Raw genomic sequence first — 72,089 nt, 5'->3', positions numbered from 1 at the left:
TGAAGGACACATACCTAGCTCAGTGCTCCAAGCTCGCTGCATCCAGGAACTACAGCACCTGTGGGAGAGGGAAGAACTCGGACTGCTAGGGCTCCGTTTATGGCCCAGAGGGCTGAAGGGACAGCGTATAACATGGCTGAAACCAACACTCACGGCAGAGACTTCGGAGCAAAGACTGAGCAAAGAAGTCTGTAAACGGTTGTTTAAGCCCTCACTGCCGAGCAGAGAACGGAAGCCTTAGGCACTGAGACTAGCCGCCCCCTCCCCACCCTCCCAGAGCTCGCCCCGCCCCCACCTGCCCGCTAGAAGCGGAACAGTAGCAGTGTCAGATCAAAAGAACAGAATATTTGCAGTTCTGAGAACTGTGGTCCACAGACATGGACTTGTAGCCCAACTAGTTCCAGCAAAGGGGAGGGAGCTGTGGAAGCAGCACTGGCTGTGGTGGTGGTCGCAGCCATTGCTCTGGGCTACCTCTCACAACTCATCCTGCGCCTTGTCCCCACCTATCTGGGTGGATCCCTGCAGGAGTAAACAGAACTGCTGAAACACATGGGCTCTGAATCTGGTGCAGGAAGAGCTTTGGAACTTCAAAGGCTCTCCTCATCCCCACAGGAACGCAGCTCCCTGTGACCCAGGCGAACTGTTAACAGAGGAGAAGCCCGCCTTCCAGGGAATGCCCCCATTGTGTAAGAAGCTGGAATAGTGCAGAGAAAACAACACTACAGTGTGAGAGAGAAAAAAGGACCCCGCAGTCGGAGAGGAAATAAAACATTCTACAAACACGTACTGGAAAACAAAAGAAAGACCTCTTCCTATCAACCTGTTGCAGAACCCACTCCTGTAGATGTCGAGGAAGAGAAATAATAAATCATTAATTGCCATGAATAACCAAAGCAACAAGACAGCTCAGAAAGAAAGTGAAAAGTCTCCAGAAAATGAACTTAAAGATATGGAAATATCTTTATCAAGAGCATTTCATGAATTTGACTCCAAAGGCAAGGGAAGTAAAAGCTAAAATAAATGCATGGGACTATATCAAACTTAAAAGCTTCTGCACAGCAAAAGAAACCATTAACAAAATAAAGTGGCAACCAACTGAGTGGGAGATTTTTGCAAACAGTGCCTCGGATAAGGGGCTAATATCCAAAATATACAAGGAACTCATACAACTCAACTACAAAAAAACAAACAATTCAACTCAACTACGAAAAACCCAATTGAAAAATGGGCAGAGGACCTGAAGAGATATTTCTCCAAAGAGGACAAATGGCAAATAGACATATGAAAAAATGCTCAACATCACTAATCATCAGAGAAATGCAAATAGAAACCACAATGAGATATCACCTCACCCCAGTCAGAATGGCTATCATCAACAAGACAAATAGTAACAAGTGTTGGAGAGGCTGTGGAGAAAAAGGAACCCTCATACACTGTTGGTGGGAATGCAGACTGGTGCAGCTGCTATGGAAGGCACTGTGTATGTTCCTCAAAAAATTATGAATAGAATTACCATATGACCCAGCAATCCCTCTCCTGGGTATCTACCCCCAAAAATCTGAAAACATTTATACATAAAGACACGTGTCCTCCAATGTTCATTGCAGCTTTATTTGTGATGGCCAAGACATGGAAACAACCAAAATGTCCTTCGATAGACGAATGGATACAGAAGTTGTGGTATATATACACAGTGGAATACTATTTGGCAGTAAGAAAAAATGAAATAGGACCATTTGTGACAACATGGATGGATCTTGAGATTATAATGCTAAGTGAAATAAGTCAGACAGTAAAAGCAGAGAACCATATGATTTCACTGATATGTGGTATATAAACCAAAAACGACAAAAGAACAAGACAAACAAATGAGAAACAAAAACTCATAGACACAGACAATAGTTTAGTGGTTACCAGAGGGTAAGGGGGTGGGGGGTGGGAGATGAGGGGAAAGGAGATCAAATATATGGTGATGGAAGGTGAACTGACTCTGGGTGGTGAACACACAATGGGATTTATAGATGATGTAATACAGAATTGTACACCTGAAATCTATGTAATTTTACTAACAATTGTCACCCCAATAAACTTTAATTTTAAAAAAATTTTTTTAATGAAAATAATAAAAATTAAAAATAAAAATAAAGTTGTACACGTGAAATTTATGTAATGTTATTAACCTGTTACTCCATAAACTTAATAAATTAATAAAATAAAAGACTCAAAACCTTATATCTACCAACATCCTTAAGAGAGTGGTTCGTCTATCTTGTCACTACTCTTTAATGCCCATTCACTACTCAACCCACTGAAATTAGACTTTTGATCCTATATCCTGACCACAATACTAATAACTCCTCACAGTCAAACCAGTGGCTCCTTTCGGTCCTTTTCTGGGCCTTCTCTGTAGCCTTTGATGCTGACTGACCTACTCTTTCTGGAATACTGTACCCACTGCCATGGCTTTTACCACCATCTCCACATTGGTCTTTATCACTGGCCCTGACCTCTCTCATGAGCTCTAATAAGATCTACTTGCTGACCAGCTGTTTCTCCCTGGATGTACCGTAGACATTTGAGACTCAAGCTCTAGATCCATGAATTTTTGCTAAATTTGCTAATCCTCTTTATTCCATTAATCATTTGGTGACATCACCATTCTTTATTTAGTCACTGAAGCAGTAGTTACCTGAGAATCATCCTCATTTCCTTTCTTCACCTCTCTAACTCAGTTTTACACCTAAATAGGTGTTTCTTTCAGGGTCTAACTCCATTTGCAATTTCCTCAATAACTCACAGAAGAAATATAGTACTAGCCTCTTAAATGGACTCCATGCCCCCAGTCTCACCTGCTCAAATCCCTTCCTCCCACCTGAGCTTCTGTCCTTGGCTCTATTTTCTTTCTGGGATCTTTCCTGGATGATTTTACACACTCTCAGAGTTGCTATTCTCACCTTATGTGTCAAATATCAGCATAAAATTACTTCAGTATATAACAAACCTAACAGCAAAAACCTTAACATATTTATTGCTCCAAAAATCTTCTCCTCCATCTGCATTCAATATTTGGGTTAATCCCAACACTCAACAGTGTCTAAACTGAACTCAAATTTCTCCCCAAACCTGCTCCTCCTCTTATCTTGGAGAATGCATTGGACTCCAGAAAAACTAGGAAACATCTTCATCTCCCCCTTCTTGATCATCAGCCAAACCCACAGGTCAAGAAACCCTGTTGATTATAAGCTTTAAATGTTTCTTTCAAATACATTCTTGCTTTCCTGTTTTGGTTTTCTATTTATTCATTCTTTCTATTATGAAAGTAATTTAGCTACATTATTTAAAACTCATAATTAGAGAAAGAAAAAAAATCCCACCGATTCGACACAACCATTTGTTAGCATTTGGTGTATTTTGGGGTTTTTTTTTAAAGAATGCTTTTTAAATACAGCCATAATTATAGTGTATATGCAACTTATATTCTGCACATGCCAATTAGTATTTTCATCATTTTTTTCATGATGTTACATAGACCTCATGTTATCGTTTTAAATGACTGCATAGTCATAGTGCACATTTATCTCACAGCTTCTCTAAAATGAATTATTTGGGGACATCTTTATTCTGATATCCTTTTTGAATCTCCACAGGCAGTTGGAAATTTAACAGGTATTCATAAGGAAATGTCTAGCAAACAGATGAAACTTTTAAAAAATGTTTTCTTCAGCTTATCTAAATTATATCAGGCAATATTTCTTATCAGATCTTTCAAATTTATCATTGGTCATCAAGAAGACATAGGTACTGTTACTAGATCCTGAAATTAAACCGATCAAGAATGTTAGTATCAAATGTTAGTATCACCTAATCTGATCTCACAGTAGAATCTCCTACACTGGGAGTCATTTAGTATCCCTTTCCCCCAGAACCACAGTAAAGGGTTTAAAATAAAAGCTCTGGAATCAGAGACCTAATTTCAAAACCTAGCCCATTCATTTACTTAACTGTGACTTCAATCTGATTTATTTAGCTTCCCTTGGCCTCAGTTTCCATCTCATAACATGGTGATAATAATAGTAATTACTATACAGTTTTGTCAGGAGGGTCAAGAGATGGTATATAATTTATGCACTTCTTAGACAAGTGTCTAATGTATCACAATCCCTAAAAAGTATTGACCATTATAATCATTTCTCAACCTTGCAGATTGAGAATAGACTCTGTCATTTATGTTCTTGTTGTTGTGGAGTTAATAAGCCTGAGCCTACCTCTCATTTTTCATTCTATTTACTAACACACTCTTGGGTTTTCCTGCCTGTCATATTCCTCCATTCTTCATGATTGAAAGACAGGGTACAGTCTGAGTGAACAGGAATTCCAATTCAGTCCACAACTTACCATATCTTGTGCTACCCATCAGAGAGAGCTGCAGGCATTGTAACCACTTGATTCACTTTTATGATGATGCATATCCTACCAAACTGACATAGAAATTGGCTTCTCACAACACGACTCAAAAACCAGAACATTCATTCAGATCATTTATTTTGTTTAAGAAGTTATAAGAAGTTACTTTGAATTTTACCAAACTGAAAAACAAATGTTTAAATTGCTACGATTGAATGTTTAGTTTATGTAAACATCACTTTGGTCACCGCTAATTTTTGTCCTATTTTTGAAAGTTGTGAAATACTGCTGTTAAATTTTTCTAATGAATGAGTTCCTTGGCAAGAATATCTCTGATATTCCATATGTATTTATTGATCTATTCATTTTCTCATTATTTACTTAGACTGACATAAGAAAACAAGTAAATAAAACAAATTATAATTAGAAGTGATCAACCTATCTCTCCCCCAAACCCATGCTCCAAAATTGCAAAGGCTAGCTATATCTTTAGGAAAATCTAACTTTTCCTCTTATGTAAAATACACCAAAACCATGAGCAAATAATGTACTACAAACATATTAGTTTGGTGATTAGTAACTTACTATTAAAATATTACAAAATGACAATTAACAGATCACCTACTTCATCAGTTTAAGAAAATTACTAGAGAGACTTTTTCAGGTTTTCATAAAGAAGCAAAGTTTCCATTTTCTTTGTCTTTATTTTCTTTAAAAATATTTCTAAAGTTAATCTCTTTATAGTAGCTGCACATAGCCCCAAGCATTAAACAATCTAATTCAAAAGTCAAGTAAGATTGAAATAGTATCTCTATAAAATATAATTAATAATTTAAAAGTAATATTTCAAATTTCACCTTGACGGTTGTATGTTATTCTCCCAAGGCAATGCATGTTTTTTAAAATCCTGAAGTAATCCCCATTCATGTAGTTAAGACATAATTTTATCGCGCTTACTATTAAATGGGAAAGAAATAGTTTTGCGCCATTAAAGGTTGAATGTACCCAATAAAAATAAAGCAGGAAATTCAACTACTATTATCAGCGCAATTTGAGCTGTATATAGGCAGTTGATTGAAATTTTTCACTCCAAACAGTGACAGACTTCCTTCCTTTGCAAGGATTCTCACTTTCCTTCCTTCTACCCACTCTATTTTTTATTGTAACTAAGTTTCCCACAGGAAAAAGAAGCTCAGAACTCAGAATTTAAGTGCATGTGAGCCCAGTTTTTACCCATTTATCCCTTGCAGATGGCTAGGAGTGAGGTATGTATGTTCAATTTTTTTCTGTAAGCATACACCCCAAATCACAGAAGAGTGAGATATGTTCTGCAACATCATAACTAGCCTTACTCAGTGAATTTGCCCTTTTCGAAGTCACAGGGAGAAAAGTAAATGTATCCAAGTATGGGCTAAAATAAATCCAGTTGTATTATCCAATGTTTCTTTAAAGTGGAGGAGAAAAGAGCAATACCAGCAAAGCCAAGCCAGGTGGCCGATAGTGCCACTTGTAAAAAACATCATGATAAACAGATCAAGATATGTTAGGGGAAAAAACTTACCAGTTATTTCTTAAAAGGCACAATTTTCCTTATTATATTTCATATCATTATTTTTTATTATCTGTCATTTACCAAGTTTTATTGCGTACTATGTAGATAAAAACACAACATTAAGTCCCAACACTATGTGAAATAGATTATCATTGTACCCATTTCACAGGTTGGAAATTGAGCCTTAGCAACATTAAAAACATTGCCAAAGATCACTCAGGAACACATGGTAAGTTGATCACATTTCTTCTTACTTTTCCACTCTGTATGATGCCAGATGTTTGGTCATTTTTCATTAAATAATATTAATATGAGCTATTCTTTCATTATTTTATGTCAAAATGAATGCTGTTCAACTTTCATGGGGAATTTTTACAACAAATTTTTATTTTGTTTGTTTTGTATTTGTTCCAGGAAACATGTCAGGCTTAGGCATCCTTCTCATTACCTCTTCCAAAGTTCTTTACATCTGTACCTCAAAACGTCTCTTGGATTCACTCCTTTTTCTCCAATTACATGTGCACTGCTCCTTATGCCAAGAGCACTTTAACAATCTCCTATCTGGTCAGCCTGATCCTTTTTTTTTTCCTCTCTGGTTAATCCTGAATACCTCTACCAGAGTAATCTTCCTAAAACATTACTTAACTGCCTCACACACTATAGTCAAATTGATATTTTCTTACAAAAATATCACATACACAAAGCTATATTACATATTAGCATTTAAAGAATAAAACAAACCCACACCACACCAAGTACCTACCAACTGGATTAAGAAAGAGAACAGCCCCAGCACCTTAGAAACTCTTGTGGGACTGTCCCAAATCACATTCTGTCCCTCTTCCAAGAGGTGAACATTTCTCTTGCATTTGTATTAATCATTCTATTGCTTCTCAATTTAGTTTTGTCACCTTGTTTGTGATTCTAAAAAAAAAATTTTTAGTGTTGTCTATTTTAATCTTTATTCAAATGGGATCATACTGTATGTGTTCCTCGGTGGTCTGCTCCTTTTTCTCAACACTGTTTTTGAGATGTATCCATGTTACAGCCTCTAGCATTGGCTCATCCTTGCTCTCTGCTGTATAGCATTTCTTGGTGTGAATATTTCAAATAAATTTACCCATGTTATTGGTGATAGACATTTGGAATGGTTCTAGTATTTTGCTACTATGAACATCCTGCTATAAGCATCGTTGCAAAGGCGTCTGGTGCTACAGTACATAGGGAGGCGGTGGATTGTGCATGGGCTCTTCTTCAGTTTCAAAAGGTCTCTACCAATTTATATTCCCATGTGATTTGTCTTTCCTCTATATCAAGGGTCAGCTAACTACTGCCTATTGGCCAAACCAAGCCTATTGCCTGTTTTTGAAAAAAAAAAAGTTTTTTTTTGAACACAGCCATCAATTGGTTGCATATGGTCTGAGGTGGCTTTTGTGATACAATGGTAGAGGTGAGTCCTTACAAGAGAACTTGTGACCTGCAAAGCCTAAAATATTTACTATCTGGCCCTTTACAGAAAAAGTTTGCCAACCCCTATTCTATATCCTTGTAAACACTGGTATTTTCTGACTTTTAAAATCTTTGCCAATTTGGTGCATATAAAAATCTCATTGTGGTATAACACGTAAATATATTAAATTAAATTTGATTTAATTACTAATGATGATTATCATCTTTTCATATGTTTATGAGCTTTTTCTGTTTCCCCTTCTGTGAAATGTTTATTCATGCCTCCTGTCCATTTTTCTGTTAGCTTTTGTTGGGTTTTCCTCCCACTCTTTTGAGCCATAGGAGTTCTTCATACTACTGTGTAGCAATTATTTTTCAGTGATATATGTTGGAAATACTTTGTCCCAGTCCTTGGTTTATCTTTTCTTGTTTTCCTTTATGGTATGTTTTGTTAAACAGAAGTACTTAATTTAAATGCATATTAAATATCTTAAGAGATGGTTCCATACCCCAACACCAGGATATAAAGATATTCTGTTATATTGTTTTCTCAAAATATCAGTTTTAATTACAGCATTTCATAAGTCTTTAATCCAACTGCAATTAATTTTTATGTATAAGATGAGCTATGGCTCCAGTTTCATGTTTTCCACAAGGATTATCACTTTTCCAAGCATAATTTATTACACTGTTCTTTCTTTTTCACTGATTTAGAATTTTTTTTTTTTTTTTTTACTATTTTTTCCAAAAGTCAAATTCCAAGTAGAAAAGGATCTGTGTCTAGATACTTTATTTGGTCCTATTGGTCTAATTGTCTTTCTCTATGAAAACACATTGTCACAACATCTGGTAGGGCAAGTAACACCACATTGCTCATCTCTGCTCTTCCGTATATATTTTAGAACTAGTTTATTCCAACTCCATAGGAAACTAAGTTAGAATGACTTTGAAATTTTAGATAAAATATGAGAGAATTCACTTCTTCATAATATGGGGCTTGAGAACTTAGTATGTATGTCTCTATTTATATAGGTTTTATTTAATATCTCACAATAAAATGTTAATAATTTTCTCCATAAAAGGCATGCATATTTTGACAAGTTTTTTGTTGTTGTTGTTGGTTGTGTTAGTTATTGTTGCTGATTTGGGGATATTAGATCAAATATACTTTTCCTATTTATTTTAATTACATTTCCTTATTGTTACAAGTACATGGATTTAGAATGGAGTTTAGTTTTTTTGATTATATCAAATAAACTTGCAAAGCCTTCTTACTGACTTAACATTGGTTAGAAGAAATGGCAGTGGGCATCATTGGTTTGTCCTGGATTATAAAAAAAATGTTTATTACTTTTCACACTGAGTATGACATTTACTGTACACTTCTATGTACAATCTTTTTCAGGTTAAGGGAGTTTCACTTTATTCCTAGCTTGCTAAGATCTCTATCAAGAATGAATGTTGAAATTTTTCAATCTTTTTCTTACTGTATTTATTAATATAATTAAATACATTTCTCCTTTAATCTGTTATACTAATTGATTTTCTACTATTAAACCAAGCTTGTATTACCAAGATAAACAATCTAACTCATTAATTTTGACCCTACTTCTGAAGAAAGTATTTAAGGATATAAAATCCATTCCAAAATTTGCTTTACATTCTACCCACAATGTTTGTTATATAATATTTTTGTTACCATTTAGTTCTGAATACTTATAAATTCAGTTATGATTTTTTTTAAATCGATGAGTTCTTTAAAAATCTGTTTTTAAGTGTTTTAATGTAGTTCTCCCTAGACTCATACTTGTTATCAATTTCTAACTTCATTGGATTGTGTTTAAGAAATATGAGCTGTCTGATACAGTCTTTTGACATTTGTTGAGGGTATCTTTATGCTCTAGACTGTAGTCAGTTTTCATAATGTTCCCTGTGTACTTAAAAAGAATATTTATTTTCCAATTGTGGAGTATACTGTTTTCTGAATGTTAAACAAATTATACTTGTTAATTATACTGTTCAAATCTTCTATAGCCTTGCTAATGTTTTTTGTCTGCTTCATCTATCAATTACTGAAAGATGTTTTATAGGATATCCTACTATAATTTGAGACTATGCTATAGATGCATATAAGAATAGAACTACTATATCTTAGGAGTGACTTGAAGTCTTCATCTCTAGGAATGCCTCTTGACTTTAACTTTTTCTGATAATAATATAACTACACCAACTTTGTTTTGTTTACAACTGAATGGTAAAGAAACTTTTCTGTCCTCTGACTTTAAATCTCTAACTGAACATTTTAAGTATACATCCTATGATCTGAATGTAGGTGGATTTTTGTATTTGTTTTAAAATCCAACCTGACATTTGATTTTTAACTGGAGAATTTAGTTTTTTTACATTTTAATTAGTAATATACTTGAATCACTTCTACACTCTTACACGCTTTTACTCTTTCTTCTTTTCCTTTTTCTTTTTTTTTAAATCAAGGAAATGTGCATTATTGAAACTTTTTAAAAAAAGGAAATTTTTAAAAATTTACACAGGCAAGATGTACTCATTGTGAAGAATAGGAAAACACATATAAGGAATAAGAATTTTTTAAATGTAATCAAACCTTCTGTATTCATTACCTTTATATATATCTGTCCTTATTTTTATCATTTTTCATATGTTCAATTAGATTGGATATAATGAGTATATAGTGTTGAGGTTTTTTGAGGAGGAAAATTATATTATGAAATAATGTTTAAGGAGTTGGAGGAAAGAAAGTAATGCCATAAAATACAGAATAAAGAGGCTGCTGTAGTTTTCTGAGTATAAGATAAAAGCATGGTTAGAGGTGCATTTGAGCCTTCAGCATAAGCTTTTCCTTAATAAATGTGTCACTAAAATAAAAGCCAGAAAAAGTCACACTAAGTTTGAAAGCAAATCTTCATATCCCCACTATTATTAATGTAAGACATTTAAATCATAATTCAAGTATAAATAAAATCATTGAACCGTAGCTCTTTAATGATATCATTAATCTCGGTTGTGTGAAATAGAAATCAACCTACTTGCAACATCTTGACAAGTGACTGGAAGGTCAATTAGTTAATCAAAGGGGTGTTCATCTATATGTCATCAAATTAAATTGGGGTGATAGTTTCACTGAATTAACCAGTTGTTTAAATGTTGTATAAATATAGCCTTAGTTTTAAAATTAAGAACTGGCAGCATTTCTTTTGAAGGTTGCCAAGTCTGGAGCTATTAAAGGTTGTCCCATCCCAAGAACTTTCCACTTGTAGCTGTCAAAGATCTTTTTTCTTAATTAAGCCAAAATAGCTTGATGTCTGAGCTACTTCCTGATTGTAAATTAAGTGTCTTTGGAAACTATTCTAGATCTTCCAGGCCCAGACACCAATCCATGGTGCTCTTAAGATTTATGGACACTCTAGAGAGGAAGACAGGAGAGGATAGCACTGGAAGGAAAGAGTGCACTGGGTAGTGAGGCAGGTGTCACTGAGCAGGACTTACCATGGGAGGAAGCATGTCTCTTAGGGAGTTTGTTGCTGTCATTACCAGTTTCTATAAACTGTCAGGCTAGCCTGCCTTGTTTCCACACTGTGAGGCGCTTTTAGAAAAGCATCAAATATCCTTACCTTGCAGAGTTCACCATCTTAATCCTGAACACCCACACTGATCTGGTCTGTGTTCAAAAGCCTAGTTCTTCCAGTTCAGGGATCTGTAGAGCTCTCTGAAAATGCCAATATACCACTATTTAGACCTGATTCTCAGCATTATGTTCATTTTTCCATTTTAAGTTTCTTCCTTCTCCTTTTATTCATTTACACACACACACACACACACACACACACACACACACACACTCACACACACACCCCTTTTTTGCATATGTAAAATGTGCTAGGTTCAGGGGATGTCATGATAAATAGCTTAGAATTTGTGCATTCTCAGAACTCATATATACATGCGCTCAGAACACAGATGGCAAAGGCATTCTCTAGAGTCATTCTTGAGCCTTCAGCCATCCTCAATAACCATTCTTCCCCAAACGACCCCAACCCAGGAGGCTTTATTTTTACAAGAACTCAAATCGTCCTTCTGCAAAATATGGCCAAGCAGGACCCAGATAGATTTCTTGGGAAAAGGCTGCAATCTGCTCAGAGTCACGTCACATCAAATCTTGGGCATACAGGTGAAGGACTTGGAATAGAAGAAATGACTTCACTTTCTCTATGCTAAATACAGCTGCTTATTTTTAGTTGCTGGGTGTTGTTTTCCTTTTCCCATTTCGGGGAAACTCTCTCTCTCTTCAATGAAAGTTCAATGGTGAATCATCGAGACCCCACAAGGAGAGAACTGTGCTCCACGAGGACACCTGGGGAGAAGGCCACCATGGCAGCTCCCCGCAGAGTGGGTCTGCTGGGCACACAGCCATCCCCCCCAGGACGGCTCTGACCCAGGTTACAGTAATGCTAACGATCTGCTTTCATCCAACCAAAATAAGAGTAGGCAATCGTAAAGCTTTTAAAGAAAAAAAAAATCTAGTTCTACCTTTGACCCAGGCTATTTTTCTTCAAATATTTAAAGTTCAAAGGCACCATGTTTTTACTTTTATTTCAAACAAGAAAATTACCCTATTGTATTTGATCACCCTCTTCTTTTAATTTGCAGACTTGCTTAATAATAAAGCATGTGCTGGACCTTAGCCTAATATATCATGTATATAATAAGTTCAGAACGTTTTTTTTTAGTTTTTAACTTATTAACTAGGAAATACATAAAATACTGACCTTGTGGGTAAATGACTTTTGCATCAATTCTTAATCATTATTATGTTGGTAAAGAGTTGCAAGAGTGAGGTTTTAACATGGCTCCTGGGAGAATTATACCAGTCTTTATGGAACACATTGCTCACAGCTGCAGTGAAATAGCCATCACTAAAAGAAAAAAGAAAAAAAATCACAGTACTTTTTATTCCATGTTAATGACATCATTGGTGCAATTTAACTATAATTCACATGTGGGAAACAGTTGTCTACCAATGTGAAATTATCCTTAAGCTGATTCTAAGTATGGGGTTGGGGGGAGAATGTAATATAGAAACAATTTTACGATTTTATTTGCGTTCATCTTTAATATCATTTTCCAAATGTTTTGGATAATATTATCAGAAGCCATACTTCTGTTACAGCAGATAATTTTCAGATACTTCTTAACGTTTTCATAGGAAGACACCTTTCCAAAAGATCGCTGTACTTCCCCAGATTCCTCAGCTTTCAATCAGACATGCTCTAAAGCAGGGGTGTCCAAACTTTTTTCAACAGTTTTTACCAAGGGCCATATGCGATAAAAAAAAACAAACAGCCGGGCCACTCACTAAAGGTGAAGTACGTATTGCCTCATCTGGTTTATTTAAGTAAACTGAATATATTTTTGGAATTGGCTGCGGGCCAATTAAAAATGGATTGCGGGCCGCAGTTGGCCCGCGGGCCGCAGTTTGGACACCCCTGCTCTAAAGTGTTTGTTCCATAAAGAAAGACTTTTGCTTAGAAATGTGACAGTGAGACAGTTATACCTAAAATCTAAACTGGTATCCTCGAGAATCTGACGAGGAATCTGAAATTGTAATGGGAAGACCACCAATAACAGGTGGATTATTGTAGGGGATTTAAGTTCTCATTAGTATAGAACAAGAAAGAGAGAAACAAGTAGAAAAGGTTCATTATTAAATCCCGGTTGTCTTATCTCAAATTGACTTGTTTCATGAGAACTTGAATGTCACCCTATACCCTTCCTTTGGGGAAAATTAATTTTCTGATTATTTTATAGGATAAAATAAGCCCCCAAGCTGCTTTTAGTAAATAAGAACTAGCCTTCTCCTTGACTTCTTTCTTCCAAACAGGAGAAAATAAAACTATTCTAATGGGAGAATATGATGAAGGAGGCAGAGGGGAGGACCAGGTAAGAGCACTCATCTGCAAGGGGCACAATCTGCTCCATGGACATATTCCCAACTAGAAACACAAAGCTTCTAATACTCATTCATTTAGACATTCAGGTATGCAAACCTCTGATTATGTGGCAGCTCTGGGGACACAGACATTCAATGAGGTTTCACTGATTACTATGCCATTCCAGACAATTGTTCTAGGCATGGAGTTTCAGTGCTTAACTGGAGCGACTTCCCACTCTGCCCAGGGGCTTACCTTCCAGTGGAGGACATAGGCTATCATAAATAGGTATATATATATATATATATATTATATATATATATATATATATATATTTCAGACAGTGATAGTACAAAAGAGAAAAATAGTAGGGTAAGGATGAAGATCACCTAGGGGCAGGGAGGGGAGGGAGGCTATTTTGAAACAGTGATAAGAAAAGTTTCTCTGGGAGGTGACATTTGGGCAGAGAACTTAATGGGGCAAGAATGAGCAAGGGGGTGATCAAGGAAGCACATTCTAAGCCAAATGAACAGCAACTGAAACTGTCCTCAGGTGAGAATAACCTTGATATATTCCAGAAATAAAAGGAAGGGGAGCACGATCAGAGCAGAGCAGTGGGAGACAAGGTTGGGGAAGGAAGCAGATCCTGTGCGGCCCCTTAGAGTACAGTGAAAACTTTTCATTTTATTCCAAGTGTGAGAGAAACTGCAGGAAGATTTTGAACAGGAGAGTAGAGGAATCTGGTTTGTGTTTAACAAAGAAGGCTTGGGCTGTTTTGTGGAGAACTGATTAGAGGAATTCACGAGTGGCATCAGAGATTGGGTGCATTTCCATTAATCCAGGTGAACGAAGCTGGAATAAGGTAGTGGGAGTGGAGGTGTTGAGACTGGTGGGAATCAGCATATACTTTGAAAACAGAGCTGGTGGGACTTGGTGATGTGGGGCGTGAACTGTAAACTGTGAGGAAAAGGGAAGAGGGAGGATAACTCCTAGATGTTGGAGTAAGTGGCTGGGTGAAAGGTGCTGCCACTAGCTGAGCTGGTATTCATAGATCATTAAGACCAGCAGTTCCTGGCCTCAAAGACTCAAAGAGCTCACATCACGGGCAAGAAACAACCCCCCCGCCCAACTCCCAACACACACATACCTGACAAATGTATTTGAAATATACTCAGGAATTTTCTGATCTCGGGATTTTAAACAGCTTTAAGTGCTTTGTTAACCTTTAGCATAAATGGACAACTGCATAGTGGGCTGTTCAGATACCTGGTATCTCAGTGCTGGCTGACAGTACAAATTTGTCTGTACAACAGCATATTATTTATTGTTATACATCATATAAGTATCTATTGCTTTGCACCACAGAATATATTCTCCTTGTCCTTGTAAATATATGGGAAAGCATGACTCTTTTTTCCAAATTTCCATACTGTTCCCAGGCAGCCATGATTACTCAAGATAGAATCATGGTGTCTTCTTCCATACTCCATAAAATTCATCTGTATTTGACAGAGCAGGGTGGGAAGAAAGAAGTTTCATGAATTCATGGTAAGGGTTTCACTACCCATGGAAAGAAACCATAAGAAAGGTAACATGGTGATAAGAGAATTAGTCCTCCACAACTCCAGAACAGCAAGATGCAGATGCTCAAACTTTGGAGGGTATGTTAAAATGCAGATCCCCAGAACCTATCTATAGATTTCTGATCCCGTAAGTTGGGAAAGGGGTCAAAGAGTCTACATGTTTATTGTCTCCCCATGTGTGGGGTCAGAGTTACACTGATCACCCTGGGAAAAACAGTATCATCTGTAAGTTGTTTTGTTTTATTCTGTGCCTTCTAAATGGTAGACAGAGGAATCATATTTGAGTATAAGTTTTAGAACTAAGGATAATGCAAGATGAGAGATATTTTCAAGATTCTTAAACCTCCTTTTATTGTTTTAAATATCAGTTTTAAAAAGCTGATTGCTCTTACTTTCAGATCTAGTCACATATAAAGCACATCTTAAAGTAACTATAGTTACCAAATATGCATTGCCTTAGGATATTTTAGTTATTTTTAATGGAGGCAAGCATGCTACATTTGAGTGATTTCATAAAAGCTGATATAAAAAAAAAAAACTGCCTAGGGCACACTTTTAAGAAGCTTTTGTGACTGCAATCAGTATGTGCAAATTATGCATAATTTTGTTTCCAACATTCTCGTCTTGGATCACAAGAAGTCAAGTGTAATTACTAACAAGATGGAGAATCCTACCCTCACCTTGAGACATTTAGCATGTACTCTCATTAACACTATAGGAAAAGATCCCAAGTTACAAGGCAAAAAATATAGTACAACTTATTGTTCCCTACATCAGCATATCAATTTCAATGAATAATCACAAACTTCAGGAAAATTCTTATCAACTTCTAATGACAGACCCATCAGCACTTAACGCAATTAATTATTCATGTGTCGTTAACTTCCTATGGTATTCTTTCATTTGCTGAAATATTTTTGTCCAAATTTCTGTTTTTAAGATATGTCTTAGCTTTTAAAAATTTACCACTACATTAAATAATTTAATGTTCTAGGACAAACTGTTCAAATAAGCTGTATTTTTAATAACATATTTTAAAAATATTGGAAAAACATCAATACTTTAATATGAATTATTTTTGTGCATAGATTCAAAATCATAAATGAGAGCTCTTAATATTCGATGATGAAAATTCAAAAATGAATTCACTTTTAACACAGGGAAGCTTGTGTCTCTAGTACTTTCTCTTATAATGTTAGAAAGCATAGATTTTTATCAGAATCCCAGTAAGTTCATTTTCATGTCTATTATATTATTCATAATAGAAATTATGTGTCATGGCAATGAATGGCTTAATAAGTATAAATTAAGATGATAAAAGTTATTATCTTATAACATGAATTGGGTCTTTGAATGTGAGAAAGACACTAAATCAAGCATCACTGAGAGAACTTGGACAGAGTCCCCTAACACAGAGTAGCCTCTGAGAAGTTCCTGGAGTAATGGACTTTTAAAAAGCTGACTGGGAAACTAGAATTTAAAACTAGCCAATTTAGGACACTTAAAAAGAATTTCTTCAACCGTACAGGAGTTAGAAAAGCATAAAAATTAACATTAGCTGATAAACCAAAAACTGAAACGAAATTCTGCGACCACATGCAAAGTATCTCAACTGTTGAAATATAATCTCTAGATTTAATACTTCATTTCTCTGGGCTTCTTGGGTCACATGTATCCCATCATGGCCCCCCAATTAGGTGCAGCCCTAGACAAAACTGGAAAAAAAAGCAAAGTCTGTTTCCCTTTCTGCATCTTTTTATTCTTCTGATTACCAACCACCTAGGTTCTCCTGAAAGCCATATGTCACTTTATAGAACACTGCCCCTAAAGTGCTGATGACACTTTATGCAACACTCCTGGAGTGGGGTGTAGTGACACTGCAGAACATTTTAGGGAGACAGTCATGCCTGAGCACATACAATTAATCTCTAATGGTTAGATTTCAAGCACCACTCTACCTTCACAAATCAGAATCTGAAGTGACTGATTCATATATCCACACACGTGTAAGACAAATCTTTTTCTTAAACTTGAATCAATGAAGAGAGGAGAGAAGAAAGAGGGAAAGAAAAGAGAGGGAGTGACTGCAGTCAACCACCATCAAGAATGACCAAATTCCATGCTTTCCTTATTGATCCCAATCTGCTGACTGGAAGCCCCTTCCCTTCAGCATTAAGGAAGACTTTGGAAACCCTTGCTTGTTCTGACTAGCGTGGAAAGCAGTGAAGCACGGTGGAGTCCGATTGACTGCGTTTGAGTCCCAACTCAACCATGTGCAAATTCCTTACCATCTCCATACCTCAGTTTCCTTATCTGGTAACATGGGGATGATACCCTCAAGGGCAGTGTAAGAATAAATTAATACATAGGACAAATGTAGAGAATAGTAAGAATAGTAAGAGCTTGACAAATGCTGAATATCATTATTTGTGGAGTTGAAGGAATCTCTTACTTCCACTTCGCCATACTCATCTGTACAAGGCAGGTAAACAGAAAAGGGGTATGTATTCCTGATTTTCATGAGGGTGTCAGACAGAGGAAGAGTAGTCCTTGGAGAAAATGTTTAAAAAATGCAATTATTTAATTGCAAAGAGGAAAATTAAGGAATGTTTCTGTTAAGAGCTTCTCTTGTGTCCAGAAAAAGCAGAAAAGCTCAAATGGCAGCAAGGGAGAGGGAGGAATTTATTTATCTGGGCTGTCAAGACAAATGCTCTGACTGAAAAAGCTGTTCAAGTCTGAAATAGCCGCCGTAGGAGTGGGGGGGCTGCCTGCTGCAGACGCGGTTCTTCCCCCGGGGGCAAGCAGATGAGCAAGGTGACTTTGAAAGCTTCTTCATGCTGTATGTCAGTGTTTCCTTGGAAATCTTTTTGTATGAATGTATAAACATAATAGACGTGTGCCAAAGCTTTGGGCTAAAAACTTAAGATTTTAGCAGGAAAGTACTTGCACTGTCTTTACTATGACAGAAGCGCAATGTCATACTGAACCTGACTCCATATAACCAAAATTCTTCTTTATTCTCTATTTGAAATACATATGCAGAAGAATATGTAAACACTGTAGCTTGATAGTCATTTTTATTTTAGGAATAGAAGCAGAAGTTTTAATGTAGGGAACTTGATTTTGAGAATATTCATGACAAAGTCACCTTAGTAATTTGACAGTCGGGCCTGGGCAAATGTCAAATGTGTAAGAGGATGTAACTATAAATAAAAGCAATAAATAACTCATTATGAGCACTCCCATGGTTTGGAAATGCAAATTAATTCTTAGAATAGTGTATAGGCCAACTGTTCATCCAAGAAGAGAAGAATATTCTGCAGAAAAGTTCCCAGGAGGGATATATGAGTCTTTTTAGTAAATGTGCCTAAAAATTCTTTTTGACCTCATGGCATAAATTGAGTGATACACTAACTTTTTGAGGTGGAATAATTAAATTCCTATGAAAAATCTCAAGATATACATAGTATGCTGTCATAACACATACATTAAGGGTCTTATATTAAGGGTATAAAATGTTTTTCTTTGTTTTCCATTTTAAAAAAGAGTTATTTTCCTCATTTTACTCAGGACTAATAGTGAAGGGTTTACTTAATTCCAACATTCCATTGGTCAATAGTGCCAGTAGCAGAACGTTTCTATAATTAACTCACTTTAATTCCCTGAATAATGAAAAGAAAACAGCAATTTGAGAGTTAACTCATAGGAACTAGAATCTATGTGGGACTTTATAGTTATACAATACTACTATGCAGCATTTGGATTTCTGCATTTCTGAGACGGTGGGCTATTTTATATGTGTTGAAATTCCCAGTGGAGTCTTAATATTGCTCCTGGCTAGAGGGGAAAAAAAAAATGGAGCAGGGATTGGAAGAAGAGGAGAAAGTGTCTTGAGGTCCTTAAAGGAGTTAAGAAACTGGAGACCCCTGAAAGGGTCTGTTGCTGGGGAAGGACACTCCCCACGGAGGAATCTGGAGGAATCTGGTTGAGCCCCTTCCCAACTCAGGGCTCAGCCCTCCCAGAGCCCCAGGATACACTGAGCTGATTTCCAGAGTATCCAGTTTTGTCCACAATGCATTTCCCTCAGAGCATACATAATTCCTAGAGGGTAACTTGAGAAATGAGTCAAATAAAAGATAGCATATGTTTAATTTGTAGTTAAGTGAATGTTGAGACTACATTGTTTTCAATTCAAGTAATATCGTACAGTTGGCCAACTTGAGGAAAACAGATGGGTGGCTATCTTCATCTTTCTAGATATTTTCTAAAGAGTTAAGACACTTCCTAGCAGGGGTTTTGTAAAGTAAGATTCTATTCTCCTGCTCTCTGAGTGAAGCATTGCATTTTTGTGTGTGTGTGAGAAAAGGAGGTTATCTATTCCTTCTAAAATGCCTTAATGAATGGGGAAAGATATGGTTAGGTTACAGAGTACAGCAACATTTGCTTTTGGCATCATTATCTGGGGATTTTTGTGCTTTTCTTCCTCCTTTGCCTTATCTCTTTTCCCTTTTCACAGTTCACACTTACACAAACTGTGTCATTCATTGTAATGATAAAGCAAGTACTGAGTGTTTAGCTTTCATTCTTGTCCTTGGATGTTAAAACTGACAGCTTAGCACCTCTATTACTTTTTATCGGTGAGTCATTGCCCTTGCCAGCACTCAAGATAAGAAAGTCTCACACTTGCCAGAGGGAGAACAAAACAGGAAAACTAAAAAGAGCGCTGGGGCTGGGTAATACGAACCATAAAATGGATGGTAGGAGACTGTATTGAAAATGGATGGGACTTGCCTTCACCAGGATAAAACTATAAATAAGAAGCTATCTGGGTCTGATTTAGGGGATTACCAATGGAGAGTCAATCTTCAACTACCTGGTTAACCAGGGTAAACCTAGGAGCAGAGAAATCCAATACTTTCTATCATTTTAATTCAAATGCTAAAAGACCTTTAGTCAAAATGAATTTGACTACCTCACACTAAATCCTTATTTATGAGACATTAGCCACAAGAACTGAGAATCAACATTTGCTAGTACTGTACTCTGTGTGTGTGTGTGTGTGTGTGTGTGTGTGTGTGTGTGTGTGTACCTACAGAAACTATACCATGAGAGAACATCAGAGAATTCTGTGACACTTTACGGCTGTTTCTGGGTCACTGTTATTCACTGATAGATTTAGGGAGATTAAACAGAATTTTATGTTCCATTTTCCCCTCTATTACAGACCACTTTCCCGGCTTCATTCCTTTTGTCAAAGTACTACAAAAGAAGCTGCACGCTGCTGTGAGAAACCTCAAGGACATTCAGTCCTCACCTGCTCAGGTAGATACCCAGTGGGCCTTCTGCCCTGCGGTTCATGAACAGATTGAGAAGTCTGTGAAAATATTACATTGATTTCAAGTTCTCATGTGCAACCAGTTCCTCTTTCTATTGACTGCATGGCTGAGGCCACACTGAAATGGAGACTAGCCGTATTTAATGTGTGCTACATTCTTTACATTCATCCTATTTTGCTCTCTCAACAACCCTGTGAACTTTTGAATAAACATGAGCCCCACCCATAAAAACACATCCTCAGCTGATCGATTCCCAATTGTGATTACTTTAAAGTAGAACAAGAATTTAAAGATGCCTGCAAAGCAATCTGTGTAAAGAAATCTCCTACATTTATAATTTCTCCCCAGTTTTTACAGTTGTCTTGCCCATATCTAATTTGATAGCATTGTGTGTAAGTGATTACCTTCAAAGAACCTTTCTAAAACGGAATCTTTCCCAAGCTTCAAATTCACTATCATAGAAATAATATTACTTTCTGGTTGCACTCGTATCTATTTGGTTTATACAATATTTAATCTAATTGTGTAATTATAAACAAGTCTGGAGCTACAATCTATTATGGATCAACATCTGACTAGTAGGAGCAAACATGCAAAAAGTGTGCAAGGGAGGGGCTGGTAGCCTATAGATTTCAGCCAGTGATAGGCCTTAGTCAATACTATGTTTCCCTGAAAAAAGCCTAACCGGAAAATTCGCCCTAGCATGATTTTTCAGGATGACATCCCCTGAACATAAACCTTAATGCGTCTTTTGGAGCAAACCTTAACATAAGACCTGGTCTTATTTTGGGGGAAACACGGTAAATTTTACAGAGGGAACAGACAGTGACAGCTGATCCAGCGAACTGATAAATGGAAATCAGGTAAGAGAGTTTTTACTTCATTCCCAACTTAGAGATGGAGAAACTGAGGTACTGAAAATTTAAATAACTTAATTAACAGCACATATTTGGTGAAACCCTTAAAGAATATAGGATCCATGGTGATGTGGAAATTCTAAGCATTACCTAGGAAGTAGTAGAGTGAAAATGGACAATTACATTCGAGTGAATACTGTACGTGCTGGGAGTGCATTGGAGGAAGAGCTAAAATAGGACTCAGGGAAGACTCCTCCAAAAGAGGGATGCTTAATAGACGTGGAGATCAACCAAGCGGATCTGGACAGAGGAATCAGCATGTGAAGAAGGGCCAAAGGCAAAAGGCACAGCGTGGGAAGACAACTGCAGGTAGTTACTAGAGTAAAAGGGAGATGATTAAATGAGTTCGAGGTAAGTAGAGGCCAAACACAAACACTGGCTGCATATGTCACTCTCAAAAATTTAAACTTTACTCTGAGGACAGTGGGACCCTGTGAAAGGAATTAGGCAGTTGAGTCACAGGCCCAGATTTGAGCTTTTGGGATATCATTTGACTGCACGGTAGGGAAAGGACTGGAATGCCAGACAGGAAAGAGGCTATGGTGGTAATCCAAGCAAGAGCTGATGGTGGTCTGAGTTTTTATAATGTCTATGGATATAGATAAGAGATGCATTTAGTGGCTAGCTTCATCAGGACTTGCAAATTGATTGAATGTACAGGTGGTGGTGAGAAAGGAAATGTTAAGGGTGAACGTTAAGCTTCTGGGGCGGTAATCATCTGGATGGAGGGAGGTATCATTTCTTGAGACAGTGAACTCAAAAGGAAAGAAGTTCAGGGGTGGTAAAATTCTGGACGTTATATTTGAGCATTCAATCTAAGATGACTTATAGATGGTTGAATATATAGGTCTAGAGTTAGGAGAACGATCTGGGCTAGAAATATGGATGTGGTAAATACCAGCATGTGGGTATATAAATGGAACTCACAGAAGGTGAAATAATATAAGAAAAGTGTAGAATGGGGGAAGAAAATGAGCCAAGCCTCCCCAAAATGGTAATCTATCTATTTCTATCTCTGCCATGCAGGTGATGTGTCAATCAGCAAGCCACCATACTCATGCCATGATGCTTATACATCATGGCATGTATATAATGGCATATTTCTTCTTTTTAAAAACTCCAATGCACTGAGGCTGATTTCCCTTATTTGAAACAGATGGGAGAGACTGATCTGGAAAATCCATAGCATAAGTGTGGTGTGTCTTGACCACGCCCAAGAAGGCAAAATGATTATTCAAAACCAAGGTGCCATCATTATAAATATTTTCTAAATGTACATCGTCAAAAAAGGTGATGGAGTTGATGCTAATGAAAGCTGGAAAGAAGAGGATGGGTTGATCATATGTGAAGTAGTGTGTCTCAACTTCAAAGTGATTCTTTTCTGTCCCCCACAAATGGGAGTGCTTATACAGGTGATTTGTTACAGTGGAAATCAATGGGCATTAGAGTTGGAGTTAAAGTCTCAACTCTACAAGCTATCTGTACTCCTCAATAATGAACAGTTTAGGCAGCCCCAAGGGATGCTTTGGCAGAGAGCATGCAAGAAACTCGGAATGCAGAAGTGGAAGTTTAAAAAAACCTTCCAGTTTTTGCCACAAACAGGTTAGTTGCCTTCTCTGGTTCTATTTCCTGACCTAGAGGAGTCTAGTTTGAGCCCCACCCATAGAGGGGGAAGGCATTCCCAAGTGATCTCTGAGGTCTCCATCAGTTCCAATATTCTGAGGCCCCAATCACCTGCAAGAGTAAGTTAAGACAGACTTCACTGGGAAGTCCTGTATGCTGAATCCACCCCAGGCTGAGGAAGCGGGCAAGTATTTCTAGGCTGGTAGCATTCTCAATCAGGATTTGTCATCAGTCCTTTGATTTGTCATCAAAGCAAAGGTGGACCATTGTACATATATTAATTTTTTCCTCCAATGTCCTAGTTTTCATTTTGCTTTGAAATATTACTGAGACTTATTATTTCTTGCTATTGCATGCAATCTGATTGCCATCGCGGTTTGTTAAATTATTTCCCATAATTCCCCCCAGATCAATCCAGTGCTCTACAGCTGGTTATTTGTAACTCAATATACCATTTCCAATATCATGACTTTTACATTTTATTATTCTTATTTTTGGAGCGAACCTATGGGGAAAAACCGACCAGTATTAATATTTAAAAAAAAATTGTACTTTCATTGAAACCAGTTTCATCTGTGGATAAGAAAATTTATAAATTTTTAAAATTTGGAATTGAAAGGTTTCTTGATAACAGCTAACTTAACTTGGCTCTCCTGAAGTTCCCCTAAATACTTCCAACTCCGAGAGCTGCCCTAACATTTCCCCACTTGTTCGCTCACTCCCTTTTCCTCTTCAACTCCATGTAATATATGCTTCCCAGGACTGGAGCATGTACTGGAGACTTCTGGACCGAGAGGCTGGAAAATGTAACTCCGAATTTCCTACAATCTCAGCTCCACTTTCTCCGGTGCTCCCGCCGGGGGCTGAAGCCTTGTTATTGTCACGTGGCCACGGGCGACCGGGACCTGTAGCCTATGGGCGCGCGCCGGCCACTGCACGCCCCGCCCCCCAACTCCGCGGAGCCGGGACCTGGCGCTCCGCTGCAGGGAGGCGGAGAAAAAGTTTCTTTTACGGGCAAGAAGGGGTTTCGGCGCGCCGACGCAGCTCGTACTGCAACTCTGCTGCAGTTGGCCGTTTTTTTGTTTGTTTGTTTCCCTCACGCCGCCCCGGGGCATGAAAGGGCTTCGTTCCGGGGAGTAAAAGAAAGGAGTTTCCCTGGGCGCGCGAGAGGAGGGCGCGCACACGCGGCCCGGAGCGCGGACGTCCACTCCAGGCTGGGAGTTTGTGCGGGGCTCCGAATGCGCGCCGGCTGCGGAGCGCGAGGCCGAGCGGGAGGCCGCAGGACCGCAATGGGCGCGCCGAATCTCCGCGCGCCCGCGGCGGCGCTAGGGTTGCTGCTGTGCGCGGTGCTGGGGCGCGCGGGCCCAGTCGAGGGTAGCCGCCGCGGGGTCACAGCTGAGCGCCTGTGTCCCGCTCCCTGCCGCTGCCTCGGGGAGCTGCTGGACTGCAGTCGCCAGCGGCTGGTGCGCCTTCCCGAGCCGCTCCCACCCTGGGTCGCTCGGCTGTAAGTATTCGTCCCGTGGGTCTAGGGGCCGCGCGCGATTCTGGAGAGCCGGCCAGGGGCCCGGGCGCTGGGCGCGCAGCAGCTTTTTCCAAGGCAGCTTCTCCTGGCCCAGGCCTCGATCGGCGCGCGGTGGGGATGGAAAAGGAGCCGTCGTCACCTCGGTCTCCTTTCCCCAGTGCCTTGCAGGTCGTTCAGGTGGGTTCTTGGTGCGCCCAGCCTGGCCGCAGATGGGGGACAGGAGGGAAGCGCTGACAACTCCAGCAGGTAAAGTCTCCGTTCTGCGCCCGGAGCTTTCCTAGGGGGCTCAAATGCGCGCCCCTGCCTGGCCTGGAGAGGTAGCAAGCAACCTGCGGACTACCGGAGTTCGCAGTTCTCCCTCTGCGTGTATGATCCTGTGGCTCCACTGAGTTTCTAACTGCTTCGGGCCTTTTTCCTGTTCCAAACCAGTCTTTTTATGCGCTTCTTTCATTCGGGAAGCCCCCTCAACAGAGTTCGGGCACTGTCCAAGCAAGCTATGGTAGACATTCTTTTGTTATTCTTTCCCCTGTGCTTAATTTCACTTTAGGAAACTCCATAAATCCCCCTCCTCGACCACATCCTAGCACATCCTCGTTCCGGTAAGAAGTTGGCAAGACTGATCAATAGATGTGGAAAGGAAGGAACTAGTTTTCAGAACCAAGGGCGTGATTTCTGTAGCTTCTCAACGCCCAGACAGTTTAGGAGACATTGCTGGGTACTGTTATGGAAGTTTGAGGCTGCTGACTGTGAATTCCGAAAACCAGAAATCACTGCCAACTGCACACAAGAACAGGGAAGAAAGCTTAGTTGAGTTGGAAAGGCTGATTCTTTGCAAATGCCATTTCCTTATTCTTCCCCAGCCTTAGTTTTGTTAAAATTGGAGGACTCGTGTAATATGTAAACAGTTGAAATTGTGGTTCTTTGTTTCTTTCTTTCTTAAAAGAAATAAAAGTGCAATCCATCTTTAGTCCTTAGGTGTGGGCCTAGCAGAACTGCAATGAAAGTTTTTAAACAATTCCTAGTAGACTATCCTAATGTCCTAATAAGAGTGATAGAAAGAAATTGTGTTTTTAAATCATTGTGCTAATCAGCATTTTTATTTGTGAACTGTAGAATTGTTGACCATCAAAAGCCTGTTCTTTGTGTGTGTTAATAAACCTTGGTTTAGTAAAAGAGTAGATTGGAGAGTTTTAGATTGATATTTAATCTCGTATCACGGGCTGTTTTATTTGGTAGTTTTTTATTACAATTGAAGTAGGAGATAAGGGCTTTAACCTAAAGCAGGAAGACTTTCAATTAGTTGTGGCTAATTCTGTTCAATTGCCCCTTGTGGAGGTCATGCTGCCTTATTCATGAAATGTGAATGGCTCTATTGATGACATATGGAACTGAACATTTGAATGACTGGGGCTGAACACCTATGAATAATAGAGGGATGAGAAAAAGAAAATGAAGACAGTAGTGATTCCTGAGGTGTGTTTAGAAAGGCTTGGAGCATTCACAAATGTAACCTATCTTCAACAGTTTCTCAATATCAAGTGGCCTCTTGGATCGTGCGATATATAGTATTTTGTGAATTTGGATGTCTTTAAAAAACATAACTGTAGTGCTTTTGACTAGAAGTTGAGTTAAACCAAAAGGGGTTTGATACCTATTTAAACGTTGTCTTAAAAGTAGCTGACCTAATTAGGATTTTGTTTTGCAGATAAATTGGTGGCACACTAAAAACAAATTACAGTTTATTTGGTTAGCACAATCTTTAATTACATTTCCGCCAGCAGTAAATTGTCTCAATACAAGTCCACATTCCTTAAATGTATGTGAAAATAAGTTCCACTTGTATAAATAAGCATTAGGTCTGTTGTCAGAAGCCCCACTGTGATCACTCATTGGACAGCTCTGTCATTCTTGTACTTGTGTGATTTTTAACCAACTTTGTAGTTGTCACCAAACCATGTGGTCTGAATTCTTTATTGTAAATGTTTCTTTTGTTTGTGCCTAAAGCTCTAGAGGTCTTCTCTCTCCACCTTTGACAGCAGTAGAAAAACACAAGAATTGAGCTATAACTTCTCTGTTACTTGGTGTTTGTGACAGGAGGCATAAGATAGGTGCTTCTTAAATTTTACATTATGAGAAAAGCTTTAAATAGATTGCTTCAGAGTTCAAAAGTAAAAAAAAAAATGCATACTGTTTTCCCATATTTTAACTTCCTTTTCTTATGTAATTAAAGTAGTAAAAATTTGCCTTAGGACTAGCCTATGAGAGCACTATTCAGAAAACATTTAGTGTCTGTCTTTTGTTTTAATTGTTGAATTTACAAGTTAAAAAAATCAGTCTGTCTATTTATTATACGTGTGTATTTATTTTTTCACTTTATTCAGTTGTAATTTATTTCCATAGAAACCCCACGTATGAAAAGTTGAATAGAATAGTTTGAGCAATAATATTGTAGTTAGTTCACCTTTAAAAAAGTAACTTCTAATACTTTAATGGACGTGGCTCTTAAAACAGTAGTTATTTGAAGGTTGCTTACAACTGCCTTGAAAGGCAGACTTGAGTTTACACCTAGAGTTTGTGCTTACAGGGAGTCCTGAACCTAAAGAGGAGTGCTTCTTCGAATATGTTACTTAGTCAACACAGGGAAAAGTTGCGCAATTGACAATGAGAGATTCAAGTAATATTAAAATCTCACTGGAATTTCAGAATTATTTATTGTATCACAGAGAAATGTTTGATTTAGCAGGGCTCAGACACAAAAAGTATGAAAGGTACTTTCTGCTGATGGGATTTCTTCAGTGTTCGCCTGTTAGAAATTCTTTGGTTGGTACCAGAATTGGGGCTGGGGTAGGGGTAATAGTCCATATGGTTTTCACAGCTGTTTTTCTATATTTTCCAGACTAAAACTTGAACATAGCTGGCTGATTTATGAGTCACTTTGGATCAGTGTCTTAAAACGGCTACAGCCTGGCTTTTTGTTTTTCAGCTTTCCAGATTTCTGCTGAATTAGCAGCTCTGCAGGCCCCAGTGGGATTGATTAAGAAGCTGGGCTGGATTTGCATTTTAAAATTTGACTTGGAAGTCAGACTTCCAAATGCTAAAAGGAAGAAAATGATAGCTGGAACCAAATGTTGTAAATTAATTATTTTCATATATGTTTCTTCTCTTGCTGATATTCAGGACGAGCGACTTCTCTCCACCATGTAGAGTTTGATTTTTAAGTATTTGGCCAGCTGAGTTTGGGTACATAGTTAATACCTCCCTGCCTGACCACCTTTCCCTTTCATTAACCTCACTACCAAAAGTTTTTAAAAAAGGTTTCTTGGGAAAGATGTTCATTAATGGAACTCTAAAAATGAAGAGTCTGCTTTCCCTACTGAATGTTATGGGTTTTAAGAAAACATGGACATTGTACAACTTGAATTTGTGTTTAATGGTCTAGCCGTAAAAACAATATAAGAAAGATTTAGGAAAATGTGACATCCTTTAACTGGAAGGTAATCATTTCTGAAACATAAACTGTATTCAGTCTAAATTTAGGTGCATTAAATTTTCATGGCTTTAAGTATTTAGCAGTAAAAGTCACTTAAGGGGTGACTTTTTTTTTCTCTCACATATAATGTGGTTTTAATAGTAGTACACAAAATTCAGGAATGGAAGTGTTGCAATAACTGAAATAGTTAAGGTTGCCAGCTCCTGCTTCTGAATCAGAAGTGAGTGGTCCTCAGCATGTGCACTGTTCTGTGAAGGCAGTTTCTCGATTTTTTAAAGGTCTTTTGTTGGAGATCTCATCCCATTACTGGTTGAAAAAAAGTTAAGCACTCGACCTCTTTTCTCACAGGATTACTCTGTGAAATAATCCTTAAAATGAAGTGAAGAGTGTGGTTTCAGTTTTTCTAATTAAAAAGAAAATCTCCAGTATTAAGTGTAAATGCTATTTGGTTCTCCCTTTCCTTTTAAAACTTGAAACAATAGGGGATGCAGTTTTATGCTGGTTCAATGTTTAGTTAAGTGAGTCCAAGTGAGATTTTTTGTTGACTCAGGCTACCTCCCAGGTGAAGGACTCTTTTCCTTGGTTGTTTTTTAAACCCTGTGGGAAATGTGTGACTGTCTGTGGTGCTAAAAGCACACAGGTTTTGTTTGAATCCTAACGTGAGTTGTTGGGCTCACGGTTTCCTTGATGAACTCCAGATGGACCTGAGCTGGGTTTGTGAGGGAAAGTGTCTGGCTCCAGCGTGGTGAGCATGCACAGCAGTGGTTGTAATTGCAGGATTTTTATAGTTTAAAGACTGTGCCAGATTTTTTTCATGTTATAACTCTACCAGAACAAATCTACTCATGTCTGTTACTGTCTGGTAGGTCTTGAGGCAAACATGTTTCAAATAAAACCTTTGCAGATTTTTTTTTTTTTTTTTTTAGGTGAAAGAGAGAGATCCAGGTTTATTCTCAAAACAAAAATTCAAAGGATCTATGATTTCTAATTGTTACCTAATGGATATGCACTAAGTAACACCGCCTCTCTGGATGTGATTTCTCTGCCTTTTTTTTTTTTGGTGGAGGGGCATACTTATGCATACAACAAATGGTTCATGCTTTTCGCCAATCAAATGTGGTTATTTGAAACTTGGGTTACATAAAATCTTCATTTTTAAACACTGAAAGAATTAATTTAGTAAGAGATGGTTAACCTCTTTCAGTAGGAGAGCTTTAAGCCATACTGTTGTTAGCCTGGTTTTCAGTAGCTGTTCAGCCATTTCATTTTCATTACACCATTTTGAAGGCACATATTCAGTATGTTGACAAATATAAGGACTATAACCAAATATTGGGCAGATTTTGTTTCATAGTTTCAATCTTAAATGCTGAGATTATTGTGTATGTATAGGAGTTTTGTTGTGCCTTTTTTTTTTTTTTAAATAATATCCTATGGAAATTGTTACTATGTGAGGTTGAGTCTTTGAGTAAGAAGCAGATTTATTTCAATGATTGAAAAGAAATCTGATCACAAGGGTCTATACACTCCGCTTAACTTTGGTAGGTACTTGATATGGCTTAAATTATACATTATATTACCAGATATTGAGATTTGGGGAATATAGGAAAGCATAGGGTTCTGTTGGTTTTCTTCTTTCTCTCTCTCTCTCTCTCTCCCTCTCTCTCTCTCTCTCTCTCTCTCTCTCTCTCTCTCTCTCTTTCTCTCTCTCTCTCTCTGTCTCTCTCTCCCTCTCTCTCTCTCTCTCTCTCACACACACACACACACACACACACACACACACACAAAATGGCACTTTAAATAATTTGGTGCCTTAACCCAGAGAAACAAATGTGTGAAAAGCAATTTTTATTTTGTTTGACTATAATAAGGACACTGATGCTTAATTTTATGATAATAAAAAGGTTTCTGGAAAGGTTTTAGTTTCAGCAACCTGCCTAATTAGCCACTTTTCATAAGCCATGACTTCATCATATCAAGTTGGAAGTGAGGAGATGGTAGGGGATGGGGAAGGTGAAGCAAAACAGCCAGCTCACAAAAGATCTGTTCACCCTGTGCCAAAAAACATCTCCTAAAACATTTGTGGGTTTAAAGCATTCGAATCTGCCAGCCTCCTAAACTAATTTTGTCCTCAGAGTTTGTATTTTTGAGTTGGGCATTTTGGTTACCATCTGGTTTTATGGACAGGATGGACCAATTATTTCTTACGTTGTCACTAGTGTTGATAGAGGTATTTCACAGATCCAGTCTGCCTTGTACATCAGTAAGTGCTATTAGTGATTTTTAAAAACTGCTTATAATTTTATTTGTGTTTTCTCATAGGGACTTAAGTCACAACAGATTGTCTTTCATCAAGGCAAGTTCCCTGAGCCACCTTCAAAGCCTTCGAGAAGTGTGAGTCTTAGTTATTTTCTATTTGAGGTTTGAATAAAATATACCCAGGACACTACTTAATTGTAAAGAACATTTGGATTACAATAAGTTATTTAAAACTGTTAACTTGGGAGGTGTCTTCAAATAATTTTAAAAAGTTTTCACCTCTATGATTACAGATTATCTAATCAGCTTCTCTCCCCCCTCTTTTTTTGGGCATTTTTAGGAAACTGAACAACAATGAATTGGAGACCATTCCAAATCTAGGACCAGTCTCAGCAAATGTTACACTTCTCTCCTTGTAAGTGAATGAACATTAGTGGGATTTCGCATGTATGTTTGCAGGGATCATGGGTCGCATGTATGTTTGCAGGGATCATAACTGCTGCATGTATGTTTGCAGCAGTTACATATGGGCTAGAGTGAGGCCCTTACAAGCAAAATACGAGTACTTCCCTCAGCAGATAATGGAGAAGTGTTCTTCAAATTGGTTGACTTGTTTTCCAGCCCTCCTCTTTCTCCTAATTTTGAAGTATTATTGTAACAACACACATTTTACACTTTGCTGTCTTTGCTGAACTGACCTCTGAGATTCAGAGAAGCCACCTTCATCCCATGGAGATATGTGTTTGATTGTATTCTGTAGAGTAGGACTTGAGCTCAGGTATTACTTAATGGTTGGCATGGGAGCTGTGGATTAGATATTATTACATGGTTACTAGTGGAGAATGATTGCAGTTGTTTTGTGAGGCGAAATGGGAGTTGTTACTAAAGCATTGGAATATCCTCTTTTAAGTGCAGTGCCTGCAGTGGAAATCTGGGTTCAGAAACATCACATTAAAAGATGAGCTTTATACGGTTAAAGTTAAATATGTGATTGAAGTTAGAAATACCACTGCATGTTATTTTACAAAAGGAGTTTTCAAATAAAATTAACATTATGTTAAATTTGCTGTATGTTTAGAGCAGATGACATGTTTATATTCGTGCACTGAAGATGTTTTGGAATAATTTTGACTTTTCAGCATTTAAAGGTAGCATTTAGAATGTGCATGGTTTAATTTTTAAAATTAAGCAATTCACTACCTTAATCTTGAATAATTAAAAAATACGTTTAACCCACTGAAGTTAAAAATGTTTTCCTCCTTTAAACAACTTAAGGAAAAAACCACCATTGTTAGGCACTTCTGGGAAAGGTGTTGGGAGGGTCGAAATTATACAGTAAATTTCAGGAAAGCTGTTCAATTAATTAAAGTGATCACTACCCAATTGCTTACATCTGGTGATTTATAGAGGTTTGTTTTTACTCAGGGCCCAGGTCAGCTAAGTCACTGCTGCAGCCGCTGTGTCTCCTTTCCTCTGTTTGAGTAAGAACTAAGTGACATTTGATACTGATGTGGTTTTTCCAAAGATCAGAAACAGAAAGGAATGAAAGAAAAAGCAGTTGGTATTTGACAAATAAACACTGAATTTAAAAAACATTTTTGTGCTAGCATTAATACCTGTTTTCTTTGCCTTTCACAATTGCTTAAAATTGTGGAGTCTAAATAAAGCACTGGTTTTGGTAACTTAAACATCTTTAGCTACTCTCGTTTGACCATTGGGGCCTTTTGAAATCCCAGAGAATGCCACTTGCCCCTTCTGTCCTTGCCCTGTGTATTGGCAGGTTCTGTCAGCATGTTCAAGAGTCTTGAGGGGGTCATTGCATGCTTCATGGCGAAGAGGGATTGAGTGGAGTTTCAGAACCTGGGTGGGGTGGGGAAAACAATCTCCTTGGCATGGTATATAGAGGTAAAAGCATAAGAACTTGTAAGGAAATTAGACAGTTCTGTTGGAAATAAATAACCTAGTGATTTCATGCTTTAAATCTATAATTTGTAATTAGAAGACCGAAATGAAATAAGGAAAGTTAGAAACCTTCTAAATTTGAACTCGCTTTCATATTCTTGTTTGTGTTTCACTTTAGTGAGTGCTGAATGATCTTTTTTGAATTTGAATAATCTCACTTTCTTTCCCCTTAATTTGCCATAGTACGTCTAACCAGGGGTTGCTTTGTCCATCGATATAATGATAGATCCCATTTATTACATAGACCACGTAGAATCTGTGAACAGCAACATATATAGGTAGTTATTCAATATGGATCATGAAAAATTGTTTTCACACCTATGAAATATCTTGAAAAATTTATTTCTCTAGCTGTTTTCTACAAATGTTTTGTTTTCTCCTGTAGGCGTCTTTGGATATTGCAATACACAATCATTGTTTCTAAAGCACTATTAATTTCTGCCTTGCGTAGGGTGGAATATTTTCTTTTATATAGAAGCACTTGAAAATAAACAATCAGAGCTAGAAGTCAGTATGTATACATTTCTGAAATTTCAAAAAAATGGTTAAGCCACATAATATGGCTCAGATTAGAAACTTGCTGTAGCACCACAATTAAATCCTGTATGTTTCAAAGTAGTTCTTAGGCGTATTTAACTTTATCAAGTTTTTGTTGTTGTTGTTGTTGTTTTTTACAGTTTGTGGAACAAATCATTTGTCTGGGTAATTTGCTCAAGTTAAATAATTTTAAATGTATTTTTAAAAAAGGAAAAATAGAGTCTTGAGCTCCAACTGATTTCGTATCAGTATTCCATACTATTGCTGCTCTGTCCAGTAACCCCCCAGCTAGAGGGCTGTATGCAGAGAAGACTATGCCTGGTAAGACCTTCCTCTTCTCTCAGCTGCAGGGGCCAGGAGATGGCGTCCCATGTCCGGAGATGAATTTATTTAGGGACCAGTTCTGACAATGTCAAGGAACCCAGACAAAATGCCAGGTCTTGGGGTGATGGTTGGATGATCATTGATGATCGTCCCCATTAACAAAGCTCATCTCTTAACACTTTTAGGGATTTTTCAGAATATAAAAAAACCTGAATAGACTTGCTTTTCTTTGAACCCCACACGGCACTAGCTCAGAAGTCAACTGGTAAGCTAAGGGCAAAACATAGTTTGTGTTTTTGTTCATTATTCTCTCAATTTCCTAGTCATAGCAGGATGGTATATTTTAGGAGAGGAAATGGAATAGTCTTTGGAGTGAAAATATTTTGAAGCAAAACTGTTGATCTGGCATAAGTGAGTTGTGTTTAGCATATATGATAGTTCTAGTTTCCTGTGACGTGGCCTGAGCTGCTCAAGCAGTGGACACTTTTGAAACCTGTGACCTGGATTAGGGTCTGGTTTGAATTCATGAGTTGCATGACATTATTTTTGAATAAAGGAGGCCTTAGTGGTCATTGGCTAGAGCTAGTTGAGTCTCAGTCTTGACATTGACGGTTTATACAGTATGGCCCAACATACAGATACTTGCCTGGTGTCGTAGAGCTAAAAAGGTTTAGGTCAGTGAATCCGAGAGGCACCTAGAGTACTTGTTAAAAATGTAGATTTCCTGACCCTGTCCCTAGAGATTCTAAATTAATGGGTTTAGGTGGGGCCCAAGAACATTTGTTTTAACACGTCTACCTTGCTGATTCTAATCAGAAATAGCATAAATACTTCTTGAATTACCAGTAAAGTTTATCATAATCAAATAAACCTTTTCTCATTATTTCTTATCTCAAAGGAAGACCATTTCTCCCGCGTTCAAAATACATTATTTTTCCAGAGTTGACATTGGTATCCTTTCAGGGAAGTTGTTACAAAAATCGATCACCTTCACGGGGTGGACCCCAGAAATGTGTGCTTGGCCAATGGCAATCCCCTGAAGAGATTTCGAGCAGAGTAGGGTGATCAGATTTGCTGTTTGAAAGTGTTGCTCTGGCTTTAGTGTGGAGAATGGCTTGGAGGTGGCGAGAGGGGTTGTGACGAGGCAACCCCCGCACTAGGCCGGCAGAGGTGCTGGCCCTGTTCTTCTGTGGTGCAGCTCTGGTCACGTCAGTACCACAGGGACTGAAACCAAAGCTCAAGTCAGATGGCTCAGAACTAATTGCTGGCTCTTCTCTTTGTGACCCTGGACAAGTTACCGTCTGTGTTTCCTCATCTATCAGTGTGAAGAAGAACAATATTGCCCACCTCAGAAGGTCGTTATGAGGATCTGGAGAGAGAATACAGGTAAAACGAGCTGGCATATGCTCAGTGCTCAGGGAATATGAGCTGTGATCATGATGAGGATCATTCATGCCACTAAAAGTGATTGAATAAATAAACAGTGCCAGCCTCTGTTGTAAGTGCTGGGAACACAGCAGTGAACAAAGCCGTCAAACTCCCTCTTATCAGGAAGCTTCCATTCTAGTGAGGGGTGAGAAAAAAAATCAGTAAACCAACTTTAAAGGAAAATGTCAGGGTTTTTTTTTTTGATAAATGCTCTGAAGGAAAAGGAAAAAGGACAAAGGGACAGAGAGCTCTGGCAGTTGTCCTTGAATGTGGCCAGGGAAGACTTCTTTCTGAGTATTTACCAAATCTTACTGGGTACTGTTTTAGGGCTGAGATTCAACAGTGACCAAAACAGATAAAAATCTCTGCCCTCCTCGTGGTGACCCTCTCATGGAAGGAGAAAGACAAAAAGTAAAATAAGAAGTGGTCAGAAGGTGAGAAGTGCTAGGGAGAAAAATAAAGCAGAAAGGAGGTATACGAGAGTGACGGAAGAGGGGTTTACAGTTTTAGACGGGAATGCATAGAGGGCCTCGCTAGGAAGGCAGCACTTGAATCGGGGCCTGATGGTGGGGGAGGGAGTCACGTTGGGGCATCCTGGTGGTGGCAGGGAGGTCATCTCCTTCACCCTTCCCTCCCTGTCCAGGCCATCTTGCCTTGTATATCCAACTGTTACATGGTAATGAAATGATTTTGTTTTAATTTTCTCCTCTCCTATAATTTGAGGCCTCTGTGGCTGACTCTTGTTTTTCCCAGCACTTAATGCAGGTGTATGGCATGTAGTTGGTGCTTAATGAGTATATGAATTAAGGAATATTTATGGAACAGCCTCATAATTCTAAGCAGTTAGCATAATTCAAACAAATCTCCTCCTATAAACTTAGTCTATACCAGTGACTAAAAATTTACAGTGGAGACAAAGCATGCGTATGTTTTACTTAATTTGTGTTCAACTCTGCATGCTTAGTAAAAAAAAAGAATAATAGTAAATTATAACAACAGCAATAATTATTAAAAGAAGAACAAGAGAAATAATTTAAGTAGTGTAAGGATTCAGCTTACCACTGTAGTCTGTGAGCACGTGCCCTGGAGTATGTGTGAAATGAAAGTGTGTGGGAAATAAAAACCCACTTTCCCATTTCCCTTTCAAAGTGAATATCTTGGCCCACTGAGGATGACTTTGGTCTTCAGATTACAAATTATTTAACCCTTGTGTCCAACACACATAGGAACTACTTCGTCAGGTCCCTTCTCCTATGAGATCTGATGTGATTTATGTGCTGCAGAGAACAATCTGGGTGGTAGGCAGTAGAGAGTATGGGCAGTTTGTGTGGCGTGAATAGTAGTCATTGTAGAATTCTGAGAAGGGTGGTAACTTTTCCTTTTTTCTTCAGTTTTGAAACTTCCACAAGTGTAGTCTGAATAGTTCTCCAGTGACATTTGTCACACATCTCATTCCAGGGTAGGACTCATATCTTAATTGAGCTTTCAACCCTCTCAGCACAGACTAGACCCAGTCTAGTCTCTGGCACGTAGGAGATGCTCATTAAATATCTGAGCGAACGAGAGAGATCGTGGACCCTTGTGCAGGGAGACCTGAGCTGGGCATGGGGCACACAGGTTTTTGTCTTATCTCACACTAATGACCTGTCTGACCTCAGGCAGAGTTAATTAACTCTTCTTTGTTTGTCTGTAAAAACAGTGTAAGATGTCTCCATCTATCTCTTCTGGTTCCGGTGAAGGATCAAATGGCATGATGTACATGAAAGGGCTCTGAAAAGTGGGAGCAGCAGCAGCTGCTGGTCGCGGCAGAAGAGCAGAGACTTGAGGCAGTGGGCCAGCGTGGCTTCCTGGACAGGAGGGTCACCGGAGGAAGGCAGGAGTGAGAAACAGCATCCTGGCAGCAGGAGATGAGGGAGGGAGAAAGAACTTCACATTTGGGGTGAATTTTCAGGAAAGCTTTTGTTCTCTTCAAGTAGTTCAGAAAAATTGGTGAGGATTCAATTATAATTAATAACTGAACAACATTTCTAGCCTGAGGGCTTGTGTATCGATAAGGCAGAATTTGAATTTTTCGTGCCCAACAGCAACACCTACTATGTGCCAAGCGCTAGGGAACAAAGAAAAATAGGACTTGGCCTTGCCCTCGAGGGGCTTTGAGTAGTGAATAACGGGAAGACAGACAGTAATGAGATATTCCAAGTAGGGTGCTGCCCCGGATGGTAGAGATATGCTTGGGTCTGTCCCATGCAGAGCAGAGCTGTAGTTTCAGTAAGGTAGAGTGTGAGGGTGACAGGTCCAGAGGAGGTAGGAGACTTGGGTAAATTGGTAGGGTTGCACTTAGGTGTTTTACAGGTTTGGGAGTCACTGAAGACTTTAAAGCAGGGGGATGAAATAACTGCATTTCAGTTAAGCACAGAATCTGCTTTTCTCCTTTTTTTTCAAGGCGTCATTAAACACTGTTCATTTTCTAAATGAAGTTGCATAAAGACAAATAAATAATGTGACTTTGATACTTAACAGTTCTGACTTGCCAAATACCTGTCTGTTATCCATCCGTCCTTGGAACTCTTCTGTGCTCTGAGCCCTGCTGTGTTAGGGCCACATCTCTTTCCCACAAAAGGACATTGGCCATGGGGTGGGAGACGTTTGAGTATTGCCTTCTGGATGATGAAAAGAGTAGATTTGAACTAGTGGTTAGAAATCTCATCGACAGTGTTCTGGTATCTAGATACTGATCCCAGCACCATGTTAAGTGGGAATTTTATCCATAGGCATGCATTTCTCATTACATTCCAAAAATCAGACTAATAAAATCAGTTTGGGAGACAGTGGTTTAAGAGACTGTCGCTTGGTTGCATTGCACGGGGTTTATTTAAATAATTCATCAAACTCAATTTATGACTTTTAAAACTTTGATATTTTAGTAGTTCACAACTCAAAGATGCCTGTAAAGAAGACAAGCATTATGCATCAGGTGATGATGTAAGTAATTTTGTCACTATGCAGCAAAGCTCAGAGATTTTAGTTTTAGTTGTTGGTTTTTTTAACCAAAACTTATGTGTCAATATGTTAATTAAAGAAGTTGGGAAGCAGTTTTAATCAAAATTAGAACTTAATTTTCTGGGAATCATGGAGCTTTGTTCTGATCAAGTGGACATAAACCATATCCCATCTTTACCTGTATCTGGGTATAAATGAACCCATGGAATTTGGTCACTGAAAATGTTTTCCCCAAGTGTGTGCTCTGCTGATGTAGATGAATGATGGACTGTGTCTTCGTATGTAAAGGACGTTGCCTTCGGGGGCTACAACCTTCACCCGTACGAACAAACCAGACATTACTGTGTTTAATGGAGGTAAACTCATGAAGCTCAAGTCCTACAAAATAAACACATAAGCATCTTACTACGATAAGTTGCATTTTATTGGATTTTAAAATGTTTATATGTGATTTGCACATAAAAGAGAGTTTACTGTACATAGAGCTGTGTTTGTGACAAATACTCTCTAAATTTATCTTCACATTTTCTTGGAAACCAGTCCCCACAATACAAATTTGCGAGGTTTGTGAATGCTCAGTGTAGAATGGCTGTATTTGAAATATAAATTCATGATCGTGTCCTGGCTCTTTAAAGCCTCCAGGAATTTCCCATTGCTCTTAGAGCTAGAGAAAAATCTTTCTCAAAACGTAGAATGCTTTGCATGATCTGAATCTTCTTTGCCCATTGAGCCTCCTCTAGACTCATTGCTCACTTCTAGGAACATGCCAGCTTGTCCCTACCTCTGGGCCCATTACACATGCTTTTCCTTCTTCCTAGAATGCTCACCTGCCCCCAACTCTCATTAAATCAGACTTGGGTTTCCCTTATATATTTTCATGTCTCCTTTATTTACAGTGTCCACTTTATTATCATATACGCAGTCACATTTCTCAGTTGCATATTTGTGATTCTTTAATGTCCATTTTCCCCACCAGAATGAAACTTCCTAAAAGCTGAGGTCGTGCCTGTTGTCATCTCTATTGTAACCCTGGCATTAGTGCAGAACCTGGCATAATGGTAGACGCTCAGTACGTGTTTGTTAGATGAGTGACCAAACGGACACCCCTGTTCAAATGGACATATGTAGTTAATTGTAGAGGAAACTGCTTAGTTTTAACCCTTCTGTCCCTGCCTCTTGATTCACACTTACAATTTTCATGAATGAAAGTTGGTTTTTCCAAGGTGATAACAGTTTTAGATGTGGCATAGTAACTCTGGGCAACGTTCTTCAGCCTTGGAGCCGATAAAATTGAACCCCAGTTCCTTGAACTTGACCTTCCAGTGTAGTGTGCCACAAAAACTCCTGTATTACCAATGTTTATCCTGAACCTACACCATTTTCTCATTCCTTCCCTCAACTTCATGCTAGCCATTTTGATTGCTGCTTTGAAGTATCAAGTGCAGCTTCTTTCAGAGACTTCTCCAAGCTGAATGAGGCTTGTGCTGCCAAGACAGACAAAACAATAAAGCTACTCGTATAGCTAGTTGCTTTTTGTGAGTGGGGTGGCAAGACTCAGCATGTGTGTTTATCCTGGACTAGTTACTTTTCCTCCGTCTCTGCTTTATTTCAATATCTCTCAGGACTCTAGTTGGGTAGAGAGACCAAAACAATGAAGCAGGGCTCTAACCAGTACCACTCTTTCTTTCTTTCTATGGCTGCAAGTTGCTTAAGTACTAAATTCAAAACATGAAAGGGAAGGCAATTATACATATAAGCACCTCCTTTCTAGCACTTCAAATCACCTGCCTGGCTGTCTCCCTCCCTCTCCATGAAACTTGAGCCAGTAGATACAGTAAGTAGTCTCTAGAGTGAGGTTGAAAACAAAATGAAATACTAAGGTAACGTTCAAGCTGTAAGTACCATGCAGCATAGGATCAACCAGGTAGACCTTCTTGGATTGTCGATTTTACTAGGCATGAGCAGTTTTAAATATTTTTATAACAAAACGAACATGGAGTAGAATCAAGCGAGCATAGTTCTTTAGAAAAAAATAAGATGCTTTTTGAACTTAGCCATGTAACCCTGCACAAGATATTGGCCTAGGAATAAAGGACAGTATTCTTTAAAGATAGATGTTTACAGAATCAGGTAAGTGGTTAATTAGTGGTATAAATCCCTTTATCTCTTTATCTTCCTGTCTTTTTTGCTTACACTTCGTCACCACCATCCCCATTTAAGTATCAAGACAAAGGTCAGGGGTATTAGAAACCCTGCTATGTTATATAACTGGTCGTAACTCATGTTTTTGTTAGCTTTGAGCGGCTACGCGCAATTCTGGTAACTCCGAATTGGAAGGGACATTTCTCCCTGTGGAGAAATCTCTGAAACAGAGGTTATCCAACCTCCCCTATAGCACTTCCAGGGACGAAAGCTCACTTCGTGGGGAGGAGCCTTTCCTCTGTGAATAGTTCTATCAGCTAGGATTTTTCATTTGTGAACTTGAGTTCTGCCCCTCTGTGGCTTCTTCTACCTATTGTCTTGGTTCTATGTGCTGGAGAGAACAACTTCCTTTTATTTTCCGTATCCTAATACAAGACTTAAACTATGAGGTTCTCTTAAAGCCTTCTCTTCTCCTTGCTCTGAGTCCGGCTCCCATTTCCTGTGTGACACAGGGCGTAGGCCAGTGCTGTCAGCAGCGCTCTGTGGCGACGGGCATGCCCTGTGTTGGTGCTGTCCACTGTGCTGGCCACTAGACACATGGATATTGACTACTTGAAATGTGGCTAGTGTTACTAAGGAATTGAATCTTTGATTCTACTTACATAGCCACCTGTGGCCAGTAGCTGTTGCACTGGATGGTGCAGGTCTAGACTCTTAACAGTCCTCACACACCTCGTCCAGCATGACAGCGTCAAGTATGGTGCCCAGAACAGGCTATTTGAGCAGTGATGCAATACAGTATATGGTTGGACTGCCTCTTTGACCCGAATAGTGGACATTAATGAAGCTGAAGATTATATTAGCATCTTAAGGACCATATTCTATTGGCTCATATTGAGTGTGGTCAGCTGAGACCCTCAAGTCTGTTGTCGTTTTCGTAAGAATTGCTTTCACATAGGCCTTTTGAAGTGACTGATTAAAAATTCAATACACTGTTTTATCCCAGTTTAATTTCTCTGGTTGCTTTTAAACCATTATTTCAGCACATCAAGAGGCTTTCAGTCATGATTCATCTATTAGATGAATTATACTTGTAGTTCTGCAGCATTTGCACTTGACTGTTCACACCTCTGTCCCTGTACATGCAGATGATGACAGCACCGGGCCACAGGCAGACCCAGCAGTAGCCACCAGCAGCTTCCCATGCCAGGCTGGGAAGGAAGACAGGGATGATGGGAACTTACTTGCCTACATGATAATTGTCACCACATTCTCCATGTCTTACAAGGACCTGTTACACTCTTAGTGAAATTAAGACCTTCTGTGTCTGTGATGGTCCTAGCCGATTGGTCTGTGAACAGTATCAGAAAATGAAATGATGTTAGCTTGCGATGTTCATAGAGGATTCTCTGTATGGTAACTGTTTATTAGTTCAAAAGACTGATGCCATGTTTTCTGGTTCATACTGTAAACCAAAATTAATTTTAGACTGTAATAAAGAATAAAAGGCATTTACTTGAGCAAAAAGGAGCTGCAGCCCAGGGAGACACAGATCCAGGTGGCAACTTAAACAGTGTTCCACCAAGAGGCCGTCTTTTGTAGACAAAGTTCCCGCCCAGGTTCTCAATGAGCTCCATTTTATGTAAGTGAGGTATGCAAATTGTGCGGTTCTGATTGGCCTGGGCAGGTCTCAGTCTGTTGGTAGAAAGACGAGACCAGGGCTTTCCTTCGGTGGTTGACTCAGATGGCGTAAATAAGGACATAGTATAGGAAGCTGAGAGTTCGGTCCTCGGTTCTTTTGGGTATACAGAGTACTTGAGGGGCTCTGTCAACAAATGGCCCCTAGACTCTTACTATTTATAAAATTTGAGCTGTCTCAGCAGATGAATTCCTTCTCAGGGTTCACATCAAATGAATCTTCCCAGAGTCCACAGTACTATCACCTTAAGTTAAAATTCTTTCTATAGACTAATTGTTTTGTTAATATATCTTATAGAAATCTAAGGTGGATGATTTTTTAGTGAAAATTACAGTAACATTTTTGAGGGAAGGTCTTGCGGTTTATTTTCGGTTTTGGAGAAAAGCTGGTTTTATTCATTGATTTGGTTTCTATAGAAGACTTCCTATTAAGCATGCTGGACTGAATGCATTCATTTCACTCAGCACTTCCCTAAAATCCTCTTAAAATGAAAGTGAAGAGGCGGGAACAGAGAGAATAGGAGAAGAGACAATTCCAATGAAAGACACCATAAAAATTTTGCAAGCAAACTGACAAATTGTGACTGACATAAAAGAAACTGAGTGGTTCCCCAAAAGAAGCAGACTTCTTTTTGCTACAGAACCTCAGAATAGTTCAGGAATTCAAATCCTGTAAATGTAAGCGTGCCGGGTAAGACTAAAAATGGATTGGTTAAAACTCTTTTGTAAAAAGCAGTCAGACCTCCATGTTCCTCCTCCAAAACGCAAAGCCCAGTGACTGCCCTCCCCTGCCGCAGGCAGAGGACCGGAATTTTACTCTTTGGACAATTGAAACCAAATCTCTAGAATTTGGAACACAGGCCCAGCGGGGCAAGGGATGGGGATTGAGTGCAGCATATTCTGCAATCAGGGAAATTAAGTCAAATCGGAGTACTGAGAGTGACACCCCTTCCCTCAGCTTATTTTCCTGTTAGCCTTCCCAGACACTAGACTGGAGATTGGAGGATTTGAGTGGTAAGATGTGGAGATCCCATCCTGAAATAGATCCCTGCTCAGCCACCTGTGATGAGACTCACCGGTCAACAGGTCCATTCCCCACACAGCCCTCCTTAAGCTTTTTAGTGCTGCTTTTTATTAAATATGAGTGGATAGCCAGTGACCACCAGACTTTTGAAGAAGTTCAAAGGTAATAAAAGTGTTGGAAGAAAGTGAAAAAACTGCCTCAAAAAGAAGCAAAAGACAAAGGGATGGAAAACAGGAGAGGACAAAATGAGAAAATAGGAAGATCAAGTGGGAAGTCTAACACCTTATATCTAATTGGCATTCCACAAGGAGACATCTGTGGAAATAGAAGGGAGGAAATTACCAAAGATAGCGAATAAAATTTCCCAGCACTGAGAAACACATTTCTAGATTGAAAGGCCCTGCTGAGTGCCAGCAAATGGGGGGAAAATATATACTGTGTTTCCAAGAAAATAAGTCCTAGCCGGACCATCAGCTCTAATGAGTCTTTTGGAGCAAAAATTAATATAAGATCTGGTATTATATTATATTATACCCGGTCTTATTTTACTATAATAAGTATAGTATACTGTAATATTTTATTTACAGTAGAATAAGACCGGGTCTTGTATTAATTTTTGCTCCAAAAGATGCATTAGAGTTGATGGTCCGGCTAGGTCTTTTTTCCGGGAAACAGTGATTTTATATGTGTGTGTGTATATATACATATATATACATATATGTGTATATATGTATATATATATATATATGTGTGTGTCATATATATGTATGTGTGTGTGTCTATATATGTATGTATGTGTGTGTGCATATATATATATATATATATATAAAACTCTGCAGAGAATACCAGGGGTAAAGAGAAGCTGTGAGAGGAGGAAAAAAGTAAAACACAAAGCTGGTGAGTTGTAAGGATTGATAGTGGTTCTCCAAGTCTGCTCCTAGGAGCATCAGCATTACCTGGAAAGCTGGTAGAAATGCAGATTCCCAGGCCCCACCCAGACCTACATAAAGAGAAACCCTGAGGGTGGGGTTCAACAGTCTGTGCTTCAAGAAGCCCCTTAATTCTGATGCCTGCTGAAGTTGGGAAAACACTGGGGTAGAGAATCAGAATGGCCTGTGGCTCCTCAGACTTACATCTGTGAGTGTCATGATACAGCAAAACAGTGTCTTCAAACGCTAAAGGAAAATTATTTCTAATCTAAACTCTGTACACACCCAAACTGTCAATCCTATAAAGACATTTCCAAACATAAAAAAAAAAAAAAAAAGGAAAACCTCTACTTAGGATTTCTTGGAAAGCTAATAGAGGATATGCCCCAGGGAAATGAGGGAGTAAACCAAGGAAGAGGAACTGGGCAGCCAGGTAGTGGGACTCCAACAGAGGAAAGAGGTGAAATCTGCCCCAGAGTGAGGCCAGGTTCTCTAAGAGGCTGCGATTTTTACATGATTGTGTGAAGCCTCTCTGTAGCAAGTGTGGTCATTTGCAGTGTTTGTCAGTGTTTGTCGTCCAGATCCAGAATCACACCTTCTTAGGGTTGGAAGAGATCATTCTATTTTCTCTTCTTGACACGTGAGAAAAATCAATGTTCACAAAGTGTAGTAAATCAAAACAGAACCAGGAACAGAATCAACATCTTGCTGGGGAAGTGTAGTTGGAATTGCTGCTTCAGAGAGATCCCACTTAAAAAAAAAAAAAAATGAGAGGTCCTACATGTAACAGGTTCATTAGTGTATGGAGTACAGAGGAAGAAGAAGAATCACAGTTTTATGTTTACTTTTTCTGGCTTGCATGATCATGTTTTCTGATGTACATGTGCCTCTTGAACTACAATTGAGATAAATCCTCACAAGCCAATCTAAAGTTTGATTTAGAGTTTCTGGACTAATCATGACTGTTTAGTCACTTCGGGGTCTTGAACCCATTCATTTAATCCTAATTTCTGAGGAACCAAAGATGAATTAGAAGTTATTTCCATTCACAAGTAAGTCACAAGCTAATGGGAAGACTCAAACTCACAGCTTAACTGGTCTGGCTCGTGAACATGGCCATGGAAACCCTCTGCCTCAAAAGAGAGAGACAGAGACAGAGAGAATTTTTAAATTTCAGTAGAGTTAATTTACTGTACATAACTAAATTTTTTCAGATTAAAATAATTGTTCAGTAAGTATCTTCTTTAGCATCTTAAATTAAGGGACTTCCTCTTAAATTTCTGTTTACATAAAGGACTAAATTGAATTTACGCTTGTGGATCCAAAAGGATTGTTTGGTATGTGGTGTGTGAATGGGTTTCTGACTCATTTCTTCTTTCGTTTTTAACGTGTGTGTTATAATTGGCTTATAAATAGGGCCCTGATGATTGTAGGACCTTTGTATTAACACATCGTGGCCATCGTTAGCATGTCCATGACCCGAAAGATAATTATATTTTATGTTGACCTGGTTTTTAGCTGAAAGAACTGACTCTTTTCCTCGTTAGAGTGGCTCATTTGCTGCTTAGTATCATTAATTCTTAATCAAGAATCTTTTCTCCTTGCAATAGTTGCCTCAATTGGCTTTATTCTTTGATGCCACAGTACCAGTGGACCAGTCTAAACATGTGTCCTTTTAATGAAACTTCTTAATTATCTTTTTAGAAAAAAGATGAGCGGAGACAGGTTATTTTTATCTGCATGGGAGAGGTTCTTTGCTTGCCAAATCTCTCTGTTAAAAGAAGCCTAATATGATGGAGTTAGTTAATATTCTAGCCAAGACAGTTTTCAAGGAAGCTTTTTTGGGTGTGGGTTGGGGAAGAGGGTTGTTGTTAGAAATACAAGTGACCTTTAATGTGTTTGCAAAATGTAGTGCTTTCTTTAACAACTTGTAATTCCTTTATAAATGGTGCTAAACTGATTGCTTACAAGCTATATATAGAAATCAGTATTTCTTTGGGGCCGGGCGGGCCCTCCCAGTCAATACAGCTAATATGCTTGCTCTGTGGTTGTATGGAATGACCATGGCTTCAGCAATTTGTCAGCTGCAATAACTGAATTGGACTTAAGGGATGTGGTTAGAGTAATGGATTCTAAGAAAAGAGGGTATTGCAACATATAAAAAAATGGTTTCCAATTAAATTTCACTGCACACACCCTCTCTCAAAGGAATATGTCACATGCCCATACCTTCTCTAAATAGCTAAGATTGCACGTCTTCACATATCACAATTACAATGTTTTAAGCTGCCTGTTATCGTGTGTAATAGGTAGGAGACCTATTGAAACTATTGACGGATAGTTCTTATCCATCAAGAAACTATAGTTTAATTAGTTCAGGAATTCCAGTGTGAAAAACCTGATATTCTAGTTCCTTGCCAACAAAGAATATTTCACTCTGTGACTCTCCTTTCAGACTCTGCAAATAAACTGACACCATTTATATCCACTTAAGAGTGCATGAAGTTCTTTTGAAACTTAGGCTTTCGGGAGATCACAGTGAGTCAAAAAGTAGAACCAATCATCGTCATACCAACTGGTCATATCACTAACCTCATAAGTTATATTTTACTGTTATTAATCTAGTCTGGGTTTACATTTAGTGCAGGTGTTCAGAGTATTAGAACAAACAAGCACATTTCTTATATATGAGAATAATACATTTGTCCATTTCCCTAGTCAATACAGGCACAATCAAATGGCAGTACTGGGCTACTCAGGTCAGTAGCATCTCGCTCCCGAGCAAGAAGGAACTGTAGTCTGTTCTCCGCATTTTAAAGGGCCTTTCATATCAGCAATACAAAACACAGCGGTAACAGTTAGAAGGAACGGGGACTCCAGTAGTGCTGAACTGGGTCCCTGTAGCCAGAGACCACAGAGCTTCAAGCACAAGCTTGTATGTCAGGGGAGGAGAAAAACACAGCCTGTGCCCTGGGAAACCAGAGCAAGACTGGTGCTTCACCCCCAAAGTGGGCGTCTAGGCAGACAGTCACTTTTATCCCAACATGCCATCGCCTGTCCTCTGCATCTCTTAGGTGGTACTCGTGGACCTGGGCTTGCCTGCCCCCACCCACTCTTTGTACCCACTGCTGCCAAAGCAGCCTTTCTAAAATGCACATCTGATATTGTCACCCTACCGTGTGAAGTCCTCCATCCCCCACTCCCTCTACTTCATCTTCAGATAGGGGCCAAATGCCAAACATGGCTTATAGGGTACCACTTAACCTACTCTTATCTCTTCCCAGCACCTCACTCTTGAACTTCATCTTTCTACAGTCTCCACTCAGGAACTCTGAGCCATCAAGGCTTTCTTTCATTTCCTCAAAGGGAAGAAGTCTTGCCTTGCTCTCACTTGCTTCTGCTTGGAATGGTAGCCACCTCCTTGCCGTGGGAAGTTCTGCTGACTGCCCGCACCCCTCCCACTGCGCTTTAGGAGGCTGTCCTTTCTTCTTCCTCTGTACTCTTTCCACATCATAGCACTTATCGTTCCCGTGACAGTTCCCATTTGCCTGCCTGTTCTCCTCACTGGCATTTGAGCTCTGTGAAGTCAGGGACTATATCTTCTTCATTGTTTGATCCTTAGCACTCAGAGCAAGTATCATTGTACGAAATGGTAAGTCACTTTTGCCTCTGCATTTTAAAGGTATTTGGCAAAGTGGGCAGGAAGGTGAAATTAGCAATAAAGTGAAGCCATTATTATTGGCCTGAGAAGCCAAGGCTGAACTATCTGGGACTCCTGTTTTCCCTGTGGCCTCTGAGAAGCGTGAGGGAACCCTCTGCATTCCAGCCCACCAAGCCCCCAGGTCTGTGTGTGTCCACAAGGGACCGATTATATTTGACCTCAGCAATGATTTAACCACGGAACACCTTGTACTATCAACAAACATGGATGACCAAAATATCTGTGGTCCTTAGATGGATTTGCACAGGACTGAAATGCCTTCCAATATTTATAGCACCATAGGGTGATTTTTGAACAATGCAAAGATGGCATTTTCACATTAAGTCATGGAAAAAGGTATTCACACAGTTTGTTTTGTTTTTTGTTAAAGCATTGCACATTCCCTGCCAAGAATATTAACTGCAGTGCTTTTAACGTGTTCATCAATGTTGGCATTTATCCATATTTGGAGAAAAATTAAAGCTGGAGTTGAATTGAATCTTTGTCTCCTAGAAGTGGTTATTTGTGACCTACTCTATTATAAAATGTGTTTATTTTGAGGGTTTTAGGCTATTAAAAAGAGTTTGTACTGTAGTTTTTTTGTTTTGTTTTTTTTTACTGTAGTCGTCTCCTTTTTTAAACCCTTTCATGATATAAAGCATATTTTGTTTTTTGTTTTTGTTTTAAACTGGTACATATCTGATGGTCGTTTGCCAGTTAAGTCAGAGAGCTAATATGAAACTGGTATTTGGATTTAATTCAGTTCCATTAGGACAGAGTTAAAATTTTGTGATACAGGGACTGTTATCCTGGCAGTTATAAGAGATTTTTGTGCTAGGAAGCAGTGCTGACAAAGAGAGCACTGTGCAGGCTCCGTCTATAACTGAGCACTTTCACACTGCAATTTAGGAGGTGTGCAGTTCAGGAAATTGCTGGCTTTGGCTGGAGCATACTTTAACTGCAAGGAAAATTTTATTCGTCACTCAAGTAATTGGCAGTTTTAATACCTTGTTCATAATTACCTTATAAACAAACGAAATATATAAACCAAAGATTGTAAGGCCTGTTATCTAACTCGTTGCCTTATTTGACCAACGTGATAGACACCTGTGGGTCTCCCACTCCCTCCCACAAAAAACCAATTTGCTCCATTTATTGCAGAAATCTAAAGCGGAGCATTTTCTTCTTGTTGTTGTTAAATAGAAGTGTAGCTGAATCAGCCCCAGACAGCCTGGGGGCCAAAACCAGATGCAGAATTTAATGGGAGGTACTGGCTAGGACAGGGGAGGGAGTTGGAGGCGGGGGGGCACTTGGGCACTTCAGGGTTATCCCACTGTTTGTGGGAGGACATCCTGGTAATGCAAACATTTGGGTTATGTATTTAAGAGAACATTTTTGTCCCCTAAAGCGTGGTTTTGTTTAACCCACACACCCTGACCCTAAGGCCCTGCGGCCCTGTGGCTTGTCTCTTGCACTGAATTCATCTCCGGGACCTAGAAATTGACTAATTGTCTCACTTGCATTACCCTGTACCTCACAACTAGATCAAGGAGTTTATACACTGGCACATCCAGATGTGGGAAATGGGCAAAATCAGAGGTCATGGCTGACTTGACTCTAAACAAAGTTTGTAAGACTTTATGGGAATCTGAGGGGCTTGATATTTGTGACTTGTGTGTGGGACTGCTAAAACATTTTTATTTTTCCACCTTACTATTATCACAGAGTTCAGCTCTTAACCATAGACATCACTTTCTTACCTTGTATAGGATTACTTGAAAAGATGGGGTAGAGTCTCTGATGGCTTGGATCAAAAGATCATTCATTCCCCCACAACCGTTAAAAGTAACACATAGAGGATTTTAACAATAGTTTGAGAAGTTTCATTAGTTATTAAGTTGAAAACTTAACATCCCATTTTCTCCCCTTACTGTTCTTTCTTGGGGAAGCACCTGACATTTGCACATATTCAGGAATTCTGCTCTGATGGATGCCATACCCCGGGGTGGGGGCCCTCTTACCTACCTAGGGTGCAAACACAGATTGGGGGGGGGCATTTCCAGGGCATCCTTACTATTGGCGTGATGATGGCAGTGAGCCAGAGTACAACATCTTGGCAAGGATGGGAAGTAGCGGGACTTTCTGGAATTGTATCTCCACATAACTTAGTTGTCAAAATATCTTTGAAACTATTCTGTGGAACAAGCTTTGGGACTCAGGGGTTGCTTTGGGACCAATAAAGACTTAATCTGTGAGGTGCTTTGGGAGTGCTTGGACTCATTAGATTAAAAGCTCTCGTCTCCTCACTTTAAAATTAGCTACACTATTTGTATCGGAGAAATGTTATTACAATTAAGTGGCAAATGTATGAAAAATGCTTAGCACAGGGCTTGGTATCCAATATGTTTTCAGTATGATTAGATTCCATACACATTTCAAGCTAGAGGGGTCGAGACATACCCCTGCATGGAAGGAGCTCAGAGTATGATAGAGAAGACCTCCGGGATAAGGGCTGTATCAGCACGCAACACCGGATTTTGTGAAAATGCGTAAGAGTTGCACCTAACTCAGGAACCTTCTGGGACAATGAGAGGCCTGTGAGTTATAATAATGTGAAAGAGCTTAATAAGCTCAGAACACTGTAGAAATAGTCATTGGTGAGAAAGATACACATACGGCATATGTTGTCTAAGTTTTCTCGTTAAGTGAAGGTTAACGCCAGACTATGCATAGAAATGACAGCATGTGACTTGTATTACATCCAGAGTTCTGCTTAGAGCCTTCAGATTGCTTCATCGTTCCTTGGGTTGGTTGTAAAGAGAAGACCTATTTGTATGTAGACCGTTATCTCCCCAGCCTTTCTACCTTGACATGGTATTTTCACCTGCCAAATGATTGTCTAAAAAGACAAAGTTACCTGGTCTAATAAAAAAGACAATTAACATGGACTGCACGTCAGTTTAATTACTGTGTTTTAGCAAGATGGTCATGTAGTGCTGACTTTTAGGAGCTGTCATATTGATGACCTCTTAAGAGCTTTGCCGTGACCTCTTTTTTTTTTAACCTTCTTTTTATGTGCAGTCTAGTGTAATGCTGAACAACAGAACTTTCCACAGTTAGAAATGTCCTGTATGTGCACTGTCCCGTTTGACAGCCACCAGGCACATGTGGCTATTGAGAACTCAAAATGTGGCTACTGTGTCTAAGGAACTGAATTTTAACATTTAATTTCAATTAAATTTAAAGAGCCTCATGTGGCTACCACATTGGACATTATGGTCTGGTGTTCAATGTCAGGAATTTTTAATCTAATTCTTCCCAGGGAGTGCTTAAGACTGGAGTGCTCTTATGTATAATACTTTTATGGTATTCAGAGCCCTGAAGCTTAGCCACTGGTTTTGAAGACTACGGCAGTGCATTGAAACTTGATGTTTCTTAAAGAAAAAGAGATCTCTCTCTAGCATGGCTTTAAAAAAGCCCCAATCTGATGAGTATTTTTAGTTCATTGGCACCTAAAGTGTAGGTAGTTTCCAAGAGGAGAATTACAAATAGATTAGGAATCAAGAAGAAGGAAGAGGGAACTCACACAGCAGTGCTTGGAATGCCCATGTCACGCTAGGCATTCCACACACGTTTTAATAAAAAGGATAAGGAAGGAAGGACTATTAGCAAAATAACAGAAAAAAATCGGTTTAAGCACCTAGCATTTAGATAACCGCATCTGTTAAACACACCCAGATTTATATAGGAATGGTTTTCATATATTCTATTATGACTTAACTATTTAAGGCAAAATTAAAGTGACTAAAGAGTTGCTGTTTAACTTTTAAAAGTACTGTTTAGAGCAATCAGTTTTCCGTATTTCTGAAGGACAACTTTGGAATAGAAAATATTTTGCACCTTTCAGATTGTTATACCATTAACCCAGTTATCTTTGCTATCCTTTAATTCCAGAGCTGGAAACAGAATTGTTGAAATATTAGCTGAACAGCTGAAACAATTTCAATCCCTCGAAACTTTGGACCTCAGCAGCAATAATATTTCCGATCTTAAAACGGCATTTCCACCTCTCCAACTCAAATATCTGTAAGTCAAGTTTTCTTTAGCAAAAATTTTTGCCTATGGTGAAAATATTGTTATAATTTAAAAAAATCAATTTTAAGATGTAACAAACTTTGCCTGTTTTACTGCTGATGGAGCAAAAATGTAACTTTCTTACTGACTCATAATTTGCTGTAAGCCCAAATAACCACCATCTTCATTTTATTCTTATTATTTTGAATTACAAAAAAATTAGACATCCTTTGTTAGAAAAACTATACAGGGTGCAAAGTTCTTTTTAAAAAAATAATAAAATTTAAACCATTGTTTCATTAATAAATCAACTTTATAAAAAGTGGGTAAGCATTTCTCACAAATTTTTATAATCATCAGATATTCCCATTCCTCTTTCCCTAGCAATGTGTGTGAATCATAGTCAATACTGGTCCACCAGGACCTAAAGAGCAATTATGTGAAGTGTCCATTGGTACAAATGGTGTTAGGGTCTCTGGAGATTCTTTGTAATACAGACAATGCATGCACGTTATCTTCCCAAAGAAACCAGAAAGAGAGGCTCATCTTTAAACTTTCAACAGGTATATCAACAGCAACCGGGTCACATCAATGGAACCTGGGTATTTTGACAATTTGGCCAATACACTCGTGGTGTTGAAGCTGAACAGGAACCGAATCTCAGCTATCCCACCCAAGATGTTTAAACTGCCCCAACTGCAACACCTGTGAGTAAAATGTCCTCTTAGATAATGTTTCCTCACCTCCTCTAGACCCTTGGTGTCTGTTCCCTAAAATTCACAATGTGGCAAAAGGAGTTTAGAAGCAAGGATGTGACCGCCCTCCCTTTAAGAGCCAGCGTTGTAGAATCCCCAAAATCAGAACAGGCCTTAAACATCACCCAGTGCAAGCTCCTGCCTGACAAGGCATGTTGGGTTGTTACCAAAAGAGTGAACGTTGTAATCTTTGAACACCGCTGTACAAAGGCGTCATTGTGGCACTGAAGAAATCAGGGGGAATCTCAATGGTTGTGGTTTATGAGAATAATACCGACAACTCCAGGAGGCTCTGATAGCTTAAGTGGCTGTAAAGAACTGTCTCGTTAATAATGGTTGAATGATCTGTGAACAGACTCCTACAAAATAGTGGTTTTCAGCCTTGGCTGCACATTACAGACACTTGGGAGCTTTTAAAAATCCCAATGCCCGGGCCACACCCTAGACCAATTATATTAGAACCTCTGGGGGTAAGATCCAGGCCTCAGTAAGTTTTAAAACTCCCCTGGTGATTCCAGTGTGCAAACCAAGATTGAGAACAACTGCCCTAAAGAGAAAATATTAAACATAAGAATCGTGAAAGAGAGTGACCAACGTTTTTGTAAACAGATTGAACAGGATAAGCTTGACATCCATCCTTCTAAATGAACCTCACGTTTTAACGTAACATTCAATATTCTCATTCTGGATAATTTAAAAACAAATATTAATTTGTTTACTTCTATACTGAGTGCACAAAGGTTTAGAAATTAAAGTGCAGTCTAGTTTCAATCTTTTTATTATCCCAAAAATACCTCACATTTCAGAAGGGAATTCACTTACTGCTAATAAATCGAAATTTTTCTCAGTAAAAATGTTTGGAAATTTAAAACAATCTATGTAATTTAATACTGGCTAGTGTAACTGTATTGTAGCAATGTCACATTTTATTACTACCTACAGAATTTGTCATATAAGCTAACTATTTAACTGTACTACTCAATGCAGTGAACTGAACCGAAACAAGATTAAAAATGTAGATGGGCTGACATTCCAAGGGCTTGGTGCTTTGAAGTCTCTGAAAATGCAACGAAATGGAGTAACGAAACTTATGGATGGAGCTTTTTGGGGGCTGAGCAACATGGAAATCTTGTAAGTGTGGGTTATCACAATTCCTACTCAGGTAATATGATTACCTAACACTCAGTAGCTGTTATTTGAAATCTTGTGTTAAAATCTCCTAATTTACAGTAGTCATATTTATAAGTTAGTTTTGTTTCAGGTAATATGGCTGAGAAGGTACGAGCACGTAGTATTTTTTGCTGATGTCTTTATGTAGTAACAGCTAAATACCTAGTAACAATGGGAATATGTAATACGTTGTCATCATATGTCCCCTTTGAAGAGACGAGATAATGAACCTTTGATCCTACTTTTGATTCTTATTGTAAATGTAGGCAGCTGGACCATAACAACCTAACAGAGATTACCAAAGGCTGGCTTTATGGTTTGCTGATGCTGCAGGAACTTCATCTCAGCCAAAATGCCATCAACAGGATCAGCCCTGATGCCTGGGAGTTCTGCCAAAAACTCAGTGAGCTGTGAGTTGCCTTTTATTCTCCTCAAGTTGGAGAGCAGGGATCATGCCAGAGCATGAGCTTCTTACCACTGATCTGTGAAATTTTCATAACAGTTTCCAAGGTGACAGCTTTGTTCACATGCAACCTAGTCGTAGTTTCGTTGTGATAAGTTGAAGCCAACTCTGCTGTTTCGGGCCTGTGGTGCATGGGCTAATGCAATGATGGTCATTTTCAAATAAAGAGAATTTTTTTCTTTAATTTACTGGGGTCACAGATAATGTTTACCTGAGTATTAAGAAGGCGGAGTTTTAGAGTAAGGATTATTGTGCTTACACATATTACCTGTTTTTTGTGTTTTTTTTTAAACAAAACAAATCATTGTGTTGAATTAGAAAATAAAAGCTATTATTTGTTTTTTGTTCCTCTTTTCTTTACAGGGACCTAACTTTCAATCACTTATCGAGGTTAGATGATTCGAGCTTCCTGGGTCTAAGCTTGCTAAACACTCTGCACATTGGGAACAACAAAGTCAGCTACATTGCTGATTGTGCCTTCCGGGGCCTTTCCAGTTTAAAGACTTTGTAAGTTACACATTTTTGCTCTCCGTACATGAACCTAATTGATTCCTAAACATGCCCACTTTTCTCCAAGCAGATTTCCTTTGTTGTGAAGGAAATGTGCACAGCCTTAGAAGTAGCGTCTTAATCTTTCCCAGATCAGTTTGATTAAAATCGGTCCATTTCATCCATATATGTTTCTTAAAGGGATTAAAAAGGACAGTGATCAGATTGTTTGGGGTGATTATACAATTAGCCTTCTCAGGATCCCCAGGAAGTTGGTAACTGCTCAAGAGGGAAACAATTTTAAATCCATTAGTTTCTCTTTATAAAATGCAGATTAAAAAATTACCTAGAGCAAAAAAGATATACAAAGGACAGCAAAGGGAGATGCCTGTTTATTGTACCAAATATATCCAAATTCGATCTCTGTCCAAGAGAAAGAAGAGGGAATTGGATTAATTGACCTTTGAAAAATCACTCAAACGTTAATTTTAGTGTTGTGTAATGGGCTTTTGATTTTTGCACTGTCAGAAACTTTTGCTCTGTTCACTGTTTGAAGCATTACATAATTGAGAGACATGCTGTATGCTTTGGCGAGCTCCTGCTTGTGTGGTTGGAACAGTGGTTTTAAACTTTAATGTATTTTTCAGACTATTCAAGTTTTTCAGAATTTAGTCATCTTGATAGAGGAATTAATAGACCCAGAGTCAGCTGTCCTAATTTGGGGCATAAATGTAAAATGTTGAGAGAGGAGAACAGGGTGTAGGAGGAGGTGTGTTGGAGAGAGAAAATTTTCTATTGTTTGGAAAGCGGGTGGAGATGATGTGGGGAATTATGAGGAATTTATTACAAATTACTTGCCACCTGGGTGGCGATCTTAGATTTCTGAGTGTATGTCTACAGAGAATGCTTGTATCTTTTGTTAAGTACCTGGTACTAGTTTCAGTAACATCCCTTTATTATATTAGGGACCTGAAGAACAATGAAATTTCCTGGACCATCGAGGACATGAATGGGGCTTTCTCTGGGCTTGACAAACTGAGACGTCTGTGAGTACAATTTGTCTCATAATTTGGCGCACTCTTTGACCTAAACATTGTATCTTAATTAAGTAGTTGCACAAGCTGACATCATAAGGAATTTAGATTTAGGCACTTCAGCTGGTTGCTACCCTTTGTCATTTCCCCGGATGAGTGCTGTTAACACAAGATGTGTATTAATTTGCTCTTCTTCCTTGAGCGTGAGGGTTTTATTCAACACTTTGGTTTGTGTAATTTATTTTCATAGTGAGATAAGAATATTACATTGTTTTGAGTGCTTAGACCCTTAAGATCATTATTGTGTAGAAGTTTCAGCATTTTGAGATTTCCAGTGTTAGACTCTACTCACGGGGATTTTTAAATGACGTGACCCAATATTTGCTGATACCACTACACTAGGTGTCAGGCAATACAGGATAAAACATGGTTATGTTAAGCCAGCCTTGCAGGTCCTGTATTTTAAGCCCGTGGTCCTCAAATTGAGTTCCATATCACCCTGAATTTGTGTGGATGACAAAGGTATCCATGGAGAGGGAGGTTAAGGAGAAAGTCTCTACTGTTATCGGCTTTATTCATTAGTGTGCTGAGAAATTTACTTGGAATGAAGTTTCTACTTGTTCCTAAAAAGACTCTGAAAATCACTGCTGCTTTAACTTAACCATCGGAGTAACTTACAGACTGCCTGTTTTTGCTGGGTTCTTTATTGGATGCTGTGAAAACCATGCTGAACTATGTTACTGAAATAGATGGCATGGATATGTTTTTACAGGATATATTGTTTAATTGAAGAAAATAGCAGTAGTCACAAATTATTGCAAAATTAATTCTTTTCATGAGAATTCCACCCCAAAACGGGCTTTATTAACTGTTCCAATGTACATTTTTTTCCCCCCAGAATCCTGCAGGGAAACCGGATTCGATCTATTACCAAAAAAGCCTTCACTGGTTTGGATGCATTAGAACATCTGTGAGTAGCTGGAATTTAGTTACTCTAAAGATAGTGTGAGATGGTTATCTACCTATGTGTCATGAAGGAGAAAACAAACTAGAATGTAATTTTGTTGGCATCCTCTCAGAACCATAAAGTATATTTACACATCTGTGTACCATCTGTCTGTCATCTATCTATCTATCTATCTATCTATCTCTTTCTCTACATATCTATCTGGATGTATACATATTCATATTTTCTTTTGCATTTAAGGACAGTGCTGCATATATCATTATTACTGGGTTTTATTTTAGTTATTTTTCTCTGATACTGATTTTTTTAAGCTACCATTTATTGTGCACCCACAGCAAATCAGGCATGATGCCAGGGGTTTATACATAGTCTCATTTAATCCTCATGAGAAAACTGTTCACTAGCTATTATTATCTTTATTTGTAAGTTAAAAAGTGGAGGTTCTGAGGGTTTATTGATTCTGTTAGACAGTTAAAAAGGGGACTTGGATTTTAGAGATCAAAAAAAAAGACTGTTCCCTTAGTCCTTAAGAGTGACATTAGGAAGGTAATAACTCTGTTTTGAGAATTTTTGTTAGTTTGACCTGGTATTATATTATATAAGACCCGGTCTTATATTATAGTAAAATAAGACCGGGTCTTACATTAATTTTTGCTCCAAAAGACGCATTAGAGCTGATGGTCCGGCTAGGTCTTATTTTCGGGGAAACACGGTAACACATCAGTTAGCAGCTGGCAGAATCAGGACTCAAACCAGGGCTGCCTGTACTTTCAGTGTCCCAGCATTACACGAGCTCTTGTCTTCACAATTTGCCACCCCTCCCCCCCCACCAGTCACTCCTGGCACATTTTTGAAATGACATTTAGGGGCTAAAACATTTTCAAAGTTAGGAGCACAAACTAGGCAACCATGATAGGAGTCAAAACCTACATGAGCACCGAACCAACCAGCTGCTTATAACCATGGGTATATGTTTATACTGATAGTAAAAGTGCAAAGTAGTATAAAATATCCACTCCGACTGTAAGGAATGCTTATAGCCAGAAGTTTTAGTATCTATTAACTTGGACAAAAGAAGTTATAGTTGAAAGTGCACATTTGGTTCGTACCCTCGTTTGTGTTGTGTATTGAGAGTGAAGAGTTCGCTGTTACTTGTGGACCACCTTGCTGCCATCTTCTGACTTACCTGTTAGTTTGAGGGAGATTTGGATGGCTGGCCATTTTTACGGTGTAGCAGTTGTGATAGAAGGATGCTGCAAAGCAGAATTTGGAAGGGCAGACCAGTATTGCTGGACTTACTGAAACAAGTTATTTTCAGATGGAAACGAGCCGAAAGGGTTTGTCATCTGACCCATTCCATTTCTGGGAAAGTGGAATTAGTGGATCAGTGGAGTATTTATTAACCTCTGCTTCAGTTTTCTAAGCCTTTCTTGACTCTCCCAGCCTCTTTCCTCTGCCCATGTTTGGTACCTTCATTCTGTCTTCTGTGGCCACTTGTCTCATTCAAAATCCCTTTTGTATACTCTGACCCTTGTAAAGAAAAACAGAGTAGGAAGCATCGTGGAAAGGACTTCAAACTGCCTGGAAGTACTAGTTAAAAATACAATCAGCCCAGCATATTTGCTCATTGTATAAATGCCCTGCCTGAAGTGTTTGTTTTAAAAAGCAAGTACATCTTGTCTAAACACTTTCCTGTCTTTACTGTAGTGAGTTGTGCGTGGCAGAATAGGCTACTGATTAAGAGCATAGATTTCGAAATTGAAAATAATTGGGTTCAAATCTTACCTGCCCCTGTCGTGCTGAGCAAAGCAGTAATACCATCTTCTTTTGGGTCTCTGTGAAGAATAAATGTGGTACTCTATGTGAATTGCTTAACACAGTCCATATCATAGAAAGTATTCTATACATGATAGTTTTTTAAAAGCATAATTACGAGAAATTTTATTTGTGTATTTAAAAGTTACTAATGGTTAATTTAAATAGTGAGCAATTCAGTAACATAATACAGCAGAACGACTTGGGCCCTTAGGAGTCAAATAAGCTGTATGTGGCAACGTAAAGTGAATGTCGCTCACCGTAACACAACCAGCCTCTGGGACAAAAATCCTGTTCTTCAACCCAGGCCTCCTAATGGGTTCTTTTGGGGTCACCCCATTTGTGCTTTCAGTACACAGAGTATTTGTTAGGTGAATGGAGTGGGCAGTGGGGGCCCCAGCTTTGCCTGAAGGCATGCAGTGACCGTAGTTATTTGATTTGATTGTTTTCAGAGACCTGAGTGACAACGCCATCATGTCATTACAAGGCAATGCTTTTTCACAAATGAAGAAACTTCAACAATTGTAAGCTTTTCTTTTCCTTCGAAGAGGTTTAAACAAGGCAGAGATGGGAAAACCATCATGGGAATGTTTCATCCTATAGTATGTCTCTGTAAAACGTGTCTGGCATAGTCTTCATATTACTGAACTTGAATAACAGAAAGCAAAAAGAAAGCAAAACAAATGAAAAGAAAATATGTTCCTTGTGTTAAAAAGAGGACTTTCTTTTTCTTTCTGTGATGAACTCGCCATTTAAATTTGTGGGACTATATAATATATATTTGTAATATATACTACAGTGCCTAATCATAGTAACAAGTTTTCCGTAGTAAGGTTTTTTTGATACATCAGCACTTTCATCTCAGTAGATCAGTAAGAACACCAAAAAATCATGCTAGTTACATTTCTTGCACTTTAAGATGGACTATAGAATATTTAATACATGGGGTGTATGTACTCGGTTTCTACATTCATTGCTTTGTTAATATTTACTTGAGTTTAGTTTACTTGTAGAAATCTGCATTTCATACAAAACAAATTGAATGTAATTACTCTCCTCAGGCATTTAAATACATCAAGCCTTTTGTGTGATTGCCAACTAAAATGGCTCCCACAGTGGGTGGCGGAAAACAACTTTCAGAGTTTTGTGAATGCCAGTTGTGCCCATCCTCAGCTGCTAAAAGGAAGAAGTATTTTTGCTGTGAGCCCAGATGGCTTTGTGTGTGGTGAGTCTAACTATTGCCCTGGCCTTTTATTCATTCTTTTTGTTTTTAATTCCCATTTGTCCAAATGATTGTTTTGAATAAATGCATGTTCTCTTAAAAAAGCCTTTTATTTCTGCTGAGATAGATGAAAATGGATCTATAGTTTGCTCATTATTTTAATTTTACCGATGAGATAAGAGTTTTCTACAATTTCGTCATCTTTGTTTTGTCATTAGGATGGTTTGGTGGAAAGAAAATAACATTGGGTCTTAGGGGAATTGAAGGATATAGTCTCAGCCCTTTACTTAAATTCCCTACACCTCAGTCTCTGCATCTATGAGATGGGAACTCTGCTGTCTGCTATTCCCAACTCCTGGGCTTGTTGAGAGGCTCCCAGGAGCTCAGTGAAGAGACCCTGTGCAAATGCTATGTCTGTGGGTCAGAAAGAGAAAATTATTAGCTCGTGATTTATAGGCTGCTAAAAATTTTACTATTGGTGGGTAAAGCATTACAATAATAGAAAGTTTGAATTTATTTTAAATCAATTCAAGGTCTATTGTTTTAGCACCTAAGCATCTCAGCATTAGAAATCTGCTTACCCAAACGTCACATAGCTAGTTAGCAGATCTGGATCAAAACCCAAGTTTTCATCTCCCTGGTACAGTTTGCTGTGTACTATACTATACTGTTGTTTACTACTCACTGCCATGCAGACCTTTGTAAAAATAAATGTGTGTATAGAACATGAAATCAAAATTTGCTTAAATTTTAGGATGTGCATTAAGATATTACAGAACCTAATTTTACACTTTAAAAAAATTATTTTAAACTGCTTTGCCTACAGTTGTTTAGTTAAGTACAAGAAAAATATGGTTTTTTTTAGGTTGCAGCATTAAACAGTGCCAACTATTTCTGGAAATAAAACATCTGATGTAGCTTTTGGATCTAAATAAGCCTTTGGCATTCATCTATAAGGGCCTGAGCTATTCCTTTCCCATGGTCCTTATTTCAGTTCTCTGGTCTCAAGATATGAACTCTTTATTACTTTGAGCCATACATACAGTATCCATAATATTTCATTCCCTCCATTGTGAATCTGAACTTTGATTTACCAGATGAAAATTTTAGGATAGTCATACAAAAGAAGAAACTCGCTTGCTTACAACATGCAAGCATGACATTGGAAATTAGCAGCATTGAGTTACCAGAACATTACACACACACACACACACACACACACACACTCACACACACACACACACACGTGTTATTTTTTCAGAGCACCCAAGTAATACATTTTAGTAGATCTAAGATGTTTCCTTCTAGGTTTAGGCCATCTCTGAGAAACTAAAGTTCAAAAAGGTAACTTTTCCAAAAAGTAACAGAGAACTAAAAATAAATGTTTGGAATGAAAGAGTTGCTTAGCTCTAATTATAATGTAGCTGACATTGAGCGGTCTGATTGTCCACGCTAAGCTCCAGGCCGAAGCCAGGCTCTCACAGTGAGTTGGGAGGTGCTTTTTCCTTCACTACAAGACTATTTTTTCCTACTCTACATACAAATTACTGCTCTTACTAATGGATTCTGTTTTGGGTAAATGGTGTGTTAATTGCTGTCTTTATTGATATTGGTTATCATTATTGATGTTTGATTTTCTTTTTTTTTTTTTTTTTTAATTTTGCTGCTCCTTATAGGTGGAGAACATGGGGAAAATTGCACTTCCTAATAGTAGCATTTAAAGATGGCCCATGAGCCCAGAAGTTTCTTAACTGATTTTTTTTCTTGTATTTATATTAAAAAAAGCACAAGGGGTAGGGGATAAACTGTATTCCAAAATAACAGTCTCTTCTCAGTTAATGATTGATAAATAGGTCTCAGTCTCTATTTACAATGAATGAAGTCCTTTATAAACACTCTTCCAGGCTATCATTTCAACACTGAGGCTGCTAGTCCATCAGTGAAACATACACAAAGGGTAAAACCTAAGCCACTGTTTGTTTTGAGTTTCTTGGTGTTCGAATCTGAGTAGCATTTGGACTCTCAAGCCTTAAAATTGTTTTGTTTCCTCCTCTCCATTTTGAACAGATGATTTTCCTAAACCCCAGATCACGGTTCAGCCAGAAACACAATCAGCAATAAAAGGTTCCAATTTGAGTTTTATCTGCTCGGCTGCCAGCAGCAGTGATTCCCCAATGACTTTTGCTTGGAAAAAAGACAATGAACTGCTGCATGATGCTGAAATGGAAAATTATGCACACCTCCGGGCCCAAGGTGGCGAGGTGATGGAGTACACCACCATTCTTCGGCTACGCAATGTGGAATTTACCAGCGAAGGGAAATATCAGTGTGTCATCTCCAATCACTTTGGTTCTTCCTATTCTGTCAAAGCCAAGCTTACAGTAAATAGTACGTGATCTGACTTTGCCTTTTACATTTAAAGACACCTTTTAGAAGCAGAAAGTACCTGGTTTCCTCTTTGTCTTATTCCTACTCCTGTCCTCTGCTCTTACACTTTTCCAGCTAACCCTTTCTTTCCCGACCCCTCACTCCACAAAATGAAGATTCTTGGTTATTTGTATCTAAGCAAGCAATTTTTGTGTTGCAGGCCCCATATGTAGTATGGTGGGTAACCCACAGATGAAACAGACACTTTTTTGCTTTCTGGGAGTTCACAATGTATTAATTTGATGTGGGGGGCCGTGAAGTACAATGTTAAAGTGCACTGCCTTTAACTCAAGAGATCTGGGTTTGAATCCTGCCACTTCTGCTTACAACTGTGTGACTCTGAGCAAGTTACTTAACATCTCTGTGCCTCCATTTCTACATCTGTCCATTAAAAATAATTGTATCTACCTTATAGAGGTATGATAATCATTAAGTAAAATAATTTGTTTAAAGAATGACTGGAAACCAGTAAGTGCTCAATAAATGCAGTAAGTGTTAGCTGCTGTTAATAAAAGTATATCACCGTTTGCTTTGTGAGGCAGGTATGCAGTTTTATAGTAGGATCCTTGCCACTTTATCATTTAATTGTTTGTATCTTCCATGGCAGAAGATTTTGTATATGATTCAGTAATGCATTCCACAAATGATTGCAGAGGCCTGACACAAAGAACAATTTTGAGTTTAAATTGTAGGACAGAAACCCGTATCTAAAGTCACAGGATGTTAGAGCCAAGAGGGAGTTACAAAAAAAAAAAATGGAATTGTCAGAGTACAAAGAGATGAACTGATTTGCCCAAGATCTCAGATAATTACTGAGGAAACGAAAAAGTAACTAGAAAATAGCAGAAAGACCTTCAGTCTGAAGATCAGGTGACTTGTGTTTCATCCTGACTCCATCATTTCTACCTGAGTAACCTTAGGAGAGTCATTTAACCTTTCCATCTCAACTTCAGGTCCCTTGTCTGATAATGGAAATAACCTCTGCCCTATTTATGTACGGGACATTTGTAAGTGACCAAAAAAAAAAAAAAAAAAGGTACCAAAAACAAAAAGTGAAGAATGAAATTGAATCTCTAAAACTCCATAACGCTAATGCCCACATTATTTTTCTGATTTCAGTGCTCCCTTCTTTCACCAAGACCCCTATGGACCTTACCATCCGTGCCGGGGCCATGGCACGCTTGGAGTGTGCTGCCCTGGGACACCCAGCCCCACAGATAGCCTGGCAAAAGGATGGGGGCACAGACTTCCCTGCCGCGAGGGAGAGACGCATGCATGTTATGCCTGAGGATGACGTGTTCTTTATTGTGGATGTGAAGATAGAGGACGTCGGGGTGTATAGCTGCACAGCTCAAAACAGTGCAGGAAGCATTTCTGCAAATGCAACTCTGACTGTCCTAGGTAAGTGGGTATCTTCAGATTCTGTGATATAAATTACTCTTAGCGATACTAGCTTCCCCAACAGGCCTAAGTGTCAGAAGTGTCAGAAGTTGTGAGGGTAAGAGGTAAGCCACAGGACACTGCCCTTTCCTGGAGAGAACAAATGGCTTCTCATTCGCTTTGAAGTCAGGAGTGCATTACATCTTCAAGTGTTTGGCTAGTGAGATGAATCTGCTCCCTCTCTTCTGAGGACAGGGGAAACGCTTTCCCTTTCTTGTAGGGATCACCCTCATCCCTTTTTCCCATCATGTGTTCTCCACCAGTATCTTAACACTATAAAGAATATATGAGAAAATAGACATGAACAAATTAGGGAGGACCTACTCTTTTCTCAGCTCTGGAAATCAGTTTGTTTTTTATGTTTTACCTAAACAAATGCTTTTTAAAAATGAACATGTTAATCACATGTGTATCTTTAAAGGAGTTGAAGTAACCTATTAATACCAGTTAATAAAAGTAAATTATTTTCAGAATCTTAATATAGGCCTGGACACCCAGCGCTAGAAAGTTTCTCTTTAAAAATACAAATGTTCTGAATTTTTTAATGCACTCTAGTTTTTTAAATTATTTTTATACATTTTCTGTTTCTGAAAAATGTCTCAAATGTTTTGCTTTGCCCCACTTTCATCATTCCCCAATCTTGAGAGAGAGAGAGATTTAGGTAAAAAACGGTAAATATTATCCTATCCTTAAATGGCAGCTGTATAATGAAATGAAATCCCAAATGTTGTGTATGTTTAGGCTCTTAAAGAAGCTTGCATATGAAGTTGTGGGAGAATAAAATTTTAACTTCCAGTTTTAATAAATTCAAGTGTTTGGTTTTATGCAAAACCTAACTCCATTTAAGAGAGAAAAAACATAACCTGTCATTTCAGAAACGCCATCATTTTTGCGGCCCCTATTAGACCGAACTGTAACCAAGGGAGAAACGGCCGTCCTGCAGTGCATCGCCGGAGGTAGTCCTCCTCCCAAATTGAACTGGACCAAGGATGACAGCCCTTTGGTGGTCACTGAAAGGCACTTTTTTGCAGCAGGCAATCAGCTGCTGATCATTGTGGACTCGGATGTCAGTGATGCTGGGAAATACACATGTGAAATGTCTAACACCCTGGGCACTGAGAGAGGCCACGTGCGCCTCAGTGTGATCCCCACTCCGACCTGCGACTCCCCTCAGATGACCGCCTCGTCGTTAGATGATGACGGGTGGGCCACCGTGGGCGTTGTGATCATAGCGGTGGTTTGCTGTGTGGTAGGCACGTCACTCGTGTGGGTGGTCATCATATACCACACCAGGCGGAGGAACGAAGATTGCAGTATTACCAACACAGGTGTGTAAACAGAAGCTTGGCACGGGCTGCAGCCGTCGTGTGTGTATGTGATCCTGCGGTAATTTTCTTCTAGAATGTGTGCCTCGCAGACTGAGGCCATGTCAGAAGGGTGACTCATTTGTCTCACGCTGCAGAAATACGGTTAGCTAAAAATAACACCCGGGCCCAAAATACAGCTGATGTTGAAAGAGGACTACTTTTTGTTAAAAGCTCATCAGAATATCCTGTTGGCTGTGAGATACAGTGAAAATCATTAGAGTTAAACAGTCTGGCTCCTTCACAAGATGGTAATGGAGAACTAGGAATAGCCCTTCAGGTCTGAGGTGTATACTCTGCTGCAGTTTTTGTTTTGTCTTGTGTGCTTATGTGCTTATGTGCGTGCAGGCATCCAGGAAGGATCCTGGTCATTAGTGGGAGAGGGGCTGTGGCTTGATTAACATGCGCAAACGCTTATACTGATGGGTAATGTTAAGTCAGGAATATGGCAGAAATCAAGCTTCATGCAAGAGCTTAGATACTGTCTCTGAAAATTCCTAAATCTTTGTCGTCTTAAACACTGGTTGTTTTTGAAATTTGGGAGGGACATCCCACAGGCAATGAAGTAGAAAATCAGTTCATGCTCTCCAGAGCAGCCTTACCCGAGTACTGCAACAATCAAGATGGTTTTGCAGGAGTAGATTTATTTGATTTTTACAGAAACCAAAACAGTATATATTGTTCATCAGGGGAACCCATGGGGCACTTGCGATTATTCTTGGTTAATAGAATGCTGTTGTTTGATTGTAGATGAGACCAACTTGCCGGCAGATATCCCTAGTTATTTGTCATCTCAGGGAACATTAGCTGACAGACAGGATGGCTACGTCTCCTCGGAAAGTGGAAGCCACCACCAGTTCATCACTTCTTCAGGGGGCGGATTTTTCTTACCACAACATGACAGCAATGGTGAGTGTTTAAAATTAACGTGGGCTGTCATTGTTTTGAAATAATCTGATGGAAGGCTCAAATATAATACTGATTTTCACTAGAAATTGATCTTAGGGCTAAGATCACTAGCGAAGCTAAAAAAGTTCTCTCAAATACTAGAAAAATCTTTGTTTCTGACAATAAAAGAAGACAAATAGGTCAAGTAAAGTTTAATTCCTGAACGCAGTATAGTGTTTCCTTTACGTCGTAAATATTCTTTGGCCCTGAATGTGCCCTTTACTTAAATGACATTGACTGGTTTCATGTATGGACTTAAAAGTCAAATGTTTAAAAATAATTTTATTAGAGAAATCTAATTCTGACTCTCGAGTTAAGAACTGTGTCGTTTTAAGAGGAATAACTGAGGTGCATAACTAAGAGCACAGAGTTGGTTCGAAACCCACTTCTGACGCTCCCCATAGAACTTCCCTAATAGGTTGTTGTGAAAATTAAATAAAATCATAATGGAAAACTACATGGTGCTTGGCATATGTGAAGGGCTCATCAAGCAGAAGCTCTTGAAGCTATTTTCAAACATGGTATCATCTTTTCCCACAGGCGTTTATTGAGTATCTGCTCTGTGGTGGACTCTGTAGTTGGGAGGGAAGAATATTTGTTTTCAATTTCACAGTTTAGTCAGTGATGAGACAAAAAAGTAAATTAATAATTGTGAAGTACTTGGCCAAGGCGGTGATAGGAGGGGTAGAGATGGAACAGAAGATTTGAGCATAAAAGTGGATGTTCTGGTTAGACTCATTTGGTTGCAAAGAGCAGAGGCCCACGCTCATTCAAATGTAACAGGTTTCCTGAAAAGATGTTCACAAAAGGCTCACGGGGCAGAAGTGGAGCGTAATAGTGCTGCGCCACCCGGGTGCTGGGGCTGGAGGTGGTCTGCCCTCAGCAAGCCGCCAGCGTTACTCAGTCACAGTCTGCACGTTTGCTTCTCTCTAAGACCCCCATCCACCCTCTGCCTGTCCAGTTCCTGCTTCCCAGGCACATGGCTCTTCATGGCTTCCCTAACCCTCACCGTATCTCTTGTCCTTTAACTGTTGTGTCCACTACTAACTGTCATACCGTTTCTGGATTGTTGAGTTCAGATACTCACAATAGGATTTTTTTTTTTTTTTTTGACTGAGCCCATTTTTGATCTGGGCATTAAAAGCTCATTTGTTAAGTGCCAATCTGTGGTCCTGGTCATCTGTGACTTTGTGGAGGAAGATGCTGATGGCATCATGTGCTTCAGGTCACGGCTGCTTTGGCTGCAGTATCCATACACAGATCAGTTTCTCTTGGAAACAAGCTGGGGCCAGCAACCAGGTTACACATCCAGTACAACGGTTAACCAAGTCTTCTTTTAGTATAATAAGATGTCACACGTTTGCTCAATTACTGATCCAGAGGCTTCAATACATTTTTTAAAAACCCTAGATTGCTGCAGGTGTTTTTTTTTCTTTGTATGATACTGTCTCCAAAATTTCCATCTATAAGCACGGAAAATGCCAAAAGTGGAGAGAATGTTGAATGGTAATTGAATAAAATTGGTTCAGTGACGTAAGATATCTGTTTTAAAGGGACATGCCATGTTGACAACAGCAGTGAAGCTGATGTGGAAGCTGCCACAGATCCATTCCTTTGTCCCTTTTTGGGACCCTCAGGCCCTGTGTATTTGAAGGGAAATGTATATGGCTCAGATCCTTTTGAAGCCTATCATACAGGTATGTGGTTTTCTTAGATCTGAGTTCTGTTTCCTAAGAGACTTCTAGAAGCACTAACTCATCTCCTTCCGATATTGTCTCAAAATTAAAAAGGGTGTGGTCCTGACCCAAGAACAGCTTTAATGGACCACTGTGAGGCCAGTTACACAAAGAAAAAGGAGTGCTACCCATGTGTTCACCCTTCAGAAGAACCCTGCGAACAGAGTGTCAGTGACATAGGATGGCCTTCACACATGAGGAAGTTAATCAACTCTACTTATGCTCAAAGTGAAGGACCGGGAATAAAAAATGCATGTCTGAACAAGTCCTCTCTAGATTTTAGTCCAAGTGCAGAGCCAGCATCAGTTTCTTCGAGTAATTCTTTCATGGGTAAGTTTATTAAATCATGAGCTCTCTTGACTCAGGACTCATTCCACATTACATGTCAGAGAGCAGTGAGAGCTTTGAATGCCAAAGTGGTGAAAAACGTTTTTTAATTATGCTGTGATGACATTCTGTTAGTATACATGTTTCTAAAAGCGGAGTCCGACATGGGGGATTTTCCTTGATTATTATGTGTTTAATCCACAACTAAGCCCTTGGAGCTTTTGGGGTAACACTGTGTGTGGCATCATCTAGAACACAAGAGTTTCAGGAGTGACTTAGGAGCTTAATTTGTCAGCCATGTGGAAAAAGTGGTTTTGGGCTACAACAGCCTTTGGGGTGGAGTTGTGTGCACTGCATGATTGTGGTTTGGGATGTCTGGTGGCTGACAGCGGAACTCACAGCCGAAGGGAGGACGACGTCCTACCTGGCAACCACTGCTCATCAGCCAAGCTGGACTACCTTCGGCGAAGGAGACCCTCGCTGGTTACGGTAAACACTGGCTGGCACCAAGATTCGTGTGTGGATTTTTTTAATCTAGTGCATGGGAGCAGTGGGATGGAAGAACTGAGATCATCTTTTCACTGAATGGAGATGTCTAGGGGAACATAAACCACAACTTGTCTTGTTTTTTAAAAAGTAGAATTTTAAAATATTTTACCCAGCTATTAAGAAATGTTATGTTTTGTCACAGGATAATTACCTATATTCCTTTTGGAAAAATGAAAACAATATCTTTTATACAACTGAGGCAAGAATTTGAGTTAACTGAATAATGTTTTCCTCCCAAAAACGAAAGGGCATGACATAAGGATTGTTTTGACAGAAACTTCTTTATTCAGGCACAGTTTATTTGTGCGTTACTGTCTAAATGCCCTTCATGGAGATTGTGTGCTCTCAAGTCCTAAAGCTGGTTTTTGGGAGAACTTACATTGGGGAACTTCATTGCTCAATGGTTAATATCACTGTAGGTCATGAGAAGTAATCAAGAATGGATGCATGTATATAAGAGGGGGGTAAATATATCCTCAGCTCCTCTCTGTAAGTTCTCTCTCCGTAACACAGATACACACACAGCCCAGGACCATAATGTGGACTTGACTTGTAGGAAATGCTTATTCATGTTCAGGGGTAAGGTGCTCCATTTGAGATGCTTTTTGTTGGTTTAAATGCTAGCAAAAGGACCCATATATTCAAGGGGCTTTTTTCTTTCAGGAACATTTGGAAAGCCTCTGAGGAGACATCACCTGGATGCCTTTTCAAGCTTTGGACAGCCATCAGATTGTCAGCCAAGAGCCTTTCATTTGAAAGCTCATTCTTCCCCAGACTTGGACTCTGAGTCAGAGGAAGATGGGAAAGAAAGGACAGATTTTCAGCAAGGAAATCACACGTGTACCTATAAACAGACCTTAGAAAACCACAGGACTCCAAATTTTCAGTCTTATGACTTGGACACATAGACTGAATAGGACCAAAGAGTTCTAACATGCTACCTCAAGTGGACTTTTATTTAAAAGAAAGAGAATCTTATGTTTTTAAATGGAGTTATGAATTTTAAAAAGATAAAATGCCTTATTTATACAGATGGACCAAAATTACAAAAAGTTATAAAAATTTTATACTGGGAGTAACGTTCATATAAGAATTCCTTTTTTAACTATTTTATAACTGTTTTATGCAAAAAATATCTTATGTAAATTAATGGTATAAATCCATGACTATTTTATGTATTTTTATAATGCCAGATTTCTTTTTATTGAAAATAAGTACTAAAGCATTTTAAATAATATCTGTCGTGTACTGTTTTTGAATAGAGTTCACTTCATTTTATTTTGCACATTACGTTTAATAAAATGTGTCATTTTGATCCCAAGCCACACCTATACAATAACATTTTTATTGTTTTCAACACATTGTAGGCTTATTTTGTATTAGCATGACTCAAATGGATAGAAATCATACGCAGCACATTAAAGTATGAGTAAAAAATGACCATTCTGCCTACCTACCATAGTTGTTGTAATACAGACTCAGATTAGTGTATCTGAAAGCACATACTGTGTTTCCCCGAAAATAAGACCTAGCCAGGCCATCAGCTCAAATGCGTCTTTTGGAGCAAAAATTAATACAAGACTCGGTATTATATATATTATATTACATTGTATTATATTATATATTATATTTATTATAAAGACTCGGTCTTATAGGAAAGTAAGACCGGATCTTATATTAATTTTTGCTCCAAAGGACGCATTAGAGCTGATGATCTGGTTAGGTCTTATTTTCGGGGAAACAAGGTAGTAAATGAGAAGGAGCTACAAAGATTTGAGGTACATTAATTTATTTCTAACTTTACAAACAAAAGATTTGTTGTAGTCTGGTATAATGTATAGTACAACCACCACTGCTTAAGTTACTGCCCAAGCTATGTTTCCTTAATTATAGTAATGCCTTATGTAGTCTAATACCTTGTGCTTTTCCAAATAGTTTCACATTCACCACCCCTTTAATTATAACGAGAGTGAATAGTTTATTGCACATTTCTGTAGTTAAAACAGCTATAGCCGAGGTAGATTTTCATCCACTGTTCCAGGTTATAATGGGATGCTGGTAGAACTGTTTGCTGTTTTTACTGATTTCCTGCTGGATAAGCATTTCTTATAGAAAGGATATTTCTAAGCTATTCTGCAATATTGTTAAGAATTAAAATATTTTTCTAATTTGTTCATCACAGATCTACTTAAAAATTCAGTATCAATCTGTTACTTAAGCAACACTTTAAAATACTTGTTTTAAGTAGTAGGTGAAAATGCCATTACTTGACTGGCATATGAATGCAAAAAAAATGAATATAGTCATTTTCAAAATTAAGTGACATAGTTTGAAGTAATTGAATGAAACAAACTAAGTTTAATAATTCAAAGGAAACTGGAATTTTTTTTGTTAGTAAATCCTTGTTCACATCTGTAGTTTAAAGAAAAACTCTCTTGCCCAAGGTAAATTGGCATGGAAGTAGTTAATATAGCACATTAAGCTTTAAAATCTAATCTGTTGAAGGTGTAAATTTATGTCATTGTCAGTTCTTTGAACGAAATTGAAAGCAGCTATTAGAGAAACAGATTCTTCTCAGAGAATATGGTGGGGTAAAGTTTTCCTGCTTAGTGAGTTTGGAGATTTGTTGTTTGTGAGCCAGAAGCCTGGAAGCCAGATTGCAGTAAGATTTTCCTCCTTTAATTTAGACACCAGAGTTCACGACAGGAAGTTGATTCTTCCTTGTACCACCAGTGACTAAGTGCGGAGAAGTGATTTCGTATGCTTTGCCTTTATCATATTGCCAGATTTCAAATCTTACTGTTAATTTGCCTTCATTATTGCCAGATGTGATGTCAGCACCACTAGGGGCCTATTCAATAATTATGAACTTCTTTTAAAGGATTTAATTTTTTCAGGCTCAAGCACAAAGGTTTAAATCATTAACGCCTGAAATTCAAAACTTACATTCACTCTACATCAATACGATTTTTTTCTCTTACTCTGCTTGTGTGCTGGAATTTATGGATTGCATATAATCTTAGCTGTGGAGAAACAGAAGGAGCTCAATTTCTCTCTGACATTTGCAGGAAAAGAATATATATAATTTTGAGACTCCATATTGAATTAAGAAAATGAATCTAGTAGGTATTCAGATATTCTAAAATAACATAGACTTAAGAAAAAACAAAAGTAAATGAATGTCAAAACACTTGGCTTATTTATAAGGAAGAATGCTTAATTTTTCAGTTTAATCTTTCTGTGCTTTCTGATTCAAGACCAATTCTTGCACAACATATCCTAATGGATGTTCACACAACTTTGCATTGTTTTTTTCACACTAATGATAAGATAGTTGCCGTGTATAATCTTACCTGTTATTTTAAGATAATGGGGAATATTATTCCTTAATTGTGGCAGGCAACATTTTATAAAAATTAAATATCTGTGGAACATTCACAAATATTTTCACAGTGTTCCTACAGAAAGAAATCAAGTTATTTCTCCCAGAATAAAGCCAATGGCACATTTTTAAAGACTTGATAGAAACAAGGAAAAGTGACTTGGTCTTGGAACACACTTGAGGGGTTTTGGTCCTTTTGATTTAATGTGATAGGAAGTAATTTAACAGCCAATGTTACAATAGATGTGCTAGACTGGTATTCAAAGAGAATGAGAACCAAATGTCATTGCAAAATGCCTGCTCTGCCCCTCCCACTCTTGGAATTGGACATGTGTAACAGTATAACTTAGAAATCACTATTTTTTAAGACAGCATTCTATTAACACATTGAGTAACACAATGTCCTGCCAAAAAAACTATTCGAGTCTTCAAAGAGGCAGTTTCTTCACAAATTGAATAATTTCAATATTCTAAAAAGATCCCGTTACCAGAACTTATCTTTTCCATGAGGCATTTTAAACTAATGTATAATAAGAGAGTACTGAAACAGTCTTGAGAGTTTTCAGATTTGACCTAAAATGGCACAGAGGTATTTTAGTTGGTATTTCAACAGAGAAGCAGAGAAGGGTGTTTGCCCACATGTATTTACTGAATATATACTGAATTGTCCCAATATTTGGGGACATTTTTTGGGGGGGATTCTTTTTGTTTGAGACATCTGATAGTGGTGGAGTGTCTTTTTAAAAGTATTTGATTTTACTTGAGGCATATTATCCTAGTTAATATGATAATATATCATTAAAACATACATGAAAGTTTATATTATAGATTGAAATGTACACAATTGCTCAAATATATTGTCACTATTGCAAAAATTGAAAGTTTGTTTCCCATCCTTAAATCTATTTGCTGTCAAGGACCTGAATTCTATATCCTGGCTTATGATGATTGCTATCCAGGAAAATGAGTAATTATGACCAATATTCACATGTAGCTTTTTATTAGAATCACATTTCTTAATTAAAGAATTTTTAAGAATACATTTTAAAGAATAAGGAAAAGCAATACATAAATGTTACAATTTT

General features: G+C 38.5%; 1 protein-coding gene across 1 annotated transcript; it reads left to right on the top strand.

The window, feature by feature from the left end:
• Window positions 1-23,817: 23,817 nt before the first annotated feature.
• Window positions 23,818-68,937, top strand: LRIG3 (leucine rich repeats and immunoglobulin like domains 3). The gene is made up of 19 exons (XM_033118562.1): window positions 23,818-24,331; window positions 30,162-30,233; window positions 30,439-30,513; window positions 50,797-50,928; window positions 51,480-51,623; window positions 52,659-52,802; window positions 53,108-53,251; window positions 53,668-53,811; window positions 54,759-54,839; window positions 55,726-55,797; window positions 58,062-58,133; window positions 58,671-58,834; window positions 60,899-61,219; window positions 62,378-62,659; window positions 63,574-64,026; window positions 64,813-64,971; window positions 66,564-66,707; window positions 66,801-67,076; window positions 68,286-68,937. The coding sequence occupies exons 1-19, from the start codon at window positions 24,066-24,068 to the stop codon at window positions 68,528-68,530; spliced, it is 3,390 nt and encodes a 1,129-aa protein (XP_032974453.1). The 5' UTR covers window positions 23,818-24,065; the 3' UTR covers window positions 68,531-68,937.
• Window positions 68,938-72,089: the final 3,152 nt, after the last annotated feature.

Source organism: Rhinolophus ferrumequinum, chromosome 10, assembly GCF_004115265.2.
Source record: "Rhinolophus ferrumequinum isolate MPI-CBG mRhiFer1 chromosome 10, mRhiFer1_v1.p, whole genome shotgun sequence".
Lineage (NCBI taxonomy): Eukaryota > Metazoa > Chordata > Mammalia > Chiroptera > Rhinolophidae > Rhinolophus > Rhinolophus ferrumequinum.
This window is presented reverse-complemented; position numbering and strand designations above follow the sequence as displayed.

Bases quoted from the DNA above. Each gene is read 5' to 3' on its own strand.
- LRIG3 (XM_033118562.1), top strand. From the start codon at position 24,066: ATGCGCGCCGGCTGCGGAGCGCGAGGCCGAGCGGGAGGCCGCAGGACC. The intron at 51,624-52,658 runs GTGAGTAAAATG...TACTCAATGCAG, and splicing joins CTGCCCCAACTGCAACACCT to TGAACTGAACCGAAACAAGA. The intron at 53,812-54,758 runs GTAAGTTACACA...TTATTATATTAG, and splicing joins CTTTCCAGTTTAAAGACTTT to GGACCTGAAGAACAATGAAA.